Consider the following 64,269-nt stretch of genomic DNA (forward strand, 5'->3'; position numbering starts at 1 on the left):
GTATCAGGCTGTGGCCCATTTGGAACTGGGCCGTGCAAGTGGCAGGTGACAGCGCATGAGCACTCCATTTATGTAAGCAGTGGGCGTGTGTGCGAAACTATCCCCTCGCCACCCCCACCGTTGCTGCCGCCACTGCCAGTCTGCAGAGCCGAAAAGACTGGGGACCGCTGTCATAGAGAATAGCCTAATTCCCATAGCCGCATCTTCCTTGGGTGCATTTGTTATCAGTGAAAGGAGCCGGGGGGGGGGGGGGGAGGCATATATCTGTTCCAATCTGTATGCATAAGGCTGGGTTCTGTGTGCAGACACATATAATTCCATGTCAGGACTTGGAGAGCAGGATATTTAATTCTGTGTGGCCCTTTGTATGGGTAGGATTTAGCCTCTGACCCCCTTTATGCTTTGTTTGAATGTCTGCGGGGTGTGTGTGTGTCTATGTGTATTGGGAGTTCATTTTCAAATAGTAGGGTGTCTGTTTCTAAAACAACCCAAAATCTTACGGAAGAGAGCAAATTCTTGATGACTTCTGCTTAAATGAAAGGATTAGTTGAAAAGGATGCTGCCTGGTCCTTTGTTCGGGCTTCAGCTCAGCCGCAGCACTTCCAGCCACGCAACGTTCATTCTTTATTCTTTCTCTCGCTCTTTTCTCCCCTGGGCCTATTTCTGCACTGATTCTGGTTCAAATTATCTGGATTAGTCATTTAAAGATGTGCGTGTATAATATGCTTCACTTGCAGAACATGCTTGTTTTTTTCAGTTGCCAGGCTTGTGGCATCCAAACCCATGGGCTGTATCCCACATAAGGCCTAGGTCAGGGGCCGGCAACCTTAAACACTCAAAGAGCCATTTGGACCTGTCCAAAACATCGGGAGCCACAAAACCCTTTTGACATCTAAAAGGAAGATAGCACTGCATATAATATTTTTTTTTTACCTTTTATGCTATGTATAAAAAAAAACGATAGTGTGTTGCATTTATGAAATCAATGAACTGCTACAGAGAAAACAGTTTTTTATTTTTGCATGCAACAAAAACATTTTCAACTCTGGAGAAAAAAAAGATGGGTTGAAAATTTCAATAAATTGTGTGCTGGCAGTTGGCAGTTGTGACGCACATTTTGAGCAACAGGGAGCCGCAGCAAAGGGATGAAGAGCCACGTGTGGCTCTAGAGCCGCAGGTTCCAGATCCCTGACCTAGGTGCATGGTACTTTGGATATAATTCAAATTAGGGTGACGACAGAAAATCAGGCTGGTCAAAGCTCCTTTCTCAATATATATTTGGCCTTATTCTATCATTTGCTTGTTTTATCTCCACTTTATCTACCCATATACTTTCTAAGGTATTAATAGATGTTTTTCTTGGGGGCTTGAGAAGTGTGGAATGATAGTATGAATCATTCTTAAAGCAACAAACCCGTCTGGATCTAATTCCATTGCTCCTTCCCACCACCCAATCTGCCTGGTATTTCTTTAAATCCTCTGGGTTCCATCTTGTCAGTCCACGTGGATATTTTTTAAAAAATCTATAAGCAAAAGGGAGAGCAGCTTTGGCATCCTTGGTGCTCTTTGAGCTTGGCTGTTTGCTTGCAGACATTGAATTACCTAACTAGGTAACATCATCAGATATGGTGAATGTAGAATTTGCTTTGTTTACGTACAGTAGCTAGCCCTTCCTGTGTTGGTGGTGGGGAGGTGGGTTTTTTCCCTTGCTAGCTCCTTGATTAGCGTATTTTCTATTTGATTGTTTGTCTCTGTGGTCGTTCCTTGATTAGGATATTGTACATATCTTGGCCTTCAGTTGTAGGCAGCTTTCCACAACTGAAATTCAAGAGATGGGGAAACAATTTGTCCTCTCTTTGTGGAGAGAGGCGGGTTGCGCTTTGTGTTTTTTCATCATGTCTGAAAATAAGTTTGATTGAGACAAATGCCATCTTGATCCTTATTATGTTACAGAGCCCAGGGCGGGGAAAAAAACCCTGTTCATAAACTTTGCACTTTTGCCTCTCACATTCTCTTGATATCACTCCTGCTCACTGGGCTGAAGCACAAAACATCAGCAGAGCTCCAACTCACCATAGAAGCAAAGCTACACCGATAACAGATTTTTCTGTTTTTTGTGGGGACTCTCTAGGGCAGTGATGGGCAACCTTTTTGGCGTGGTGTGTCAAAAATCGGCAAAAAATCGAGCATAACTCGCGTTGTGTGTCACTTCGACAAAAACATAATTTTGCGCAATTTATAGTTTAAACTACAAAAATGTATAATTGCAATATATAATTGTATTTAATAAACCAAAAACAAATTATTTAACATACCTGCTTAGTAACTTTTTTGTTCATCAGTCGATTTCGTATGTTGCCCTTGATATTATTGAACTTGTTTGGGGTGCCGTGAACCAGGGCTATGGAGTGAGCAATGCTCAAACTTGCAGAGTTTAAATTTGTAGAGCCTTTCATAAATTTAAGGATGGAGTTAGATTGGCTCTTATAAAGGTGTAGCTTCCTGGAAATATATTCCCTCCTTTCATCCTCACTTTTTTCCAAGAGCTGGGAATGATTAGTTTCAAAATGTCTATTTATATTCCACGTTCTACTTACTACCGTTTCAGTACATAGAACGCAAAATGATCTGCCATTTTTTTCTATAATGCCATACATCTCCTCCATGTCTCTTGAAAGGGTCGGCCACTGCCACTACCACTCCCTTTACTTAACCTTTGTTTTTTATTTTTTGGGTGCTCCATCAGTGGGCCAGCGACAGCAGATAGAATTATAGATAGCCAATTAGGGGTTAACTAGCCTAACAAGCTAACACAACCTCCCCCTCACTTATCTCAGTTATTGTGGGCAATTACAAGTCCATGGCACCCCAATAGTTGCTGCTAATGGCGCTCACAGTTCCCGTTGGCACTCCGCTGTTCCCTGCTGTGGTGCGGTCGTAACCGACAGTCCCAGGAGTAGACTCTCTGTGCTGGCCTGACTGGAGAGAGGCGCGCACTGTTCCCATGCTCCTCTCCTGCGGGTCCTCCCTCGCCGCGCTGATGACGTGTGTGCGCACGGCACGCATGCCTTACCAGCAGCCCCTGCGCTCAGAAAGGGGCGGCGGCAATACAGTAAGTGAGTGTGGGTGGGGGAGATCACACGTCCCGCCCCCCCCCCCCCGTTCCTCCAGCACAGATTCTTTCATCCTCGGCGGCCGTGCAGGAGCCGAGGATGAATCGCATGAAATCCTGTCCGTGTCACCCCAAATGGCTACGCGTGTCAGCACTGACACGCGTGTCATAGGTTCGCCATCACTGCTCTAGGGAATACCAAGGCCATATGTCATTCTGGGCAGGTGATAAAACCTGTTTGAAGATGGCAGTGGCAAACTGCTTCAATATTGTTTCCAGGAAAACTAATAAAAGGGAGTTTTTACCTTTCCTGTTGGGGCTGTCATTTTCTCCCGTCCCTCTCCGTTGTACAGTGTCTTGGTTTGAATTAGGAGGCATAAAGGGAACTAGCAGACCTTCTAAGTCGAATGAGGCAAATGACTTCTCCAAAATAGCACGAGCAATCCAAAGTAGAATTGGAAAATTGGTATTATTTACGGATGGCGATGGTGATTCAGCTGAGAATTGGGAAGGACATTGGGGTTCACGTTTTTCTGGAAATCTTGTTTAATCCATTTCTGGAATAGCTGCAGGCTGCAAAGAGGACATATTTCATTTTCTGAATGCTCCTGTGCCTATGTCCAGAGGGCTGAAAATGAAATGTGTATGTACCCATATTATGTGAGCATCTGCATAATTTCGTATTTATTTATTTATTTTGTCATATTACAGGTGGAGACCCTTTGAGACCTGTATGCAACGTAATTTCATTTTAATTTATGCTGATTAGTGCACATTCAAAGTGACAATAAAGTTACTCTAAGTCTAAACCTATCCCATCTCCGTACCTCACATTGCAATGAGGACTGGAAAGATGGGGCGGAATGGATGTTCCATGTTAACCTCCAGGGTTATCTTTTGAGAGTTTATCTGACCTAATGCCCAAAGTAAGCCTCCTAAGAACGTGGCTTGAAGAACGAAAACAAAACCAGCCCTAGCTTCCACCTTAACCAAAATCCCAGCCTAATTTTGAATCAGCATGTCTAGCTCAGCATGATGTGGAAAAAATGAATGTGCTTGGGACAGCAGAAAATCAGTGTAAATCTTCCAAGAGCTCTTCATGGCTTGCTGACCAATCTAAGGGGGCAATAATATTATGTGTATCCTAGCAGCAACACTTACTGGCACATCTCTGCCTACTTTCAATCTGTATGCCCCTAAGTTTTCCCTGCGGTGTACATATGGGGATGTTCTGAGAACTGCAGGTTTGAAACTATGAATTCTCCAAATTCAGCAATTTTTCTTTGCTCCTCTTGCGATTTCTCACTGAAGAAACCTTTTAAAGCTGACCTTTCAACGTTTGTCCCTTGCTATTCAATTCCTGCTGTATGAGATCATAAGGAGCCCCACCCCTCCGTATCTCAGTATGAATTTTTTAAGAACATTCCTCGCCTGCTCCTTCTCATTTGTCCTGGTTCTGTGGTCAGCAAATTGATGAGAAATGCACTCCCTGAAAGTAGAGCTTGAAAATTGCCATCTTCATCTTTCTGCCAAGATTTTAGAGAAGAGGAAAAGGCTGCCATGTCCTTCAGGCCAGAAGATGCAGCAGGTGGAGCATCGCATCTGCTGCAGAGTTTGTTTTTTTTAAGATTAAAGAAACAGCTGAAGAAAAGGTTCTAGTGTATCTCCGAGAAAAAGAACAGTGTGCCAGAATAGTTGGTGTAGGAAGACACTGTTGGAAAAAGTGCGCATGTGGAAGCCAAGGCTTAACAGTGTCATTGTTGCCCATGTACTCAGACTCAAACGATGGCAGTATGGTTAACAAGCAGTGTTGCTTTCCCATAAGAGGTCAATGTTAACGTTGCAACAGGTAAACCAAACATTATTATTAGACAGCCTGTATTCTATTCCACCAACAAGCTGGGAATTTTGTTTCTTCCAAGTCTAGATCCAGATGGCTTCTAATAATCTTACCTGTAACAGATCTGTTGGATGGTCATGTTATTGGTGAAAGCAACCTAAAAGCTAAAGGATGAGATCTGGTAAAGTTTAAAGGCATCCATCCTATTCAAATTAATGTCTTAAACCAATGCTTAACTTTTCTAACATCCATTCTAACCTAAGTAAAAGAATCTTGAGGAGATCTTTAGGAACTGCATTAGGCAGGCTGCAAAGAGGACATATTCAGTTTAATCTATTCCTCTCTGTTTTGGAGAATGCTAAGTACAATAAGACAGCATACAATGGTGTTTTTCTAACAAGGTATTCAATGTTTTTTTTTTGGGGGGGGAATGGTAGTCCTAAACTAGTACACTATGCTTCTGTTAAGCATACCCCAAAGATCCCCTTTTTAAGACTGAAAGAGCCTCCTGGATTTCCCCGTTTCATCTCTCTGTGCACTGCATCAAACAGGCTAGGTGTGAATGTTTACAGAACAAAATGTCTAGAAATGTAACATGTGCAGACATGAGCTGTTCCCAAATTCTGTGTCATCCCCAGCTAAAAATATTATGGTGTCTGTAATGTTCTGGAGTTGCTTAAACTTTTGTTAATGTTGTTAATAGTTAGAGAACCTTGGGCATCCTTACCGATGAGTTACCTTCCATATTTCTTGTCTCAGCTGCAGAGGGCTGTAGATGGAATGGATTATTTGCATTCTGAGTTCAAGTGGGGATACTGTAAGGTAACAGCATTGTTTTTTGGATGTCCTGTGGAGGGATCAGGAAAGAGGTGGTATGACTGTCTTGATCCTCCTGGATCTCTCAGTGGCTTTCAATACCATCAATCATAGACCAGTTTCAGGGATTGAGAATGGGGAGATACTGTTTTGGAGTGATGTTTCTCCTTTCTCCATAGCTAGTTCCAGTCAGCGTTAGTGTGGACCTAGTTTTAGCTCCTCACAGTGTGGAACATCTCAGGGGTTGGGTGTCTCACTGTTCCTCTTTAAATATCTACATGAAAACCAGCCAGAGCTGGCATGCAATTTGGAGCTCTTCCTGAATTTGTGGCTTCTTGCTCGAAGATTTGGGGAGCTTTGCAGAGATCCAGCCCTTTACAGCTTTTCAGAAGGCTAAAAGCATAGGAGTCTGCTAGATCCCAGGGAGAAGGGTGTTTCACAGGGCAGTACTACTAATAGAAAAGGCACACTTCCTAGCCTCATTAAATAGCAACACTTAAGGGATGGGTCTCAGGGTATGCCTATCCTGTCTGGCCTAGAGGAGCAAGCAGAAACCTTCAGGAGAGGCACTCCTAAACATTACCCGACTTTCTGCCATGTAGGGCTATAACCGGCACCTTAAATTATGCCCAGAAAGAAACTGGGAACCAGTGCAGCTTCCATAGCAGGTGGGTATCATGAGTAAACCAAGGGGTGCCCAGCATTGTGTGCGTTGCAGTATTCTGCACCACTTGTAATTTCCTGATGCTCTAAAAAATGGCAGCCCTATGTAGGGCACACTGCATTTCCAAGAGGAAGTAACCAAAGCATGAATGAGTGTGAGCAAGGCCTCAAAGTCCAGGAGTGGTACAATTGGTGCACAATTGTTCCCCCCTCTCCAGGGACTGAAGAATAGAATAGAATAAGACTGAAGCATTGTATAGAATGATTGATGGGTCAGGCTCTTGGTTTTCTCTTCCCTTCCCTTCCCTTTTCCTTTCCTCTCCTCTTTTTGGTTTTATTATTATTTATTATTGTAAAACCCAGAATTGAGTTTTACAAGACGGGTGGCCATATATATCTTTTAAATAAATGCATGTCATCTCAAAGGAAATTAGTTAAGACTAAGCTGTTTTAATAAATGGTATTTATTGTTTTTAATTTTTCCCTGAAAAGCTAATTATATTTGCTTGAAGGTTTGCATGTTATTTTCAGCAAAGTATTAGCCTAATAAATTATTATGATCATCTCCTGTAGTAAATTCTCCACATCAACTATATTCTGCTTCAAATTTTTTTTACATTAAATAGCTTTTTCACCAACATAAAAATAATAATTAATTTTAGGGCTGAAGATGATAGCTTGATTTAGAATACTTCTATATATAAAGCTGCAAAGAAGCCAAGAATTCCCATCAGCGCAAGGGAAATGTCTGAATTACAATTTAGGTAAAATAGTGAAAGTTGACTCTCAGCTCAATTGCTCTAAATAGAAAGCTTGATTGGAATTTTCCTAAAGTGGAATTTTCAAATTAAAGAAGTAATGCTATTTCATTATTTCACAGTATCTGCAAGATAGATACCATAATTGATTGCATTGCTCTCCTACATTTCTATTGATTGTTTAAGATGACAGCCTGCACAGGTTTGATGACACAGCAACCATTTTATCTGGTACAGGTAGTCCTTGCTTTATGACCAGAATTTCCATTGTTAAGCAAGGCAGTTGTTAAGTGAGTTGCACCCAATTTTACAACCTTTTTGATGCTTTAAGCCAGGGATGTCAAACTCATTGTCATGTTGTTGTCACATGACATATTGTCACTTTACCCCCTCTGCAAAAATGGGGGTGGGTGTGAGTTTAACACTCCTGATTGATTGATTGATTTATGAAATTTATATTGCCGCCTATTCGCACATGGCGACTCAAGGCAGCTTACAAGAATATAAAAACCACATATAAAAAGCAATAAAGCTAATACAAGAGAGAATCATATAATAAATTAATAAAATAATATAATAAAATAACCCCCCATCCCTGACCCGGCGACAACACATCACACAAGCCATCCAATAGACTCCATCCCACTTTGCATTCCCCAGGCCCACTGGCAGAATCAAGTCTTCAACGCCTTCCGGAAGAGTGTTAGAGTGGGAGCCATTCTAATCTTTGAGGGAATGATGTTCCAGAGAGAGGGAGCCACCACGGAGAAGGTCCTTCTTCTGGGTCCCACCAGCTGTATCTCCCTAGGGGATGGGACCCGCAACATTCTTTTCCTCCCCACTCCGGTGGATCAGGTAGAGACAGTCCCTCAGATAACCTGGTCTCAAGCTTCAAGACTTTAAAGGTGACAACCAGCACCTTGAATTGCACTTGGAAGCAAATCGGCAACCAATGCAGCTCCCGCAAGAGATATGATACATGTGCACACCGAGATCTGCACAAAACCATGCGGCCCACCGCATATTGCACCAACTGGAGCTTCCCAATTCTCTTCAAGGGCAGCCCCATATAGAGTGTAAATCACTGCTATTGTTAGGTGACTCGTGCCATTTTTAAGCAATTATAGTTTTTCCCATTAACTTTGCCTGCTGGAAGCCAGTTGGGAACATTGCAAATGGTGATCACATGACCTCAGAATGCTGCAACCATTGTAAATGCTGAATACAAAGCAACCAAATTTTGATCATGTGATTGTGGCGATACTGCGTCGGTTGCAGGGGTGGGTTCCTGCCAGTTCTAACATCTTCTATAGAAGAGGTTCCACAAATCTACCATGCCGTTTAGAACCAGTTCCAGGTCCCTCCCCCTGCCTGTCTGCACATCATCAAGATGAAGAGCGAGTTGAGGAATTCTGGGAGTTGAAGTCCACAAGTCTTAAAGCTGTCGAGTTTGAACACCCCTGGGGTTTGTTCTAAAGGGTTAGGGGTGCAAGGGTCTTGTAACTTGACAGTTTTAAGACTTGCACACTTCAATGCCAGAGTTCCTGAGCTAACATTTTGGTTGCTAAGCAAGAGCGTTGTTAAGTGAGTTTCACCACATTTTACAGGTTGGCCACACCCACCCAGTTACATGACTGCCAAGCCACTCCCACTCAGTCACATGGCTGGCAAGCCACTCTTACAAAGCAGGCCACACCTACAGAAGAGATTCTAAAAGTTTTTGAAAACCACCACTGGTCGGTTGTAAGGGCAAGAATTGGATGCAAATCACATTTTCAGTGCCATTGTAACTTTGAACAGTTAGTAAATGATTGGTTGTAAGTCAAGGATTACCTGTATCCTTGGCAGTAAGAGACCAATGACCCACTTATCCCATTGAGTAGGGACTTGAATTTAGAGCCCCATGGTTCCAGTCCAACACGTTGTCTAGTATATGTGTCTCTCTTTCCAGCTGCCAATATTTGTAGATATTTAAAATTATTGATGAAATATAAAACAATTTAATTGGGTTAAAATAGTCTTTTAGTTTAAAAATAAAATGATGTTTTGGTGTTTTCTGTGATTATTATTTGAAAAGAACAGTTTTTATGAGAGAAACAGTTTCAAAAGAAATTTTGCCTCCTCCTGGTCTAAGGTGAAAATGGTTAATTATTCAATTTCCTATAAAAAAGTATAAGCTATAGGAGGTTTTTTATATAGTCTAATGTGCTTGGTATATACTTTAGAGAGTTTCAATAAGAAATAGATTAAATTGAGTTCATTAGTTGTAATTAACTGCTGCCACCTTATATTCTTTCATAAATAGGCACAATAATGCATTGCCTAAATTACAGTAAGCTGTAATGTGGTTTGCTTAGATTTGGTTCTGTATAATTTATGAACTCAACTATAGTTTATTGTTTAATGTTACTTGCAAACCAGGGCACTCTGGCTGTGTTCACATGATACAACTGCTGTAGCTACAATTTTGCAATCACAACTTTCCAAATAGTGTCCTTAAACACTCAAAGAGCCACAAAGGTCCTAACCGGAAGCTCTCCGTTCAATTCTGGAACCGACCAGAAGTCCAGTTCACCCACCATAGAGTCTCCTCCTAGCGTGGCGTCCTTTTTCCTCTACCTGTCCTAACCAAAAGTCCTATCAATTGTGGAGTCGACTGACGACAGGGAGCTGCAGCAGAGGGATGAAAGAGCCGCATGCGGCTCCAGAACCTCAGGTTGCAGACCCCTGTTCTAGACAGAATAACTCAAGAGAAGCCATGGTTTGTAGTTTGTTAACTACAAACTACAGTAACGATTAACAAATCGTGTTTCTACATACAATAATTGCTTTAATATGGCTCATTAAGATGGATGAACCAGGTGCAAGATGTGTGTGCTATTGCAATTTTTACAGTTTCATAACTAAGAAGTTTATGTTTTAGTCATTTTAAGAGCGGGTGATGCTATTTTTCTTAGTTCCCAAGAATATTGTCTTCTACTGTAGACCCCGGATTATTCTTGTTCTTGTTTCATTACCCTGCTCCATTTTAATTACTCTGTTATATCTGGATTAATAAATAAGATCAGAATTAGACATGGTTGCCAGCTTCCACACTTTGGCCAAGGGGGGCAGTGTCAATAACAAAAGGAAACTGTTGCTTTGAACGTGGAGTTAAAGCATGTACATGGATTTGGGAAGTTGTTGTTGTTAGTTGCGAAGTCATGTCTGACCCTTAGCGACCCCATGGACAACATTCCTCCAGGCCTTCCTGTCCTCTACCATCCTCTGGAATCCATTTAAGCTCACGCCTACTGTTTCAGTGACTCCATCCAGCCACCTCACTCTCTGTCGTCCCTTTCTTCTTTTGCTCTCAATCTTTCTCAGCATTGGGCTCTTCTCCAGTGAGTCCTTCCTTCTCATTAGGTGGCCAAAGTATTTGAGTTTCATCTTCAGGATCTGGTCTTCTAAAGAGCAAGTCAGGGTTGATCTCCTCTAGGACTGACTGGTTTGATTGCCTTGCAGTCCAAGGGACTCACAGGAGTCTTCTCCAGCACCAGAGTTCAAAGGCCTCAATTCATTGGCTCTCAGCTGTTTTTATGGTCCAACCTTCAAAGCCATACATTGCAACTGGGAAAACCACAGTCTTGAATATATGCACTTTTGTTGGCAGGGTGAAGTCTCTGCTTTTTAGTATGCTGTCTAGATTTGCCATCACTTTCCTCCCCAGGAGCAAGCGTCTTTTAATTTCTTGGCTGAGGTCCCCATCTGCAATGATCTTGGAGCCCAGGAAAGTAAAATCTGTCACTACCTCCATTGCTTCCCCAACTATTTGCCAGGAATTGAGAGGGCCAGATGCCATGATCTTAGTTTTCTTAATGTTGGATTTCAAGCCAACTTTTGCACTCTCCTTCTTCACCCGCATCAAAAGGAATTTTAGTTCTTCTTCACTCTGGAAAGATAGGGACCAGCAAATCATTTCCAAATGATTGCTAAGAGAAGTGTTACTGCTTTTTACATGGAGATTTCTTTCACACCTTCCTATCATGGTCACCAAATTGTTCTAGAAAAAGGGAACTACAGCTGCCAAATTGTAGGAGGATTAAAGATCTCTCATTCATGTGTGACTTTTCTTAGAACTGTCTGTCTCCAAATTCCTGTTTGTCTCTCTCTTAGCAAACAGTTGAGACTACAAAGCCACGAAGAGATAACTTTTCTCACGAGCATTGGAGTAAGGTAAAGCTGAAAGGGTTTTTTGGGGATAGTTGTGGATGCCAAGAGTTTGCTGTAATGGTTTTCCTGCTTTTATTGTGTTTAATGCTTTTACTGCTGTTTGCAAGCCGCCCAAGGTTATGTTGCATAAGATGGGCAGCTCTAATAACTAAAAGCAGAAAATTGAGCAGGATCATCTCTACCTCCACAGTAGAGGCTTTTGAAATCCACAGCTGCAGAGCAAGAACAGAATATTTCCAATGGAGGGAAACTGGAGAAAGGAACTGGGGCTTTTCATTCTTCTCATTTGAGGGCCCCTGATTCAAGTGTCCTTGACACAAAAGAGCAGACTGCATAGGGGTAAAATGGATCCCCCCCCCGCCCCCCAGGTTTGAGGCCATTGCCAAACAGGCCACAGGGCTAGGAATGGAAAACATGACCTTGGGGACTTGAGTTAGATGTCCTCTGGAAGATTGCCCTAAGATATCAGCCATTTTTGCTGATCTTATTTGGGGGGGAGACACATAGTTAGGCTCCCCCAGGAATTCACCTTACAAATTATTTGCTAGAATTGGGGAACAAGTTACCCTTTTGAGCATACCAGCAGCTCCTTATAGGAGTTTGTTCTGTAAAGGTACAAACCTGAACAGAAATATGTATGTATGTATATGGGGCGGGTGGAAATATCTGGATTAACTGCCGCTCTATTTGGCAATCTGATTTCTGTGGAATCCTGCATTTCCCCCCACACACATGTATTTATTATGATCATAATCATCCTTAATTCTGAAAGCGGCTGCATTTATCCACCCCACCCCGCTTTGCAGCCCTCTCGGTAACGCTGCTTGGGTAGATTTCCCCCCCCCCTTTCCTTCCCTTGGTAGTGGAAATCCCCCTTCAAGCCAGATGGGCTGCGAAAAGGATGAGTGGGGGGCGGAGGGTCTGGGCTGAGACGGGCCGCGCTGAGGTGGGGAGACGGATAAGGCGGAGCTCCGAGCCGTGAGTTTCCTTCTGCCTCCGCCTCCACACCACCCAACAATAGCAGGCCCCGAGTCGGGCCGCGTCGCGGGAGGATGCGCCGAAGGTACCGGGAAGGGCGGGGGGGGCCTTCGTGGCGTAGGTTAGCTAAGGCTCAGTCCCCAGCCCCACCGCTTTTAGGGGCTGGGGGAGCGGGCAGTGGTGGGGACGAAGTTGAAGAGCGCTGGCGGAGAGGCAGAGGAAGGGGTTACTTGGAGGGGCTTAAAAGGAGACGGGCGGGTGGGAAAAGGGCGAGCGCTTTGGAAAATCTCGGGTGTCTGAAAACGGAGCGCTAGGTGGGGGAGCCGCTGCTGCAGCAGCAGCAGAAGCCCTTCAAGGGAGCCCCTGAGCTGCGAGGGAAGGGAGCTGCCCCGACTTGGGAGCCGTGTAGTTTGAAAGAGAAGCAGCAGCTGCGCGTTTCCAAAAAGCTCTCCCGGAGCCGGCAAGGGACGTGTGGACCGAGGAGCGTAGGATTTGCTGGAGAGGAGGACTTGGTGCTGGGTAGGCTCGGAAGGGCTGTAGAGAGCTTTGCGGGGCGGGGGGAAGGAGCGGCGGGGAAATACGGTCTTCGGGGTGGGGAGAAGAAGCAGTTGGTCTCTCGACGGGTCGCCCTGAAACTGGGTTTGGGGACCTGGGGCTGTGAAGTTCCGCTGTTGGGACGCGATGCATCTGTAGCGGAGGAGCGGGATCCCGAGGGAGGCTGTTGCAGAAGGGCGAAATCTGAGATTTCTTCCCTTCTGCGGCAGGATAGCGTTTGTTCTTTAGAGGAGGGGAGGGGGGAGAGACCACTACAGTTGCATTTCTTTTCTTGCTGGGGATTTAGATTGAAGTGACGCCCAGATGTCTCCGCGTTCCCTGCAGTCCGTGAGCTCTGTTTAAGGGCTCTTTGTGCTATGCATACAGAGGTTGGCCCTGCAGTTTCCCCTTTTTTCTCTCCCCCCCCCCTCCAAATCGGAAATGTAATGCAGCCAAGAAAACGCAGGCTTTCCAGCACGCTAGTTTAAATCTGCTGAATGCCCTTGACTGCTTAAGTAGCCCTGGAGTAAGTAACCTGGTAGGTGCAAAGGCCAGCCAGGACTGTTTCTTGACGTGCAGCAAGGTATGTGTAAGATGTATGAGACAGAGGAGGCGTCTTTTTTTGCAAGAGACTCTGGGAACTTGGAAAGGGGGTGGGGTTGGTTTGAAGAGAAATGGGCACTATTTGCAAGGCAGAGGCTGCCTTTTTACAGGGAGCTTCCAGCGTGGATTATCGAACTATTTGCAAAAGTCAATGTTGAATCCCAAATCCCAAATGACAAAATTCATTCCTTCACTGTATGTCTCAGAGAATGTCACAGATGTCAGGATGGTGGGAGTGTTGAGGGGGCCACAAGTGAAAAGCTGTGGCGCCAAGACTCTCCTGGACCGGCTTTACCCTGATCAAGATTGGGAACTCCTATGAAAATAGGGGATCTTTTTCCATCTGGTATGTTGGGGTTGCATCTGTCAAGATTTCCTTTAAAAAGGAAAAATAAAAAGCATGTTACTAAGTTTTTTTTTCTTTTGAGAGAGAGCCAAACTATATTGCACTTTCTTGTTGGAGCTCCAATTAAGGTGGAAATTTTATTTTCCCAGTTCCCTTGCCCAAACCTGCTTGCCCTAGTTTTCTTCCAAGCTCAATCATAATTCTGAAGTTTTTGAAGCTGCCTTTAAAAAGCAGTATTCAAACAGTTTATTTTTCTGTTGTTTTATGAAAACATTAAAATATGTAGGGTGGTTCTACTAATTTCTGTAGATAACTCCTGGATTTTTCCCCCTCACCCAGTTGTTCTGAGGATTTTGGAAACTATTCTGTCTCCCCTGGGCTGGCAAATAGTGAAAACTCCTGGGATCGTGGACGCTAAGCATAAATTTCTGTGGTGTTTGACTGAACTAATTCATTCCTCTCCGGAGACTCCTTTTTCTTTGAGTTCCACTACTGAGACACAGCAAAAGAACTAATTATTACTGAACGTAGAGTAATCAAAATGCCAAAACCAGTGAATGCATTGCAAGGAAAGTAGATTCCTTAAGCTTTGCTTTTTAAAAATATGGTTAAGGCAGACATATTTTTAACATGGCCAAGATGGTTTAAATATATCTTAGCTGTTCTGAAAATAGATGCATTTTGCACTGGAGCAGTGTTTCTCAACCTGAGCAATTTTAAGATGTGTGGACTTCAACTCCCAGAATTCCCTAGCCAGACATGCCTCTTTAAAAAGCCAAGGTTGAAAACCTTGCTCTGGAACAAAATTTTGGGATGGGATGGGATGGGATGACTGAATGGGGTGAGAGGGGAGAGAAGATGCTCAAGTGGATGATTTTTTTATTAGTATTTTGCATATTTGTTCCCCAAAATCTGCAGAGCAGTTTTCTTGTTTTTCTTAAAATGATTTTACAGAGAAATATGAAGGTGGAACATCTATACATATCTGCAACTTTCATAGATTTTTTTTTCAAAAAAAATTGTTTGAACCTATGGAAGGGGTGAGGTTGAATACTAATCCTGCATTGCATATATTTTATGTTCACAAAGCTAAATTGAAATGCTGGGTTCTTCCTCCAGGGACAAAATTAGTGGCGACTGCATTTGTCTTCATCCTTTTATATTCTTCAGGGGATTATTCAACAATTTAGAATAGAAAATGAATACAGTGATCTAACTTTTCCTCCTTCAGATCACTCTGAAGTAATTTCTTCAGTGATTCTGTAATTGGAAAAAGAATTATTTGAGTTAGCTGGCTAACCCCCCTGCTTTTTCCAATTATAGCCATTGCGGTTCAAACAAATCTGGCAAAGACCAGGCTGGAGAAGATTGAGCTATAGGATAAAGATTCTCCTATAATCTCTTTAATCTTGTTTCCTATTATAGAAATAAATTCCCATGGAAGTGGTTTGGGTTTTTTTCCCCCCAGAAAGGGAGTAAAAAATAATTCTGGATCTTTGAATTTCTCAAACTCCCATGTGACTTTCAGGTTGAACAGTACCTTTAACTCTTTATAGGCAAGATAATTTCTCTATAAACTCCTCCTTGTATTTTCATGATCCAAATTGGGGTCTCTATGAAAATTATACATCAGCATTAGCTTTGAATTTTGGTTTGTATTGCTCGTTGATTTCTGCCCATTCTTCTAAGGAGCACAAAGTGACTTTCATTCCAACTTTTTATTTTATCTTTCCTACCAATCTGTGGTGTAGGCTAGTCAGAGAAGCTGCAGCTGCAGCAACAACCAGTAAGCCTCAAGGCTATGTTGATTTCCCTCTAATTTAAATCTTGCCATTCACCTATTGGGCTACATTTGGCAGGTTACTTACTCTGTGTTTCTCAACTCTAGCAACTTCAAGATGTATGGACTTCAACTGGCAGTTGAACTGCTAGTTGATGTGGAAGCTGGTTGGGGAATTCTGGGAGTTGAAATCCACATGTCTTAAAGTTGGCAAGACACTGTTCTAAGAAATAAAGAACTTCATGTAACTTCAAAATTATCTTGGTCACTTCCTTTAGAAAGCTCATTAACAAAACAAATTGCAGGTTAGGTGGATGTTGTCTCTCTCAGTAGAACTTAGAGGTACCCTTGAATATATGAAAGAGTGGCTACTCTATTTGGCTGTTCATTGATAAAGGGAGAAGTACATAGTTCTGCTTGTTAGGTTTGTCACTTAGAGTAGGAACATGGTATATGTGGGATTCACCAATAAACTCCAGATTTGTGTTCATGCTTTTAATTTGCAGGTTCGTTTTATATAAAGCTCCAACATCAGCTTCTGCATTGGTACTGCAAAGCCACAGAAATGCAGGATGAAATACTCTATTGCCTTCAATACAGTGGTTTCTGGCTTTCTTTCTAACATCGTGGCAATCTTTCATAGCAATTTACAGTACTAATTCCCCCTTCTTAAAGCTGACGTCTAGCTGCTTGGAACCTTAGAGTCAAACTCTGCATAAAATGTTGAGCCCCAGAAAGTTGGATTTGGGAAACTGTGTCAGATTACGGATCAAGTAAAATTGATTGGGTGACTTTGGACACTGATGGGTTCTTTTGCACATATCCAAGTCAGTGGGCTCAAAAATCCAAGATCCAACACAAGCACACAGATCTTTAGGCAACACACACACACAAGCATTCAAAGGCCTCACTGCTCACTTCATCATTCTTTCCTACTTCTGCTACATCTCCTACAACTACTACCGGTAATTATGAGTCCTACTGCTGGAAATCAGTATATCTGCTTCAGGCTGTTTTATGAACACACGTCTTCCCTCTCTCCCACATACTACCACCTTCGGCTGCCTCCTTGCTCACCTTTTATAGCCAACAATTGCTGTAATGGCTAGGTAGAAAGAGAACTTAAAGGGAGAAGACAACAGCAGCACGGGTGATGTTCATTTTGTAGGCAGTCTGCCTTCTCACAGATAACCCGTGTCCTGAATGAGTGAGCTTGTTAAACAAAACAAATATGTGACTCTCAACGTATGTGCTGAATCCTGAAATCTTACCTGATGGTGTTAAGCAAGGCTTGTGTTGGTCATGTCTACTCCAGTGCATGGTTCTTGAGTTCCCATTTTGCCCTTTCTGCTAGTACAACACTGCTTAGAGCCTGTCTGCCTAAGGAACCACATCTCATTGTTAGGATCTGCAGCAGGTCACACATATGGAAATGTCCCCACTGTCGGAGCTCTGTCTTGGTGGTGTGAAGGTGATGTATGGTGTGATATGAGGGGTGTGTGTGTCTTTTTGTTCATTATCTCAGGCTGTAGATGTACTCCTTTGGGAGTCATGTTTAGTCCCTACACTCTCAAGTTTTAAGATGCATCTTTTTCAGTCATGCTTTTAATTGTGAGGTGATTTTGTATTTATTTTTACTCTGACTTCTTATGATCTGTCTCTAATAGTTTATATTTAAAAGTCTGTAGAGATTCTCAGTCATCCAGGTTCATAGTTGTCCCAAAGGTGCTTTTTCAAGAGGCAACTGGACTTTTTTTTTTCTTATGAAGACGTTTCGCTTCTCATCCAAGAAGCTTCTTCAGCTGTGTCAGGATAGTGGGGAATAGAAGGATTTATATTTCTTGCTGACAGCTGGTCATTTGCATCCTTTTAGAGGGTCGTTGAAGCACTTGGAGGAGACACATACACCTCCAAGTGCTTCAATGGCCTTCTAAAACAGGGGTGTCAAACTGGTGGCCCATGGGCTGGATGCATCATGCACAGGCCACGACAACTCCAGTTCCGCAAAGGGAGAAAATGTCACAAAATGGCACGTGTCACAGCGAGTTTGACACCCACACTCTAAAAGGATGCAAATGACCAACTGTCTGCAAGGAATATAAACCCTTCCCTTCCCCACTATCCTGTCAGAGCCGAAGAAGCTTCTTGGATGAGAAGCGAAATGTTTTCAGAAGAAAAAACAAGTCCAGTTGCCTCCTGAAAAAGCACCTTTGGGACAGTACTTTACATTGTTTCTTGGTTTTAAGTTCTGTAAACTGCTGTAAGAACTCGCTAAGACATAAATCAAATAAATAAATGCAAGATTTCAAGGGATGGGACTTGAGAAGAGTTTCTTTTTCCAATCAGAGTACAAAATACATCAGAGCAATGTTTCTCAACCTTAGCCACATTTAAGATCAGGTGGACTTCAACTCCCAGAATTCCCCAGCCAGGTGTTGAAGTCCACGTCTTAAAGTTGCCAAGATTAAGAATGAATCACTGCATTGGAGACTGAACATTGGTGTGGTACATCTTCTTAAAATCATTGTCACGGCATGTAGATTGCAAGCTGTGGCTTTAATGGTTTGCCGAGCAAACCATAGTGGCTTGATTTCTATGTCATGTAAAACTGTACACTGTAGTTTGTAAATAATGGCTGGATTCTCAAGTTGCATTAAGCCAAAAGCAGATGAAAACATATTAGGGATTAAACTAATTTCATGCCACAGGAGGAACCTGCTCCTCCTATGCTGAAAAAGCTTGTTTTGGCCACACGTTGTACAAGCTCTGCTGGATTTGACATTGGTCTCATCACCCCTGGATTCATTCTCTTATCTGTGGCCAGAAAAGATGACCTGGGGAAGTTTGCAAGCTGAACATAATGGATGATGAGAGCCTTGCTTCTGATCTTCAATGTATTAAATGTCTCTGTAGAGCAGGGGTGTAAAACTGGCGGCCCATGGGCTGGACGCATAACATGCAGACCGTGCCCACCCCAGCTCCGAGAATGGGAAAAATATCGCAAAACATCATGTGACAGCAACGTCAGGCCACGAGTTTGAGACCCGTGTTGTACAAGGTCTAATTTTAATATTTCTGACTATTTTCTGGACAACTCCCGGTTAACAAGTCCTCTTTAAATACCAGACCATCCTTAAACAACAACAAAAAATCCTCAGCATCACCAGGGATGCTGCAGTAGTGAGTGCTGTGGTTTGGTTGTTGCTTTCCTAATTGTTGCTGGGTTGGGAGCAGAGGAATCGGGATTTAAATCTGTAAATCCAAACTCCTTCAAGATGACCCAGATTGGCCCCAGCTGCATCAAATGTTTCCCCATTCTTTTGTAAACTGTGCTCCAGCAACCCGTCACAGGCGTGGAATGAGACGTACGGGGGGGATGGGGGAAATCCTTGGAGGAAAAAGACTGTGGGAGTTGGATCTTTGTGTTTAAAAATAGCTCCCATTGCGGCTTCTCTGCTGTTCACTTACATTGCCTGAATGCTGATGTACGTCTTGAAGACAACAATCCTTTGATGAAAGGGCACGCAACCCTGAACTCTCTCTGCTTCTCTTTCAGGCAAAAGTGATGAAGGGAAGCCTGGAGGTTGGGCTTGTCATAGTGTCCATCACCGGGCCCCTAAAGGAAGGTAAGAAAAGGCTGGGAAAGATTGCAGGGCCAAGACATTAGCTGGGATCATGCATTCATCCTGATGTGGGGGTGAAGGGAGGCAACCCACTCCCTGCACATCACCTGCAGTCCATCTAATTGTAATATGACCACCATGACTGGATTTTATTGGCACGGTTTTGTAGAGTTTTATTCAAAATTTAAAGGAGGGAAAGTGGAAGCAGAAGACCTTTGAAGGCTTCAGTTTCTACCCTTCAACCCCCTGCCCCCAAATTGTAGTCTCTGGGCCCGATTTCAAGCTTGTTTTGGTTGGCTTGGGAGTAAAGAATAGAGTTGGGAACCCCCAGAGACTTCCCACTTCTAGTCTGAATAAAGTAAAGAGAGAGCAAAAAAACGGGCTCCACAAATTCCAGTTCATCATCCGTACCCCTGGATTAACCATGAAGCAAAATAGGCACACCCAAGGGGACCCCAAGGGAAGGGGCCACCACAGCTCCCCCCCCCCATGTCTGTAAGACTTTCACTGCCACACCCAGTTTTAGTTTTCAGCTCTTATTGAGCCTTTGTGTCACTTAATCAATGGAAAAGCCATAGGGCACCATTGTTGGGTTGGGCTTAGGACCCTGATGGCAAACCTATGGCACATGTGCCAGAGGTGGCACGCAGAGCCCTCTTTCTGGGCACGTGAGCTGTTGTCCCAGCTAAGCTCAACTGTGTGGGCATGCCTCCTGCCAGCCAGCTGGTCTTTGAGTCTCTGCTGTGCATGCGTGGGAGGTGGGACACACGTGTGTATGTGCGTCGTGCACACATGTATGGGGGGTCACATGGGAGGCATGGTGGGGCGCATGTACAGAGGGCGTGCATGCATTGCATTTTGGGGATGCGTGTGCACGCTTTGGGGACTTGGTGCCGAAACGGTTAGCCATCAATGGCTTAGGGCACCACTTGGCCTTAATCCGTCCCCACATCACTGTGATACCAGATGGTCTTCTGAACCCCTTTGGATTATCAAGGGCTGAACTGTGGCCCTAAACCATGCTATAAGCATGGATCCTAACTCTTCCCTCATTCCTGGCCACCCTTTGTGTTAGAGAAATCCCAATGGCATTATTGGAGGCACCTGGTGAACAGCCTTGCCATACCACCATCCCCCCCTCTTTGAAATTGCTGGTGGGTCTTTTATTGTGGCAGGAGCATAAAACTTGGCTCTCTTTTATTGGATTCTCTCTGCCCAAAGGAGACAATGTCTGAAATTGAACCGCAGAGTGAGATGAAGCCAGAAGGGGATGGCCATGAGCCAAGGACACCCCAGGACCTTCTGCAGAGACTCCGGGAGCTAGAGGTAGGAGGCCTGATCTTGTCTTCCTGAGTTAAGGGGTTCCAGAGACCAGAGCACCAGTTGAATGAAAAGCTGGCAGAAGAAGTGAATTGAGATCTCATTGCAAGCAATTTGTTTCATGGTCGCTACGTAGCATCTATTATTTCACTTGAATCTGAGCTGCCTCCCAGCATTGGCACATATAGATGGTCTTCAACTTACAATCAGTTGCTTACTGACTGAAGTTCTGACAGACCTACCCCGTTTCCCCGAAAATAATACCTCCCCGGATAATAAGCCCAATTGGGCTTGTGAGTACATGTGCTAAAAGTGTATGATGCATCCAACCCACAGCCCGCGAGTTTGATCTTGGGAATTCCAGAGCTGAAGCCCACTAATCTTTAAATTGTCACGGTTGAGAAAAAATGCAATAGAGCCTGTAAAGTTCACTGCATCTTATCCAACAGCTTAGGTAGATAACACATTATGCAATAGCAAGCATAGATACCCCGTTTCCCTGAAAATAAGACCTCACCAGATAATAAGCCCAATCAGGCTTTTGAGCGCATGCACCAAAATAAGCCCTTTCCCGAAAATAAGCCCTCCCCGAAAATATTGCAAAACAACAGTCATGAGGTTATTCACACTCGCTGCCTCCTGCACCTCAAAAATAATAAGACCTCCCCGAAAAAAAGGCCAAGCGCTTATTTCGGGGGTCAAAAGAAAATAAGACCCTGTCTTATTTTCGAAGAAACACGGTACTTGGGTGGTACTTATAACCTGGATTTGAAATACTTTGGGTGCTTAGCCATGGGGCACATTTACAGCCATTTGCAGCAACTCACTATCATGGAACCATGATTTCTGATTGTTTTGCTGAAACCCACCAGCATTTAACCTTAAATTTTCAGCAAAACTGTCTGATAGTGAATTATGGATTCACTGAATTAATCACAGAGTTTGATTACCATACCTTGAGGACTACCTATACAGAAAGAATGTGAATGTTATATGAGCCTATTGGGGGAGCGCAGGCTCGCATAGATGAATGACCTAAATTTGTGTTGCTCCCTTGGTGTTACAAGCAAGAGTCATTCACTCTCAAATTCCCCAAAATTGGCACCCTTTTTTCCAACATGGCATACAGGGAAAGGTAAAACCCTCACCCCAGACATATAGGCCCAAGGGAATTCATTATGTGAGTCAAGTGTTGTGTATTCCTTTTCTTCCTCTTCCTAATGTGAGTTATATGCACTTTGCACAAATGTCGTATTCTGGGATTTTGGGTACATGATACATGTTTACAAGGGATGGGACAACAAATCTTGTTGACCTGTTCTGGCTTCTGAAAGGAGGTGCCAGCCGTTGAACCTAATGACCTTTAATCCCTCACTTTTTGTTTGTGGCCTGCCAGTGGCCAGGGGAGCTGGCAGCAGATTCGGACAGTGAGAAGGTTGGGGAGGAACATGGGCCAGTCCTAGAATCTGGGGAAGACTCTGATGACCGCTCTGTGTCAGAAGCAGAGAGGGAGCCAGGGCCATATGCCAGTTATCAGCTGCCTTCAGAGTCAGACATCAGTGAGACAGACAGACAGCTGGAGCCTGTTCCCAATGTGTGCATGCGCAGAGTTGCCAGACAAAGGGAACAGCTAAAGAATGGGTTGAATTGGGAGTAAGGCCACAGGTGAACAATGAATGGCCCCTCCCAGAGGAAATAAAAGAGCAGCAAAGGGGGACCGGAGTTTGCAGGAGACAGTTAGTTCGCTTAATTGGTTGACTCTCCAAGGCTCCTTGCCAAGTTTTGCAGATATCAGCCTGTCAGCTCTCTAAGCCAGATAAGGTCTGTGACTGTAAATCCTCCCTTGAAAGACTTTGCTGGATGTGAATGAGGAGAATTCACAGTTAATTAATAAAAGGGGTTTTTGTCGGGACAAGGAATTTGCTTGGGAAACTCTTGGGAAGCCTAGGTCAGAACACTCTTTTCGCAGGGGCACAGGTAGAAAACATAGCTTTGCCATGCTGTGGAATAGGCACTTTCAAGAACAAGAGAAGTGGGGTGGAGCAGAGAGAAGAAGGGAAGTTGTCCATGCTTCATTTCTTGTCCCATATGCCTTCTGGAGAAGAAACTCGAGGTCCTCTTTTATTCTCCAGCAGCCTGACTCTTCTCTATGTCCTCAGGCAGAGAATTTGGCTTTGGTGCAAGCCAATGAGAACCAGCGGGAAACCTACGAACGCTGCCTGGATGAGGTACTGCTGCTTTGCCTTCTCTTTCCCCGACAGCACCTTCTGATAGAGAGATAGCTTCTCCCGTTGTGCTTATATCTGCTCCTCCTCCTTCTTCTTCTGCAGGTAGCCAACCACGTGGTGCAAGCGCTGCTAAACCAAAAAGTGAGTCTGTCTCCAAGGCCTGGCCTTTGAGGGCATCTTTGGGATTTTGAGAGCTGTTAAAAGTGGAGCTTGGTCAGGCACACACAGTTCTGCAGGAAGCAGACTGGTGAAATCACTCCTTTGCAGCCCTCCAGAGGCTTTATTACAGTGTTTCTCAACCCTGGCAACTTGAAGATGTCCGGACTTCAACTCCCAGAATTCCCCAGCCAGCAAATGCTGGCTGGGGAATTCTGGGAGTTGAAGTCCGGACATCTTCAAGTTACCAAGGTTGAGAAACACTGCTTTATTACAATACAATACAATATAATAGCAGAGTTGGAAGGGACCTTGGAGGTCTTCTAGTCCAACCCCCTGCCTAGGCAGGAAACCCTATACCGTTTCAGACAAATGGCTATCCAACATCTTCTTAAAGACTTTTAGTGTTGGGGCATTCACAACTTCTGGAGGCAAGCTGTTCCACTGATTAATTGTTCTAACTGTCAGGAAATTTCCCCTCAGTTCTAAGTTGCTTCTCTCCTTGATTAGTTTCCACCCATTGCTTCTTGGTCCACCCTCAGGTGCCTTGGAGAATAGTTTGACTCCCTCTTCTTTGTGGCAACCCCTGAGATATTGGAACACTGCTATCATGTCTCCCCTAGTCCTCCTTTTCATTAAACTAGACATACCTAGTTCCTGCAACTGTTCCTCATATGTTTAGCCTCCAGTCCCCTAATCATCTTTGTTGCTCTTCTCTGCACTCTTTCTAGAGTCCCAACATCTTTTTTACATTGTGGTGACCAAAACTGAATACAGTATTCCAAGTGTGGCCTTACCACACTTATTATCCCACTCTGTTTTTCCTAGGTCTGCTCCCCATCCCCTTCCCCATTTTTACTTCCCAAGAATGTCTCTATGGACTTCAGTGGCATTTTTGAAGTTAAAGAGGAGACCAGCAACTACTGTTGTGCTTTAAAGCCATGTAAAGTTTCCTGAAACATTTAAGTCAGCAAGCAAAGGAATGGTCTGTGGGCCCTTTGGTGCCTGCGCTTACTGTATCCTCTGCTGGATTTCATTAGGAGGAGAGGAGGAGAAGGAACAAATGGAACTCTTGTATGTGTTATAGGATTTTTGTTGTTGTACAAAATCAATATTTTGGGGGAGGGTTTATTTTAGTGCATGCACTCAAAAGCCCGATTGGGCTTATTATTCAGGGAGGTCTTATTTTCAGGGAAACAGGGTACTATAATTCATTTTTAATGATGAAGTCACATTTAGGTTTTATGCTCTTAGTTTTTGGAATGGGAACGTCAAAGGAACTTCTGCCACTGGTCTCTATAGTCAGAGATGAAAAAATGCAGTCTGGGACAATATTCATCCCATCAGCTTCCTTTGTGGCTCCCCCCAAAAGGCTGGGCCAACAATATGACCCCTATTTGTCTTTTGGGTAACAGGGAAGGAGGGGGGGCTCGTAACTTCCTTTAAGTCTTGTGGATACTTAGAATACCTCTTTCTCAAACTCCCGAAATTCCCTCTAAACGGAGGACGTGGCTTAGCCCACTTTTGGAATGCAATTCTCATTGTTCTAAACAAAACCAGCTGTAAACCTTGAGCTGATAGTAGTTGTGTATCCCTGATATAGATGAAGGACAGGCAGATAGTAGATCTTAGTTGCTCGGTATCAGTCCTGCAAACGTTGATTGCATTTGCCTCTGATTAGCTCATCACCCAAAGCTACTACTTAATCTCTGTGGGGACGGGATTTCACTTGGCATTTTTTGCATGCCAAAAACCTGTGTTACTGTGTTCCCAGGAGTCAGCAGAGAAGGCTTCAGTACTATTTCCCTCCTCTTCCTCCTCCTCTCCAGTTTTTGTCATGAGTATCAGTCAGTGTCTGTGAAATATGATCATTTATGCACATCCTTAACCTGCGTTATTTGTGCAAGTCACAGGATTCAGGGTTTTTTTTGGAAGGGAATGTGTGTGCCTTGATGGCAAATGCTGATTTCTCCTGAGTCCACTTTGACCCAAAAGACTAAACCTAGAGGATCCCTGTGGGGAGGGGAGGAAACCAGACAAGAGCATTTGCGGGCCCTCGAGCCTGTAAACCCTTGACTCGAGCTTACAGGCTGGATTCTCTGTTCTCAGGATCTTCGTGAAGAATGCATAAAGCTGAAAAAACGGGTCTTTGACTTGGAAAGGCAAAACCAGGCTCTCAGTGATCTTTTCCATCGAAAGCTGACTTCTGGATCTCTCTCCCAGGTATGTCCTCTCTCTTTTATCTCCCTTCTTTCTTACCATGTGCTCCGCTTACATGGACAGGCAAGATTTGTTTGCAGGGTGGGTGGGGTTTAGGTGACCGCACACAAAGAGAGAGGGGGTCTTGGAATGATAGAGCTTGAAAGAAGATTGTTTTATCTAGCTCAGTGATGGCAAACATTTTCGGCCCTGCATGCCTGTTTTTGGGGTATTTTTCAGGCCGTTTTTTGAACCCCAAACAACCTGAAAATAGTCTGAAAAACAGCCCATTTTCAGGCTGTTTTCCGGGCCGTTTTCAGGCTGTTTTCTGGTGCTCCGGTGCCTGCAAAGACCACCTGGAAACCAGAACAGCAGCTGGCGATGGTGCACGTGCCCACAGAGAGGGCTTTGCGTGCCACCTCTGGCACACGTGCCATAGGTTCACCATCACGAATCTAGCTCAAATCTTTGGGGAAATTTTTGCATTTACAATTGGACCATGGCTAAGACGCTGAGCGTGTCGAACAGAAAGTTCGGTGGTTCGAATCCCGTTACTTGTCCCAGCTTCTGCCAACCTAGCAGTTCGAAAGCACGTAAAAAGGCAAGCGGAAAAATAGGGACCACCTTTGGTGGGAAGGGAACAGCGTTCTGTACCCTAGTCATGCCGGCCACATGACCACGGAGACTTCTTTGGACAGCGCTGGCTCTTCAGCTTTCAAACGGAGATGACCACTGCCCCCTAGAGTTGGAAACTACTAGCACATGTGCGCGAGGGGAACCTTTACCTTACCTTTATGAGAAGCCAAAATCTGGTTACTCATGGGTTACAGTCATTTGGGAGCATTCCAATCCTAATAAACCTTGGTTGGTTTATCCGTGTGGCTGCTGAGTTCACACGTATTTCCAAGCAGTGGGGAATTACTGGAAGTACGTTGCATGGATTTGTTTTTGGAAGGTGCCGTCCTTAAGAGCGTTGGCTCTCTGCAAGCAGATGTATTGGAGCCATTCATTCTATTAATTGTCTCTTCAGACTCCAGCCCATCCAGCTTCCTTAATCTCCAGTCCGTCCCCGATCTCCCAACCAGGCACAGTAGAGAACCTCCCGGTTTCGTTTCCCCTGGGACGGTGCCTGTTGCAGAGAGAGGTACGTTCTGCAAGACCTCGATTGTCCGTTCATTTTCGGATTGCCACCTGTAGGTACAGACCTGCTGTTGCAACTGCTTCATCGTTGGGCCAGTCAGAGAGCTCTCCTGTGCGTCAGACTTCGTTAATAGTTTAAGACAGGGAGAGAGCGTACACTTTTTTTGAAATGGGCCCCGGAGCCATTAATTGATGCAATGCTGCACAAGTGTAGACTTTTTTTTAAAGATTTTTTTAAATTTTTGAATAAACACAAACAGACAAAACTCACACAACCCCCCCCCCCCCACACACACAAAACCATCTTCCATTACAAATTGTAGAAAGTGTGTTGATTGGTTACATAAACTTCCGTGCATCCTTTCCACAGTCATCACCTACAATTCATATCAAATCATATATTTTAAATAAAAAAATGTGCGGAATTTTTGGTTGGCACATGATTTCGTTGTGGTCAGAAGCATTTGTGACCCGAGGTTCTACTGTATTTTAAACATTTGTATTGTGGGTTGCAATCATCTGCCCCCCCAAAACAGTAGGTGGCGTCTACTGTTTTTGTTGTTTTGAAAATGTATTTATGGTTTTAATTGCAATGTATGTTTCTGAATTTCGAGCTGCCAAAGAAATTGTTTGCTGAGATGAGAGGCTAAAGATTTTGGTGGAAGTCAAAAATAAAAATCAAGTAAATAAATAAATTGATTTTATTTTTAATTTTGTTTAAACAATGAAGCTCACTTGTTCAGATGGGTGGCAGTACAACAGGGACGTGCAGGCAGAGCCTCACCACTGTCTTCATGAAAAAAAAATGTAAAAGGAAAAAGGCAAGAGCTGAGGTCAGGCTGAGCTAGTTGCTGCCAGAGTCACCGTGGATGACTCTGCTTAACTGTTTAAAAAAACCTTTTAAAAAGCGCCCTCTACAGGAGGAGGCAGGAGAACGACGTACTTCATCTAGTCTGACTTTAGGCGTTTTATGATCACTCAAGCAGAGTTAAGCAAGGGTTAAAAGCCTAAAAATTCCTGGCGTAGGTGAGGCACATTGTTCTCTTGCCTCCTCCTGTAGAGGGCGCTTTTTAAGAGGCTTTTTAAAACATTTATGCAGAGTCATACACAGTGACACTGGCAGCAACTAGCTCAGCGTGACCTCAGCTCTTGCTTTTTTCCTTTTACATTTTTTTTTTCATGATGACAGGCAAGAGCAGAGTTGAAATCCTCTCTGAAACAGCTGGAAAAGGTACGTGTGGGTCGGAGGGAGGGGGAGGAATTCAAACTTCATCCTCAAGTGTAGATCCCTCCCCAAGTGTAGTTTGATTGCAGGCAGAGCCATGTTGCCTTTTCAAACACACACACACACACACACACACACACACACAAACACACACACTATATAAGCGCAGCTTCACTGATTACAAGTTTGAACAGGCAACGTGGCTCCGCCTGCAATCAAAGGCTCGGATCGGCTCCCCTCCAGCTTCTCTGCATCTTCTCTCACCCCAGCCTGCAAGCAGGAGATGAATGGGTGGGTGGGCATCAGTGACGTGCGGTGACGGTTACCGTTGGTGAGGCAAGACCGCAGCAGCGGCGAGAAGCAACGTCCCCGGCACTGTGTCCAACAGGCGTCTCGCATTTATGGCGGACATAAACGCGAGATGCCTGTCGGACACAGTGGCGGGGGTGTTGCTTCTCGCCGCCATTGCGCTCCACCGCCTTGCGCCCCAATCCTGCTGCCTCGGCCTGCAGCCAGCCCACCCACCCCTCGCCCGACCTGCTCCCTGGGTGTCCCGGCTCCATCTGAGATGCTTCTCGCCACCGTCTCGCTCCACCGCCTTGCCCCCGCCTCCTCCGACAAACAATCCTGATGCCCCGGCCTGCAGCCAGCCCAGCACCGAGCCTGGACTCACCGCTCTCCACCTCCTCCTCCTCCTCGTCCCCGCTTGGTGCTGGGCTGGCTGCAGGCCGGGGCATCAGGATTGTTTGTCGGAGGAGGCGGGGGCAAGGCGGTAGAACGCGACGGTGGCGAGAAGCATCTCAGATGGAGCCGGGACACCCGGAAGTCAAGCCGGCACTTCGGCATGCCTTTAAGTGCCGGCTTGTCTTCCGGGTGTCCTGGCTCCATCTGAGATGCTTCTCGCCACCGTCGCGTTCCACTGCCTTGCCCCCCCCCCCCACCTCCTCATACGGACAGTCACAATCCTGCAGCCAGCCCGCCCGACCTGCTCCCTGCCTGGACTCACCGCTCTCCTCGTCCCTGCTCGGTGCTGGGCTTTAAAGGGGTCTCCCCTCCCCAGCCAGCCAGCCCACCCAGCCAATTCCTCCCCCCACCACCACTGTGTCCAACAGGCCAGGTGTCGCGCGTTTATGGCGGACATAAATGCGAGACGCCTGGCCTGTTGAAACACAGCGGCGAGAACGTCCCTGCCGCTTCCGTGCTCCGCCGCCTCGCCCCCCTGCCTCCTCCGACCCCACCGCTGTGAAGAAAGAAAAAAAAACCACATACACAAACCTCACAATAAAAAAATATTTTTTTTATTAAATTACAAATTACAAATTAAATTACAATAAATTTGAACACACACCCCCTTCCCTCCGTCTGATCCACCTTTTCCAGCTGTGGAAACTCTCTCAACTCTCCTCTTGTCCGGCCAATGTAAGCGTGCTCAACGTAAGCTCATAAGGCATGATTCGCTGCTCCCCGATCAGGAGGCGGGAGAATCAGTGCCTCTTTTGCATATGAAAGTGTTCGCTTGTTAACTCCGCCTTAACTTTTAAAAGGCGAACAATTCCTTAGGCAAAAGAGGCTCCGAGTTCTCTCGCCTCCTCCCATAGTTAACACTGAGAGCAGAAACCAAGCCACTGTGACTTTGAATCTGGTAGCAACTACCCTGGCTTTAATTATTTAAAAAAAATTATTTAAAATTCTTCCTTTCCCTCAGGAGACTGGTGAGGCCCCGCCTCCCCTGCCTCTAGTGACTGCACGTCCCTGGTGGGCATTATTGCCTTTCAGACATTTCCCACCCAGACATCAGGCTGCATTTGCAATGGGGGGTGGGGGGGATATGGCAGAGGAGCTGCTTTTAAGCCATTGGAAAATATATCCAATCCAACTTCTGTGTTTGTGTTTGTTTGAGAGAGAGTGAGTGAGAGAGGGAAAGGGATAGGAGAAATAGTCCAATCCAACTTCTCTGTGTGTATGTCTCTTTGAGAGAAGGAGGGAGAGAGGGAGGAAGGAGTGGGAGGGAGAAGAAAAAGAATGAAGGAAACTTTTTTTCAAAGGAGAAAAACATGCTGTCGCTTTAAATCGGAACTGAGCATGCCTGGTTGTGGAATTCTGGGAGTTGAAGTCCACAAATCTAAAAAAATTTGAAACCCACCACTGTGTCAGTGCCTCAGCAGCCATAAACCTCACCGCACATCACTGCAGTACAAACTGATTAAATAAATTGCACTTGCTTGTAGGTATGCTATATATGGAAGATGCAAGATTGAAATGGAGGCAAGTGCCTCAAATTCATAGGACTAGCTAAAGTCAACATCATCTAGTCCAGCCCTCTGCATATTTTCTCTTTGGTGGCATCCATTCAGTGCACACTTTAGCAAACTGCAGCCGGGATTGAAGGTAAAATTTACATGGAGAGTAGGAGGCAGCATTCATGCTTTTCCTGCACATTTTAGCTTCAATCCATTAGGTTACCACTTAAAAATAATATTGAGCCAGAAGGGGATGGAAAAATTCTTTCTCCGCTACTTCTGGGGAACTTTTGCCCTTTGTAGAAGACTAGACTAGACTGGTGGAAGAGTAGGATAAATCATTTGATCTGGTTGTAAAGGAGTCTGGGGACACCAGCAGAAATAACACAGAGGATGTTGTGGTCAAGAGAGCAGAAATGGAAATCCAAAGCTGGCCTAGTTACATTCTGTATATCTTCGTTTCGTCTCCAGGTCATCTCTGAAGAACACTGTCTGGAAATTCCTGGATCTAATCCCCAATCTCTGGAAGCTCTCTCCCCTTTCCTGCGAAAGAAGGCCCAAATCCTGGAAGTGCTTCGTTCTTTGGAAGAGATGGACCCGCTGCTCGCCTTTCCTTCCCCTTGGAGAGAACCTGGACAGCTGAGCTCCCCAGAAGGAGTGACGGCAGAAGCTTGGCCGTGTCTGCTGCTGGCTCAGGGCGAAGGGGGGCCTAGGCAGCCTCCGCTCAAAAGTGAGGGCAGCTCCTCCTCTTCCTCCGATGAGGCTGGGGAGCCTGATCCTCCAGAGAAAGGACATCCTGGGCAAGTCTTGCTGAGTGCCCTGGCTGAACACAAGCTGGAATTAGGCGAGGTGGAGACGTACCTGCAGCATGTCCTTCGGGAGGCTGGGGACAGTGCCCTGCTCAATGGGGAGCCCAGTGGGCCCTCCTTGATCTCCGATGGGCAGGGCAGGAGCTACAAGCACATCCAGGCCGTGAGTTGCCTAGAGGCTTTGGGCCCACCCTCTGCCTGCAGGGAGCCAGCCTACCTGAGCGTCCTTGCCTCCAGCGAAGACAAAGATAAGTCTCGGCCAGGGCTCCCTATCCCCTCCCCTTCCAAGGTGCTCAAATTGCTGAAAATGCCACCGCCGCCCAGCCCTGCTGCCCTTCGCCTCAGCCCGCAGCTCACCCGCAGCTCCAAAATCCCCTGCCGCAGTAACACCTACGAGGTGTACCACTCCCCGACGCCTAGCCACAAGGGCTCCCCCGACAGCCCCTTTCCTGCAGACTCTGGCATTGGTGGAGGGCATCCCTCCCCCAAGGCTGGCCGACCCCTTGTCCCAGAGTCCCCCACGAGCGCTCCCACATTACCAGACCCTTTTGGGTACCACAAACCTCACGAGTACGAGAACATCTTAGAGCTGACCCTCAGCACTGCCATGAGCTCTCGGTCCCCCTCCTTCCGTGATACCAAATTGGATGCATCTGAGGCACTTCTGCCTTCCTGCCGCTTGGCTCCTCTTCGGGTGGTGGCGCCTGGTGACGTCTCGCTGGAGCCCTGCCCTGCTGGCCACCGAGAAAAGTCGGGCTCAGAGAGCAGGCGCTCGCCGCCTCTGGCCCGCAGGAACCCCGACAACTCCAAGAGAGGCGCCAGCGGCTCTACCAAGCGGGCGCTCGAGGTGGCAGCCAGCATGCCCTTCAAAGAGCGGCTGACAGTGCTTGGGAGATTGAAAGGGGCGGAGGGGAAAGAGGGACCGGGCTTTGAGAAGGGGAGGGCCCCCACCCGGCCAGGGGAGCGTGGGGAAAGCCTTCCCGATGCCCACCCCAGGCTGGGCTCTGGGAGCAGCAGCCTCAAGCACCCCGAGCCTTGCCATGGGAACGAATCAACCCCTCGTTGCTACTCTTCCCATTCTGTGGGTTCCCGTGGCAACGACGCTGAGCACCCTGGCTCCAAGAATCGCTCCCTAGGGACACCAGTGAACAGAAATCCCTCCAAACCCCTGCTGCCTGGGAAGAATGCCAAGAGTCCCCACGGGAGCCCCACCAAGTTACCGTCCAAGTCCCCAACCAAGCCCCCTGCTCCAGAACCCAAGCCATGCCCACCCACAGCCAAGGCATCCAGCGGTTTTGGGCGCAAAACCCCCCCTGGCCCGGACCAGGCAAAGGGCAAAGCTGGGCCTCCCGCTAGTATTGAAGAAAAGGTGATGAAAGGTATTGAAGAGAACGTCCTGCGAAGGCACAAAGGCGGGCCGACCTCCGGGGAGACCAAGCAGAAGAATTCAAGTGGTCTTGCCAGTTGGTTTGGCCTGCGCAAGAGCAAACTGCCTGCCCTCAGCCGGAGGCCGGAGACTCCCAAAGCCAAGGACAGCAAAAGCGGCTCGCACAAGCAGGAGTCGGAAAGCTTGAACATTTCCAAGCTGATGGAGAAGGCGGAAGACCTGCGCAAGGCCCTGGAGGAGGAGAAGGCCTACATCAATGGGCTGGCCCTGGATAAGACTCGGTCCCACACCTGTGACACCGGACACAGCCAGCTCACCCTTATGTACCAGGAGGTGACTGCGGAGAACTTCATGCAGCAGCTGCTCAATAGGTAAGTCTGGGCTGAGTGAGCGGATCAGAGGGGGATCTGCCTGAAAGGGCTTAAAGGCACATGTTGAAGGCTGATCTCACCCCCAAGAGGTGTCCTACTTAAGCTAGGATCAGTGCTTTGTTTCTCGCTAACTCTGGGATCCAAATTTGCATAGAACTGAAGATTTCTGGTTGGGATCAAGAGTGGAGCCAGTGAGGGGGGTAAGAGCGTAATGAATAGCTGTACAGATTGAGTGAAACTCTTTAAAGGGGACAACACCCACCCACCCCCACTTTTTAATCTTGTTAAGACTTCACCAGATGTTGGCCATTTGTTCCCAAGCTTTTTTTTCACATTCCCAAAGAGCTAAAATGTCCCCCCCACCTTCTTTGTTTTTAAATAAAAATTATCACCCTCAAGATTACTAACAGGATCCCAGATTCTGGATGTCTTTGACAAAGTCTGATATAACCAGAGTTAATTTTTTTTGCCTCTGATGGATTGAGAGATGGACTACAGAAGTGATACTTTGAGCTCTGCAAGCCATGTACTGAAAGCAGGCAAATCCTCTAGATCAGGGGTGTCAAGCTCGAAGCACGTGGGTCGGATCCAGCCCATGGGGTGCTTAGATCCGGCCCATAGGGCTGCGCTGGAAACAGTGAAGGTGCCTCTGCTAGCGAAAACGGAACTCAGGAGGACTGTGCGCGGCCCTCCCATGCTCCATTTTCAGCCGCAACAGCTCCTGCAAACCTCTGCCAGCCAATACAGAGCTCCGTTTTGGCTGCTGGAAGGCTGCAGGAGGTTGTCGCAGCTGAAAACGGGGCCTCGGGGGGGGGGTGTGTGTGACCCACGGGCTCTGTTTTTGCTGACGGAGGGCTAGCAAAACAAACTAAAAAGAAACCAAAAGGAGAAATGCTTCTCCTTTTGCATTTTGAGCATCCAAGAAGGGACAAGAAAGGAGAAAGGGAAAGAAAAGGAAAGATGAGAAAAGAACAAGGAAGGAAAAAGAAGGAAAGAGGGGAAGGAAGAAGAAAGGAGAAAGAAGAGGGAAGAGGGAGGGAGGGAGGAAGGAAGATTATAATGAGAGGGAGGGAGGATCAGAGGAAAGTCTTGCCTTAGCACTTGGCCACCAGCAGCCCTGCTGCCCTTTTGCCATCCCCTTATTCCCTCTTCCTGACTTCTCTTGGTGGTCTCCCATCCTATCAATGAGGATGCTTTGGTTACAAAGCCGGGTCTCCTTGCTTGGAGAGGGAGTGGGCCTCCCTCTCCCACCCCCACCATGAGCAACCTTACAAAGGAGAGCGAGCACAGCAGCAGCAGAGGAGGAGATAAGCACAACTGGGCATCCCCTTGGGGAAGCGGGGCTGGGCTGGGCTGGGCTGTTCTAAGCTGTGGGGTCCTAGTGCTCTGGTTGTTTGAGGGCCGGGCTGGGCGCTTGCCCTCCTCTGCCTAGGGCTCTGCACAGCTTGCGCCACCATCTGGGGGTCCTTCTTGTGGCCTGAGAGGGACAGCGAGGCTGCTCTGAAGGACAAGGGTTTGGCATGCTCCCTGGTCTCACCTTCCTCCACTGGAGAGAATGGGGCCCCCGCCAGTCCCCTCCCCCCCCAACGTGAATGAGGAAGAGCTTGCAACGCCTCCTGGCCACACCCTCCCTCCCCAAGGTCAAATACAAACCCGATGCAGCCCTCAATGAAATCGAGGTTGACACCCCTGCTTTTAGATGTTTTGCAATTTTACTTCTCACCAATCCAAGCTAGCAAGGGCAGAGGGCGGGGCTTATGGAAGTTGTAGTTGAAGACAGTGTGAAGGACATCCATTCTCCTGCTCTTGCGACAGTACTTAGAGAGGGTCCCACGTCTCTTTTCTGCGTGGAGACCCTACAGATCTTGCAAAACGGGCTAAAGGATTGAAAGAAGGAGGAGCTTCGGGGTACTGACCTCCACTGCTCTTGCAGGGTGGATGGGAAAGAGGCCCCGTGTGAGACTCATCTGGAGCAGAAGAATGAGCTACAGGGCCTGCAAAGAGGCCTGCGTGATGCCAAAGACCCCCGCCTTATCCGGCCACCACGCAATGGCATTGTTGGGCACCTCCATGCCTGTCCGGAGGCTCCAGATAAGGTGAGCTCTCGGGTGAAGGGTGGTGGGGGAAGCAACCTGAAGCCCCTCGTCCATGCCTCAGCTGCCAGAGGACTCATCCTCGTCTCCTTTGTCTCCCTTGTAGCTTCACGAAGCTGCCTTGCGGGAGGATCTGCCATCTGACGACAGCTTGGCTGAACTGGTGACCTCCCAGCACTTTGCCGGTGAGCTCCAAGGAAAGCGGAAGGGATAGGCTGGAGCTGGCAAAAGAGCTGTTATTTCAACTTAGCAGCTAGCATAGGATGGGCTAATCTTTCGGGGGCCTGTACTGTTGAAATGCAGTTTAAAAAAAAAAAACACCACCACCAGGTTTATTTCTTCCACAAGGAGAATGAAGTCCTGTCAAGGATATTCCCATGATTCCACACAAGCTTCCATGAATTGTACTCCCATGTTTACACAGGAAATTACTACCACAGAGAATTGCTTCCTAGAAAGGAAATGCATATCCTATCTGTAGCGGGGTCTGGTGGCTTTGTTCCAATTATGAGATGATTAAAAAGGGGGGTGAGAATTTTTTTCCCCCTATGTAATGCAGTCTCTGCCACTTCATATCCTTTGAACTGAATTACAGAACTGTAATTCAGAACTATAGAATACTAATCGGTATTGATCACGCTGATGGAGAATTATGGGAATTTTCCCATAATTCTCCATCAGCGTGATCAATACCAATGATACCAGAGAATCCTGGGAGTCATTTAGATGTTGACAGAACGTTAGACATTGGATTTAAAAAGCACAATAATTTAGGTAATGCTTGCTGACATCCCATTCCTCACAGAGCATAGATGTGGAAGAAAATCAGGTTTTTGTGTAAATAATGTTGGAAATCCCCTTTCCTGGATTTTCTTCCCAATTGTGGAAAGAGGACAGAAGAAAGTAGGTGGGGACGTATGCACTGCTGAACATTAGACAAGGCAATGAGGACACTATAATTAACATGTTGTGATGGAGGATCAGCAACATTTGCCCACAATTCTACCACCTGCAAACTCACCTACATGGTGGGCTGCTGAAATCTATTTTAAAAAAAAAAATCAAAAACTTTCCATATCTCTGGGAGCAGGAGGGAGCTCCTTCACTATTTAGAATTTTTTTTTAACTTCTTAATTTTTAAAATGTTTATTTTTTATTGTGGGAAAATCACATGGCCAATGCCTTGTGTCTTAAAAGATGGCTGGTCGTTGAATTACATCTCTGTCTTCTGCTTTGCTTTTCCGCTAAGGCAGAGGTCCCCAACCCCTGGCCACACAAGTGGCAGGCTCACATGAAAATCCATCCCCTTTTCTTCCCACCTCCCCCCCCCCCCCACGGCCTCCCCCATTGCTGGTCTGGAACTGGACAGGTTGGGACTTTTGCTCTAAGGCAGTGGTTCTCAACCTTCCCAATGCCGCAACCCTTTAATATAGTTCCTCATGTTGTGGTAACCCCCAACCATAAAATTGGTGTCTTGTTCCTAAGACCATCGAAAATATGTGTTTTCCGATGGTCTTAGGTGACTCCTGTGAAAGGGTCGTTCGACCCCCAAAGGGGTCTCCACTCACAGGCAGGTGTATTTTCATGAAAGCAAAAGTTTGGCTTTCTAAACATAAATTCCAACTCTTATCATCTCTGGCCATTGACCATGAAACCTGGAGCTAAATATTTGGACAGTTCCATGCTACTCATTCACTCATATAATGGCCCCCAATATATACTGCTGAGTAGGTCAGGGAGATGGATTTCTGGAGGAGGTGTAGACTTTGGCTTCATCTCTCCTCATGCAGGTAGTCCTCGACTTACAACAGTTCATTTAGTGACTCTTCAAAGTTACAATGGCACTGGGGAAAAAAGTGACTTCTGACCGTTTTTTACACTTATGACCGTTGTAGCATCCCCATGGTCACATGATCAAAATTCAGGTGCTTGGCAAACTGCAGTGTACCGGGGTCACGTGATCAGCTTTTGTGACCTTCTGACAAGCAAAAAGCAATGGGAAATCCAGATTCACTTAACAGTCATGTTATGAACTTAGCAAAATGCAATGATTCACTTAACAACTCTGCAAGAAAAATCGTAAAATGGGGCAAACTTGCTTAAACGTTTCACTTGAACAACATAAATTTTGGGCTCAATTGTGGTCGTAACTCAAGGACTACCTGTAGTTTCTGGTTTATGTCCGCAGTGTGTAGCTCCTTGACACGGACTCTGGACAGTGGCATTGGCACATTCCCCCCTCCTGACTACTGCAGTGGGATGCCCTGCAAGAGTGTCCCGAAACTGAGACCTCGGTTGGATCCTCCACCAGCAGGACCTCTCCCACCTAGAGGTCCCCCACCTGTCACCAGAGTGCCCCGCAAAGCCCGAACGCTGGAAAGGGAGGTGCCAAGCGCAGAGGACCTGATGGGGCCTAGCAAGCACCAAAGCATGCCAGCTTTCCATGGCATCTTAACCAGTGCAGAGCCGGCCCTCAGCCGCCATGATCGCAGAGGCTGCCTGCAAGGTTTGTACCATTTGAAAGAGATCTAACCAAAGAAGCTACGTATTGTCCTCTTTTTCTGAAACCCGTATATATGTACACACATACTCCACAAGCAGACGTTTTGCTAGTGTGCCTTTACCAGTGGCGCTCAACCGATTTCATTATATTGTTCTCCAATTTTTAAAGGGATCTTTTGGCTTAAATTGTTAGCCAAGTAGTTTCAGGGTTAGGGTTAGAAGGACTATAAGCTGGTCAAAGGGACGCAGGTTACAATTCTGATTTAGAGGGATCCATAGCTTTTCTTCTGCGACCCAATTTTCTAGGAATGGAACTTAAAAGGCCAGACAGTCCTATGCAATGAAAAGAATCAGCTAGATGTTGATTTGTGTATTTCTAAGATACTGAAGTATGAAAAAAACAGAAGGAAGACTCTTAAGTCGTTCTGTCCTTAACTAATAGAAAAACCAGGATGTTCACCCTACTTTCTGAATATTTGTCACCAATTTGTGCAGGTCATTTCAGCAGGAATGTACAATGTCATTTGGAATCCTATTCCTGAGGCGGATCAAATATCATAAAATGTAAACCTATTATTTTAAAAAATAATTCATTCAGCATTTAAAAGATGCAAAGCGTTCACCCGGTCTGATCCAGACTCGCAGTGTTTCTGTTGTGTTGTCCCAAAGCAGTTGGTCTCAGCTCACTGGTAATGACTTCCTGATTTTTCCTACACAGATCTCTGCAGCGAAGCCAGCAATCCACGGCGTATCCAACATGGCAAGAACTGGACTTTCCCTAATGCCAAAGCATCAGCGGGCATGGATCCCTTTCTCTGCTCTTCTGACAGGCTGGAAGAGTTCCATGGCTCTGCAATGGTAGGGGTCAGGGATGAGTTTGGGGGGGGGGGGGGAGAAGGAAGGCAGCAGGCAGACAGATGCCACACTGCAAAACAGAGATATTTCAGACAGCAGTTGGTTTACCAAGGGCTTGTGAAGCTAAGAATCACTGTAGTAGCTTTTGATGTTATCCACAAGGGAGCATGAAGATAGTAACCAGCACTGACAGATTTGTTGTTAAGTAACTCACAGACAGCTTTGTTTTCCTGAGTGGTTCTAGTCATGCTAGACATCTTTGCAAAATCACGCAGTAGGTGATGCTATAGGGAGCAGTTATCAACGGCATCTCCTTCCTCTTTGTCTCAAAGCAATGGCTCCGCTTTCAGCTTTTAGGGCAGAAGAAGGAGCAAGTTCACGACGAGACGAGGCTCTTTAACATGCAAACAGAATACGAAATCCATAAATGAATGTTAAGTATGTTACCAACCATGAGTTCTATATAAAAATGTGAGATAACAACCTAATCGCAATACAATACGTAAACAATTAGACTGTTTTGGCTGCTGTGTTAGTTTCTAGGTTTTCCAGGAACTGAAGAGATGGAGAGGTTCCTCAATTAACTTCGGTAATTGGAATGAGATTTTTTCCGTGGCTAAAAGCTGCAATCATCATGTGCAGTGTCATGTGTCCTTGCTGCTAGTTCCCGGTTAGCATTGTTCAGTGAATCACCGCAGGTTGCTAAACAAGGACCTCAAGTGATCACCACTTTTGGACTTCCTGCTGGCCTTCCCATTGACTTTGCTTGTGGGAAGCCAATGGGGAAGGTCGCAAATTGTGATCATGGGGTCATGGGACACCGCAATAGTTGGAAATCTGGGCCGGTTGCTGAGCAACTAGATCACCACTGTGTGACTGTGAGGGCACTGAGCCGGCCAAAGCTTTGAAGACTGGTCGTTAAGTACCACACGTTCACCAACTGTCCCAAGTTCAAGTGATTGGTGAAAGAGTGATTGTTAAATGAGGTAAATGAAAAAAAAAAGGAACTACCGTATTTTTCAGAGTATATGATGCACCCTTTTCCCTTAAATAAAGAGGCTGAAATGGTGCATCTTATACACTGAATACAGCATTTTTTTTGCCTCCCGAAACCCTGCCCCTTCACCAAAATGGCCGTGCGTAGGCTTTAGGAGACTTCCAGAGTGCTCCTGGGGGCTAGAGACGGCAAAAATGAGCGAAAAACGTACCATTTTTTGCTCAATTCTTCCCATCCCCAGGAGCACTCTATAAGCCTCCTAAAGTCTATACATGCCCTTTTTTTTTTACCAAAAAATGGGCCATTTTTGCTCATTTGGGGGGGCACCCCCCCCCCCCGAACACTCTACAAGCCTCCTAAAGGCTATTCATGCCCACTTTTGGGAGAAAAAAAACCAGTCTGTTTTTGCAAAAAACGGGCCATTTTGGGGAGGCTTGCAGAGTGCAAAAACTTTTTTTTTTTAATTTGCCTCTTCAAAATCTTGGTGCACCTTATACTCCGATGCATCTTATACTCTGAAAAATACTGTAATTCCCCTCCCCCCCCCATTGTGTTGAAAATACAAAACGCAGTTGTGGAGCTCCTCCTTGCCCTCTTGGCCACACCTCACGTGGCTCTCAATAGCTGTAAAACAGAAATAGAGCAAAATCAAAACCAGGGTGGTCAGTCTCCCCGGCTATCTTCTATTGAGTAGAGTTCTATCTTTTTGCTTCTGTAGGGCTCGGCTTGCAATGTAGTCGAGAGAAGACGGGCATCCTCAGAAGGACCTCAGGCCTCCCCGGCTTTCAGCACCAGCAGCAGCCGAACCCCCAGTGCTTCTGACGTGGGTGAAGAGGGCAGCACAGAAGCCTGTTCCAGGGATATGGGTCCAGAGGGCCAGCCGGGCCTGGAGAACTCGGAGTCCCTCAGTGACTCTCTCTATGACAGCTTGTCCTCCTGTGGCAGTCAGGGCTGAGAGCATCTTGAGGAAGAACGAGGGCATTGACTTCCTGGGTTGACACACTGCCACATGCTCCTGCCTGGTGCTTTCAGGGCCCAGCTCTTGCCCACAGGATCCTGCTCGATTCTTCTAAACCAAATCATGGCCTGCACCAGAACATAACGTGTCTTCCACACCAGCTCCCTGTCCATTCTTAAGCAGGGAGATGGGACTTCTTCAGCAGGGCGCCACCTGACTTGCCTATTAAAAAAAAGAGACAGAAAGGGAAGAGAAGGTGGGCAGGATGGAAAGTGGTTGCGGGCATCTCCATCCGGTTGAATGGCATTGATCAACTTTGGGGTTGTGTCATTTTGCACATTTAAGTAGGTATCCCCGTTGGTGAAAGCACTGCGGATGGGAGGGAGTCCAATTGGTCTTGTTGGTCCATTATTCAACTAGGTGGACTCGCTGTGGAGGAAAAATATAACAGAGGATTGTTGTGGGTTCCCGGGTACCCTAAGCAGAGAGTATATTCCCTTGAAGGGTAAGTGATTCCAATTCACAGTTTGCACCAGCAAAACACTCTCTTGCCCTGACCTCCCTTTTGCAGGCTGGGAGGGGTGTGCTAATTATGATGCCCTTGCCAGGGGAAGATTTTTTCTCCCATCCTTGTATCTATCCAAACTGCCCTATTTTACCTCAGTGGCAGTGCAGTGCTTGCCTTAGCAAATTACCGAAGCCCTTCCTTCCACCTCTTGACAAAAAAAAAAAAAGCATGTGAGATTTTGCCAAAACCAGGACTCCCGTCCATCGGGAAAGAGGAGTGAAGTGGGCCTTCCATCCATTTCTTTCATTCAAGCATGTGGCTGCCTGGGGGTGGGCTGGGGGCACCAAACTGATGTCTAGGGGGTGTGGATGCTTTGACGAGAAGAGCCCCTCTTGACAAGCATCATAATTGTGAGTAGGTTCGCTTTTCTCTCATTGTATTTCATCAAATGGTCCCTCCTTTCCTTCCTTGTTCCCAAATCCAGTTGAAGGAACAAGAACCTCAGAGCTACTGTATGTCTGGGTTAGATAGTTTGGGTCTTCACTCCTTGCCCCCTTTCTGTGTAACTTTTTTTTTTAATTAAGAAACATTTAAGTTATTAATGTTGCTGATCTGGTTTCTGTGCAGCTCAGCTGCTTTCTCCCCCATCCTTGTTTCTATGGGGAGCTGTGTTGGTTCCCTAGATGGTGCTATTTTGCTGTGCACAGGCCTCCCCCCTCTCCTGATGAGTCTTTCTTTTTGTTGTCTTTTTTTTTTTACTTCGATATATTTTAAAATATTAAGATGTCTTTGGCTCCTTTTTTATTTATATAAGTTATTGTGAAATGAGGCTGTCTGTTGTCTTGAATCTCCTAAAAATAAAGGGGTTTAAAAAAAAAAGAGGAATGTGTGCCTGAAATACTTGGGCGTTTGGAATGAATTTGCAGAGGCTACTCATGATTTATGATAGACCTGAGCAGATCTGAAGAGCAACATGTGATGGTGCACGCATATGGCACCGCTTGGAGAACGCATGAAGCCGAATGCATCTTTTCCTAGGATTACATGCCAGTTGTGTGGGACAGCTGTGAAAGCCAAGGAAAATGGGCTGCTTTAAACCAGCGCTCACCAACTGATGGTCCGTGAAAAATTTTTGGTGGTCTGCAGAAATTTTTTTTGCATTTTTTATATTGCACTAAATCAGGGGTCATCAAACTACGGCCCCTGGGACGGATACGTGCAATGAACATTTGTGTTGCTGCAGAGAGCCTTCCCCCTTCGGGGTCTTTTTGTGCAGATTGGGGGGGGGGAGAGAAATTTCAGCTTGGGGCTTGCTTCAGCCTCCTGGTGCGGGGCTTTGGGCGAAGGCTGGAGGAAAGTGCCGCTGGTGGCAAAGAATCCGAGGGCCTTGTTCCACTGGGACTGTATCATGGCCTGTAGCTGGCTTTCCACTCCTTGCACATATGTGCTAGTCATTTCTGACTCTAGGGGGCGGTGCTCATTTCCATTTCAAAGCCAAAGAGCCAGCGCTGTTCGGAGTAATCTCTGTGGTCATGTGGCCAGTATGACTAAACACCAAAGGCGCACAGAACGCTGTTTCGTTCCCACCAGACGGTTCCTATTTCTCTACTTGCATTTTTACGTGCTTTCGAACTTCTAGGTTGACAGAAGCTGGGACAAGTAATGGGAGCTCACTCCGTTACACGGTACTAGGGATTCGAACCTCCAAACTGCCGACCTTTCTGATCGGCAGTCAACTGTTATTTACAGGTAACAATTGCACTTTTATATATACTTACCTAACGTGAATGTGATTCAAATACATAGATACTAATTTCTAATATATCTTATATAACTCATTCTTTTCCACCTGTGTTTTGTATAAAGGGGTTCCATATTACATTGGGCTTGTCCATACAAAGTCTGCAAATGATATCAGCTCTTCAATTCATTGAGTCAAAAAGGCCATACATTTATCTTCCCAATGCTGCAGTATCAATCGGCAACATTGGAAATAGTTTTTGGCCATCGGGGGGGGAAAAAGGCAGGGAGAATCCATTTGCATTAACCACTGTCCGATTCCATGCCTAGGTATGTAATTCAAGGAAATAGTATCCACTCAAAATGTTAGCTTTAGTCACAGTCATATTTACACAGTGTGAGCTTAACTTTCCTTACACTCCTCAGTGCATGCTTTCAGTGATGATTGAATCGAAATCAGAAATGGAACAGTTATGCCTTAAGACAAGGAACTAGGATTTTCCCAACAGGAGGGAAACTGGAATCTATCTTGTATTCAGGCTTCACCACATTACTAGATTAGCTGGGGATCTCCCAGGTTTCTGAAAACAAGGTTTTTTTGGCATAATTGGAAATGCTAGGAATTGAATCCAGAATCTTTTCTAGGTAGGTTGTATGTTTTACTCTTGCAGTATGGCGTTCTGTGTAGTTCATGGGCATGGATAGAAATAGGCAACCTGCCTGTTTAAAGTACTTGAGCCACCGGCTTCCTACTGACCTAGGCTAATTGCAGAGATGTTGACATTTGACCTAGATCAGAGTTTTGTAATTAGCTTAAGTTTGCAGAAGGCAGATTTCACTGGAAGGGGAATAGAAGAAAGCTTGGCTTACATCCAGGGACTCAACAGGAGTCCTACAAAAGCTTAAAGCTTCCAGTGAAGGCATCAAAAAGAAGCTTGGCTTAATGGCATTATTGTCGGAGTGGCCAAAGGCCTCCCCCCCCCCCTTGCTTCCGTGGCTCTGGCTTTCCGCAGATCCTTGGCACCGCCTAGTGCTCTAAAGTGTGAATAGCATTGTTGCATTGCACAGCCCTTGCATCACCATCCAGTAAATGCCAGCTTGGTGACCAAGGTTGCAAGCAGGTTGGTTTCCTTTGGAGACCATTTCAGCAACAGAGTTAATAGCAGTGAGGTTTGAGCAGAGCAGGACTCTTGAGGGGAAAATTGGGAGGGAGACCTGCACTCTTGTCCTCTATTACATCACCTCTGATTTGACTGCCTGGCTCATTCTTGGTAGGTTCTTGGGGTGCTGAAAGCCTCTAAAATATTTAATTTTGCTAGACACTTTTTCATTATTAACACGCAAAGGGGCGGGAATTGGAAAGCAACCTGGAGAGAGGTTTCTAGCCATCACGTCCTAAAACAAACAATTGAAAGAACGGGGTATATTTAGCCTTGAAAAGATGAAGGGCAAGGTAAGGAAGGAGTTCAGCTCCTTGTGGATAGCTACCCCTGCAGAAAACAGCACCAGACCTCTGCTTTCTGTGCCCGAGAGGGAACAATACAATTAGTAAGCTCATTTGAGAACTACGCACAAATATAAGTGGGTAGCACTGTGGTCAGGGCAACCTCAGGCAAGCCTCTCCCTGCCTTGCCTGTCATAGTAGGTGGAAGGATTTGGGTTAGCTTAGCACATCATGAGAAAGGTGGGGCTGGATGAATCAAAAGTTGGAATTAAGATTGCCGGAAGAGATATCAACAACTTCAGATATGCAGATGATACCACTCTTAAGGGCAGAAAGTGAAGAGGAACTAAAGAGCCTCTTGATGCAGGTGAAGAGAGTGCAAAGATTGGCTTGAAATGCAACATTAAGAAAACTAAGATCATGGCATCTGGCCCTCTCAATTCCTGGCAAATAGATGGGGAAGAAATGGAGGTAGTGACAGATTTTATTTTCCTGGGCTCCAAGATCACCGTAGATAGAGAATGCAGCCAAGAAATTAAAAGATGCTTGCTCTTGGGGAGGAAAGCTGTGGCAAAGCTAGACAGCTTACTAAAAAGCAGAGACATCACCCTGCCAACAAAAGTGCATCCAGTCAAAGCTATGCTTTTCCCAGTTGCAATGTATGGCTTTGAAGGTTGGACCATAAAAACGGCTGAGGGCCAATGAATTGAGGCCTTTGAACTCTGGTGCTGGAGAAGACTCCTGCTAGTCCCTTGGACTGCAAGGCAATCAAACCAGTCAGTTCTAGAGGAGATCAATCCTGGCTACGCTTTAGAAGGCCAGATCCCGAAGATGAAACTCAAATACTTTGGCCACCTAATGAGAAGGAAGGATTCACTGGAGAAGAGCCTAATGCTGGAAAAGATTGAGGGCAAAAGAAGAAGGGAACGACAGAGAATGGGGTGGCTGGGTGGAGTCACTGAAGCATAGGCGGGTGATTAAATGGACTCCGGGGATGGTACAGGACTGCGGTGGTGGGAAAATATCATGGTTCTCTATTCACACTGACTTGGGAGCTGAGGTGGCTATTGCGTCTGCTAGGGAACTGAATCCATTTCTTCCTTCCGTCACCTCCACTTGGTGTGAGGGGCAGGAAACCAGGAAATTGCCACAAAGAAATAACTGGCTCATAAGATGCAAACAAAACCTTCTTGACACCCATAATTATTCATTTTTCTAATTTCGATACAGGTAATCTTCAACTTACAATAGCTCACTTAGCGACTGTTCAAAGTTACAACACAATGAAAAAAGGGACTTGTGACCTTTTTCACAGGTACGACCTTTGCAGCATCCCCATGGTCATGTGATCGAAATTCACATTCTTGGCAACTGGTTTATACTTATGACCGTTGCTGTGTCCCAAGGTCTTTTGTGACTTCTGAGAAGCAAAGTCAATGTGGAAAACAGAGTCCTCTTCACTGTGGCAAGAAAATTTGTAAAATGGGCAAAACTCTTAAATGTCTCTCTTTAACAGAGATTAAGAGGACTACCTGTACCAGTATAGACCTGCTAATTCCAGTTGGGGTTGTTGTTTTTTTTTGTCCTTTAATGTTTCCCTTTTCTATAATCAGTGTTTTTCTAGTGCAGAAAAAATGAGATTTGTAAGACCTATTTCCACATGCTTCACCACATGGATCTTGTTCTGCAATTACTCATCCAATGAGACAGACCCAATATTGGATTTGGTCGCAGTGCTTAGCTTTATCTCACAGGTTTCTATAGCATGCTTTGTCTCCATTACTGAGATGTAGCTACTAGCTAGCTACTTCAAAGTAGACAGCATTAGGAAACCAAAATCGTGTAGGCCAGAGCAGCTTTTATTATAAAATGTTGAAAGCTGCCCAGAGTTGCCTCTTAATGAGATGGGTGGACAAAAAAATAAGAATAAAGCTTTAGTAACAGCAGCTTTCAAACGTGTTTTCCCCTCCCTCAATTTCCTTTTCCCTCTACACTACCCATTTGAAGAGATGCAGTTATAGTCAAGAGGCCTCAACAGAGATAGGTCAATTAGTTGGATCCAAGTTTACTCATTGAAATTAGACAATTTTAGAAATCAGAAAGTTCCCACCAGTGGCCTAATTATAACCTCAAGAACCAGAAAGAGAATCCCACAGTATATCATAAGTCTTCATTGGGAATCTCAAGCTTTTGCCAGTCACCATTAATGGTATGGTGAAAATGCCAAACTCTGCTGTAAGGCTTCTGCAAGATGAGAACAGCCCATAAAAGGGTACCCCCATTGCTTTTTTAAATTGTTTATATGGATTTCATGACAGCTGCTTTCTAAATTCCCCATCTCCAAACTGTGCCTCCCCGACCTGAGGTAGCAATGATATTGTCATAAAGTACGGAGAAAGAAGTTGCAGGTATTGCAACTTCCGTAAGCATACAGGCAAACGTGGGAGGGCCCACTTGTTCTGGATCCCAGAGATTCTCCATCACCAAGTAGCCAACAGGCCAACCTGAATCTAAAATGACTAACTCCCTTGGGGACCCAGTTCTATTTGAGCACAAAAACTACACACAATCTCAGTGTGAACTCAAACAAGTTGAAGAGTTTTCCTGAGGACACAAAATTCACTACCGATTGCAGGTGAAAGTAAAACCGATACATGATAAAGTTTGAGGATTTTTATTTTAATATTTTTCCCATACAAAGCAAGACAATGTAAATTTTATTTGAATCAAAACACCGTTGTTTTTTTGTTCAAAAACCCTGTCTCTTCACAGTAGGCGGCTAAAGAATGCAACCAGGGCTGGCCATCCAAAGAGCGACAGAGTTTATTCTATTAAACCCTGTTAGACAAGGTCTCTATGAAGTAGATTCTTGCAGTTTAGTTCTTGGCACTATTCCAAGGGGGAAGGAGGGATGAAGAACGGAGGAAGTAAAAAAAAATTGTTTTCTCAAGCAAGCAAAACTGGAGCCTGGCTTCAGATGCCAAGAAGAGCAGGAGAAACATTATCTGGTTAGCTGCAAGGAAAGCTTAATGGGCATGTAGAGGGAGCCATTTTTAATACCATGTGCACACTGATCCCAGTTTCTCCAGGATGTAGGAATACCATTCCCATTATACAACATTCAGACAATACCCTCCAAGCCATTTGCGGTAGGATTCATTCCCAATGTTAAAAGGGAAGAGGCAGCCACATGTCACCCTGACATCTTGCTGACCAAGGCTGCTCAGTCCCATTAATAGTTCAAAGTGCTGGGTTCATCCTCCTCCTCCTCAGCGAACTCAAATAATTAAATATCAGGAATGCAATTAAACCAGACCAAACCTTACCACACTGACACCTATCTAAAGACGAAAACACACAAACAAACAAAAATCTGTCAGCAGTTGCTAAAAACTGAGATGAGTGCCAGACAAGAATTTCTCACCTGCACAAGTTAGTTTTTGCTAACCAGTGGCAAAATGAGGGTGGAGGAGTTAGCACGATGGATCAGATCACAGATCTCCAATAGGAGTTTTTCAATCAGCAATTTAGAGTTTTATATAGCTTTGTATCTCTCTCCCCTCCACCCATCCTAGAGGAAGGAACTTGAGCAACTTTCATCTCTTTAAAACCCCTGCAGACAAGTCGGCCTTATTATCAGGCAAATGTTTCAAAACAATTTCAGAGCCTCACCGGCACCAGCAAGAGGCAAGTTCTCCCCTGCTCTGCTCTGTTCTCACTGCAATTTGAATGTGATTGGAGGTGAATAGAAAAATGGAAGGGGCTTATGGTACACCCCCCAGTGAAAACTGCCATGTCATTACCAATAATACAGATATGAACTCTGATAGTCAGAAAAGTGAAGTGGGATATGTGTTTATGTAGAAGTGGGGCAAAGCCAGACTCCAGCATTAGGATCAGCCAGTTAGCTTTTTCAAGAGGCTCAAAAAAAAAAAAAAACCCAAGGGAAAAAAAATCCAATTTCCACAAAGTATGAAAATGTCACAGATGCTTCTCATTCACACAGAAGAACAGGGGGCACCTTTAATGAAGATCAAGTTGGATGGAAGCAAGAAAGAGGCAAAGGGGGGGGGGGTAAGAAACGGGAATCTCCACTCAGGCATCTGGTTTCACTTTATTTTTCCTTTTTCTTCTTGTTCTGAAAGAAAACAAAAAATCACTGTCAGTGCTCTGAGCTCCTGGATATGATGACCTGGATTGGGATCCCATGCCAGTCAAATAGGTATTTGTTCTATTCTAGGTTAGAATACTGATGCAACCATATACACCCAATTCTGCAAACCCCTCCCTGGAGAAATTGGTGATCACTTGGATGAAAGATGTGATGAACTTAGGCCATCCTAATGACTAGAGAACCTTTTGTAAAAACCTGGTGTTTGCTCATCTATATCACAGCTAGACTTAAAAGTTCTCACCCGCTCTCCCTTAATTCTTGCAACAAAAAAAAGTGTGCTATCCTGAAAATAGTATGAAAGTGCAATTTGCTGAATAGTTCTTCCTTGCTGAATGAGCAAGCAATGAAGCCTGAACGGGGCAAGGCTGTGGCTTCAGTTGGGAAGATGGACTTTGAAACATGCATATGGTCAATGGTAGTGCCTGTTTCCAGAATGGCCCAGCTGTCAAGGGAGGTTAATTTCACATTGATAATGTGCCATCTCCATCTTGTCCCTCTCACTACTTTGCATGAAACCAAGCCTTCCTATTCCTCCATCTTCATTTCCTACTCTTAATGAATCTTCATCTCTTTACTTTTTTACTTCCTGCATGGCTCATTATGCATATAGACCAAGCTTTCCTTTGATTCATTTTTGATGACTTACTCTTCAATCTTTTATTCGGGGTCACTTTTTTCTGAATAATTTTATATCTTGTGTTATTATATATATAATTTTTAAAAAGTCCTCCCCATTTTTGTAATTTTTTGGGGGGGCTTATATTGGATACATATGCCTACGGGAGGAGGATCCAGCTAAACACACTTACCATAATGGTCCTATTAATGTGCAATAAAAAAAGATTATGTGCCGAAAAGAAGCGGGAGCATTCTAGGCAGGAGGTAGGACTTTTCATTTAGAAAAGTCAGGGTAAGAAGCCACCTGCTTTTGCCAAGTAGAAGAAAGTTTCTCTCCCAAAGCATCTGCCTCTCAATGGAAACACCCTGCGCTTGAACTCTGTAATCATGGATTCTTGCTTGTCTTTATGGGAGATGATGCACTTGGCCACTTAATGGCTATGCATCAGAGACATCCCTGTGCATGCAGACCTACCTCATTCATGCCCAAGATGACCATCAGCTCCCGGAAGATGTTAACAAAATCCAGGAAAAGATCCACGCAGTGCCTAGCACAAAGAGAAAGGTGTTGTACATCAAGTTATACCCTAAAATAGGGGTGTCAAACTGGCCATGGGCCAGATGCGTCACACAGAGGTCACACCCACCCCAGCTCCGGAAAGGTAAAAACTGCCACAATATGTCACATGAGGATTGAATTTGACAACTGTGCCCTAAAATTACAAAGGGGAGGCTTTGCCGGACCCTCTTCTCTATTGCTTTATTCATAATCAACTATTTGTGTACCATCTTCTACTGCCAGAGTTCATTTGAAATCTTCCTTCCGTATTTAATTCTGGCTTTTTCCACTACAAAGCTTTTAACCTCCCTGCTTCCCTCCAAGCGAAGTCTCTTTAATTTTGAACCCAATGGAGAAGCTCTTCTGTGTCTCCTCACTTGCAAAGCCTTATCGCATGTGGCAGCTCCTTCTTCTCCAACTCTCTTACACAAGCCCTAGGCTTGTCACCAACACACTCACCAGATGTAGTCCTTGTCTCCATTCTCAGCCTTCTCAATGATGAGCTGAGTGTCAAACAGCACAAAGCCACACATAACCATAAGTCCAATGTAGAGATTAGCCTGGAGGAAGAAGAAAGCCAATTAGACAAAATCACTCCAATGGCACAGCCTGGCCGTGCATCCTACTGAGAAGCCCGAAGTGATTCTGTGTCAGCTCCCGGCTTCAATATATACAGAGCCAGATCTCTTCATGAATTAGAGCAGAATGTGGCATCAGGCAATGAATTCATTATTCACAATGTCAGCATTAATTCCATTTTTGTTTTTGACAATAGCTTTCTTGTTATTATTTTGTGTACCTAAACACTGCAGCCAATAAAGTACCTGGGGAAAAAAACCTCAGAATAGCTAAAGCTCACAGAAGGTTGCTTTCCAATGCCGGAGGTGTCTGTATAATCAGATGTCTGCATAATTATTGTACTCATCTGCAGCCACAATTACAGAATGTAATACTGCAATCTGTATATATCTCCAAATCTGTTACTCTAATGCAACACACATCTTGCCCTTCTAATAATAAGCTAAAAGAAAAGGGAAGCTGGGCACATCTGAACAGGCTGTTCCCAGTAGGCCAGTTGCAAGTCAAAAAGGCAGCTTTGCTATAGGGGCTTGGGCTGCTATCAACTTTCAAACTGACAAGATCAGGAAAACAGCAGCCACTCACCGTGAAGAGCCAAGTTGAGCCCAAGAAAATGTTGACCAGGGAGAACAGCAGCATCAAGAACAGGCCAGAGAAAAGGAAGCCTGAAAAAAGGAACAGAATCACAATGAGCAAAAAAGGCCAATCGAAATGAACCCGGCCTCTTCGAATGTAAGTGAGCAGTGGTTGCTGCTGCTGCTGCAGGTGCTGCTTACCCCCTAGATACAAGTAGGCACGGCGCTTAGCAAAGAGAGCACTCAGGGAGAAGCAGCTGAAGATCACTGCTGTGCCCAGGAAAGCAGTTGGGATGATGCTGTAGGGAGGGAAGGGACAAGAATGAATGCCTAAGGAAGAGATGGAGGGAAGGAAGGACGGACTCAGAGCTATGAATGATCAGACTTTGCTTTAGAAATATTCAAAGGGTTTGACTTTTAAGTCTCTGAAAGGATCCAGATGCTTTAACGGGAAGAGCTTAGTAACAGCCCCAAAGTATGCCCCCACCATTACTACTGGGCAGGATATCTGGTTCTCACTTTCAAAGTGAAAAGTGGCAAAGGATAGAGCAAACTGGTGAGTTTCCCCTTACCTGGGGTTAATGGCAATGCACATCTCCAGCAGAGGACCCAGATTGACTCCTGGAGGGGGAAGGAATGTAGCCTCAGAGACAAGTTTCTTGCTCATGTGTATGCACATACATACTTTTCCCATTTGTTACATGTACATATTTAAAAGACACAGGTTATGGATTACACAGGCATTCCCTTCATAAAAGACATGAGAGGGGAAAATGTCACACAAAAACATTCAGAAAGTGACAAGATGCTCGGTGTCATTTCAGATAGGGAGGGACCCCCTTTTTTTTTATAAATGCTATAAAAGTGCTGCCTTCTTCCTTTTGGCTGGAAAACCATTTGGCTTCTTTTTCAGACACAGGATTACACAAGAGCCATTCTGCTGTAGTCTGATACTAGGTAGCTGCATTCATGCATGGAGTAAAGTTTCCCAATGCTTTCACCCTCAATCATTACCATTCTGCCAGGTCCTCCGATGGCCCTGATGGCACCGTTTCATCCCTTACACAGCATGGCTCCCACTACCCCAGCAAGAGGAAGCAGCTAACAATGCCTTTCTTGCTTATGGAAATTCCACATTTGCATATGTGGAGTATTAAATTGCTGCTGCTCCCCCCTCAGTTCTCCCTTCTCCAGTCCTGCACATACCAGTGAGGCAAGCAAAGGCTGCCAGGATAACCAGACGTTTCCCTTCAGTTTCTCGGCTGTGGGGTGTGGCCATCAACCAAATCATAAGGCCTAATGCTCCCAGGCCAGTCAGCAGTCCAAACTGCAAAACGAAGTGGGAAGGACAGAGATTAACACAGGCTGGTCAGAAGAAAGACCCAGTTCAACCTAAGCCCGTTTGCTGCATCTCCCCCTCTTTTAAAGAAAATTCTGGTCATCGGAACAGTTTCCCCCATGCAGATTTGGAAAGGAAACAAGGAATCAGTATTTTGCATAGCAGGTCTATTTGAAGGGAAAATTCTGTCACTGTTCAATTTTTAAATTTAATCATGAATGCATTCAATCTTAAATATTTTAAATACATAGCTAGACTTTCATCAGCTTTCCGTTATGGCAATTTTATAAGCACCAGTGAAATCTGTAACAATTCTACTCTGCAAGTAGGATATGTAGGTATCCTACACAGGTATGTAGAGAAAGGTCTAGCAAAAAGATATTCCAAACCTGAAATGGAAACTAGAACACCGTTCTCCAAATTTAAACTTTATTAACTACTGTAGGGCTTAGTTTAAATGTAAACATTAACAAGTGATTCTGATAATGGAAAATTTTTCACTGCCAGGACTCTGAGCAGCGTATCTATAGTCCCACCTCTCACTTGAGTTTCACAATAGAAACAAAAAGCTCTTTCAAACAGAAACAAAGACCTCTGAGAACATGTATTTATTTAGAGACTTTTTGTTGGGATAGGTTTGTGGAAAGTTTTAAAGGCTTAGAATTTCACTGAATATGCCATCTAGTCATGGAGCACCAGCTGAGAACCACTCAAACGGATACAATCCTGCTTATTTCCACTAGCTGAGATGTACTGTTTTGCAGTCTTCCTGCTGGCTTTTAGCCTTCAATAACCAAGATGACCTTCAGCTTATCTATCATCCCAGAGAAATGCCTTCGAATTCTTACCTGCACCACCTGAGTTACCACATTGAGATAAGCACCAGCCGCTGCTAGGAACATACATAATGCAAAGCTGGCATAGACCTTCTTCAGGTGCTGCTGAGTTGATGCAGAGCTATAGGGATGAAGGAAGAAAATTAAGCCGATACACAATATTTAGAAGCACAGCAATTCCCAAACTGATCATTTGCCAGCTCCTAGCTATATCATAAACCACACAGAGTCATTATCTAACTTGCTTACATTTTCTTGACACCATCACTAAGAATCCCTTACTTCAGAATCTCTAGTGTTGAAATATTGCTTCCAGAGGGGACCAAGTATTTCCCAAAGATATGAAGGTTTTAAGGACAGTTAGAAACACCTGAGGGGTCTAGTCATACAGAAATGCAGTGCGAATGTACAAGGATATGCAGTTCTGACTTGCACAGCACATCATTCTGGCAACAGGCTATGGCACAATATATCATTTAAATCAAGAGCCATTTTGAATAGCTCTGCCCTCTTTGGAAAAGCAAAGACGATTTTAATCCACAGTCTTTTCTCAAAAAAGCAGAAAAGCTGAGGTGGTCTGGCATCAGAAACCCAGGTCCTGCCAGCCTTCTCACCATCTTTCATGGTTGATGAAGCCTACCTAACCTCACATCTCTGTTCTTAAACATCTAAGAAAGAAACTGAATCCTCTCAGAATACGTTTAAGCAGGCGACAGGTACTCACATGTGGGAGAACTTGAAAAGGGCATCAAAATTTATGTTCCTGTTGAAAACATCCATAGCACTAGTTGGTGAGGTGCAATTCTCTATGTCAAAACACACAATCTGCAGAAAGGGAAAGGAAGGCCATGTTAAAGGGAGAAGACCTAAATAGATTTTTGCCCCTAGAATTGGTGTGTTCAATCTCTACTTTGCTTCTTATAGACAAGCTCCTCCCACCTGCTTGTTCAATTCAAATTAAGCAGCACCCTCAGTCCATAAGTGCAATTTCAAAATGACATCAAACCCCCCCCCCCCTTACATCTTTCTTGGTAGCACTTCTGCAGAATTCCTGTGGTTCCCCCCCACTCTGGATAAAAGGAACTTCAAATAATCAATTAATAATCATTACCAAGGAAAAAAAAACACAGCAACATCAGAGAACAGGGAAGTTAAAGCAGTAGCTTAAAGGTATGTTGAAGCAGAAAACAGATTTTCCAAGTCCAAGAAAAATAAATTTGCTTCATCTGCATACTCCTACACAAAACACATCTCTACACAGACTAATTTATATCTTTCTCTCCATGTAGTTTCCTGTTTCCATCAATTCAATCTCCAGCTACAGTATAAGATATGCAATCCGAACCTTACCCAAAAGACACAGGTTAAGTAAACAAACTCCTGAAGCACCGCTGCTAAAAGTGATTCTTTCTCCTTCAGCCTCACCAGCTCGTCCAATACTTAACCCACAAGCTTTTTCCTCTTTGTCCTACTCTGAAAAATCCAGAGACTGCAACCGCTCCGCAGGCACCCAAACTGGCTTGGTGTATATGGTGCAATTATTGCAGGCTCTTGCAAGGCTAGCTAAAGCCTCCTAGAGGAATTGTGTTCACCTGGGAGCCTTGCTTCACAACTCAGCAGCTGGAAAGCAAGAACATTAGCCTCCTTAATGATCTTCCCAGGAAAGGATGGGGTGGAGTTAGAGAAAGGCAGCCCTCCCAGCTTGAGAGTCAAGGCCAATATGTTGGGCTACTATTCTCTAGGAGGTGGGATTCCACCCCACTGTTCTGTTCTGTAACAACATGCACAGGTATTTTACTTACTCAGGGGAGCAGCATGAGCATTTTACTCAACAATACAAGCAGTTCTACCCTCCTCCATACAAAGGTTATTCTTAACTAGTTGGTCTAACCTTATGGCAAAGAATGGCCGTAGTTATGTGGAGAACCAGTCCAGTGACTAAATACTTACGTATTTTCTGATTGGCAGGAAGATCCGGCTTGGCAAGAAGTTTGCATTATAGGTTTGTATTTGCTAGCAAGGTGCACTAGTGTTAAAGAAATGCCTTTAATCTTGAGAGAGCTTACTCTCACATTTCTATCTTCTTATATTTCTCTACATTTACAAGGTCTTTATTTATCAGAGGAACACACATGGGAGGAGGGGGGGAATCACATTGAAAAGCTCTAAAAAAGGAAGTCTGTCTTGAGGTATCAAAAGCCACACTTTAAGAACAACCTGAATTGGAAAGCTGAACCTGAAAATTACACAGCGTGTAATTTGGGTATTAGGTGCTTGTATTAGATAACATGACTCAACATCAGGGCATCAAAATAGGTCACACAAGAGTGGAAGAAACATTTTCCACTTAGCACCCAGTTCTTCCGGAAGCCAAAAGCTATTCAAGGAAGAGGTTGGATAAGATCCGAGACTAGGGAAACATTTTGAAATACAGATTTCTGCAATGGGAAGGAGACTCTCTGCAAAACAGAGCATAAAGCTGAAACTATTCCAGAAAAAAGTATTAGTGAGCACTTCTCACTACTGACACATGTGAAAAGTAAGGAGAAAAACAAGAACCTGTAAAGCTCAGGATTACTCTTAATGTTGTTAGTTGTGAAGTCGTGTCCGATCCATTGCGACCCCATGAACAATGTTCCTCCAGGCCTTCCCGTCCTCTACCATCCTCTGGAGTCCATTTAAGCTCACACCTACTGCTTTGGTGACTCCATCCAGCCACCCCATTCTCTGTGGTTCCCCTCTTCTTTTACCCTCAATCTTTCCCAGCATTGGGCTCTTCTCCAGTGAGTCCTTCCTTCCCATTAGGTGGCCAAAGTATTTGAGTTTCATCTTCAGGATCTGGCCTTCTAAAAAGCAGTCAGGGTTGATCTGGTCTAAGACTGACCAGTTTGATCATCTTGCAGTCCAAGGGACTCACAGCTCTCAATAAGCATCCTTTATGTTTCAAAAAGCCTTATACTTTTCCAGCAGCTTTAGCCACAGCAGGAGTAACTAATGGTTTTCATTAGTGTTCTTTGAGCCCACTTAGCCAGAGAATATAGGAAAGAATTTTTACATTACATTTTAGATCATTTGTTCACAGAGAGCAGTCCATTTATGGCTGTGTCTGAAATGGAATATTATTTATTTTACCCACAGATAAAACTCTCAAAACACATGTGTTTTGATTCATGCTTGGAACAATTAAAATGGCCATTGAAGGCTGCAACTTTTCAAGGTAGAAATATGTTCAGCATGCCCCACTCCAAATGTGATGCTACTCAAAACAGCTGAGGTTTTTTTTCACGCTTGCAACATTCAAAATGGCTGTTTTCAGCTAAAGACATACTGCACATCTCTACTTCCATTTATCACAGATGGTAGTATTAGTTATCTACATCTGAGTTTTAAAAAATTCTGGTCCTGCTCCCCAAGGCGCTGACCATCTCTGATTGAATATATTATGCTTATAATTAAATTGAATTTTTCCCCATTCTGCAAAACCCATCCATCTTGCAAATTAACTTTCAATATAAATAATGAAAATTAATTTGCATCGTTTAAAAACAAGATGGCTTCAGCTATTTTGAAGATCACAAAGAAATCTGAGAAAGTGAAAGGCCATGTACACCTCCTCTACGTTAACGTATTTTTCTTTCAGCATTAACATCAGATCTAGTAATGTGAAAATTATGAATCACAGACTAGGTCAGTGTTTCCCAAACTTTTGACATATGTGTACCCCTTCTATAATTTTTGTAACGCTGAGTACCCCTCATAACTACATAAAAAAATGTAGTTAATGATTTTCACGCTTTCATCCAGAACTTTCTGTAGATCAGCGGGCATCTTACGTGTTGCCAAAGCCTCTCTGTGTATGCAACAATGTGTGGATATGACATTTGGAGCAACATTTTGAATTCTTGCAACGAGTCCTTTATTAATTCCGACCATACTTTTTGCTCCATCTGTGCTTATTCCAACACATCTATTCCAATCAATTTTGTTCTCTTGCATAAATGTATTCATAACATTAAAGATATCTTCTCCTGTTGTGATATTCCCATGTGAACCCCACCAAACTCCGGTGCAACGCATACCCCCACCAAACTCTTACCGTACCCCTGGGGGTACACGTACCACACTTTGGGAAACACTGGACTAGGTTACTGAGAAGGTACCATTATTTGGGAAAAGACACAAGGGGAAAATTATTAGGATAACATTGTAAAAATTACAGAGGTTGGTTATCCTCAAAGGAGTCTTGCCCTTAGTAAAAAAAAGAGAGGCTTGAGTACACAGCTACATACAGTTTCGGGCCATGGCTTTATAAACTCTCCAAGGGTTGCTTAGATGCAAAGAAATGAGGTTCTATGTAACATGCCTACAGAAAGAATTTTGTCAGTTTTAGAATGGTGACTAAGTACAATAATTTTTGGATTAATTTTCCTGGGTAAGATGTAAGACTGTGGATGATTGAATTTGAAGGAAAAAAAACAAACCCTGCCATTGGGAAGGAACACAGAAGGATGGTGGCATGCCTGCCCAAAAGAATGCTAACTATTGATTGAATGGAAAGGCTTCTACTTAATATTTACATTTAGCTTTTGCAGATCCCAATAGTATCCAAAAACTTCCCTCCTATTTGTGTAAGTACAATCAGAAGAACTGCAATCTTATTAAAATATTCTGAGCAATGACCATGATCTCATTACTCCTGTCCAATCTTTCTTTTGCCTTTAAAATCTCATAGGCATGTCTTTTGGATGATAAATGACTTTATCTTAATATTTATGAGGTAGTTGGTAGCTTGCTTGGATAAGGGCAATCCAAAATAAACTATAAGACAATACTTAATAAACAATACTACAAAATACCAGATTAGAATGTGTAAAATAGAACTCATACCATCACTGAACACTGTACACCCAAATATGAAGTGCATATTATCTAGCAGCATAGTTTGATCAAGAATGTTCTGTGAAGCAACAATTAGAGCCTACACTTCAAGTCCAGAGCAGAACACATTCAACAAGTATATTGACTCTGAAATTCTTCCTTAGCCACGTACATCCAAAGAGACAACTTATTAGTATAAATTAGTATAGAACTGGAAAGGAAATCCACTAGAGAATGGCAAACAGGCTTGGCAGCATTCACTGTAATCTAAGTTAAGGATCAGTTTGTTCTTGAGAGAGGAACCCTAGCATTTTTTAAATAAATGACCAGAAATACTTAGCCACACATATGACCTTTAATTACCAAGGGCTAATATTTATTTATTCAATTTCTATGGCTGCCATCTCAAGCAAGTAACTCTGGGCAGTGAACAATCAAACAAACAGGTAAAACAATTACAATACAATACAAATTAAATATATATGGCAATTGAGAAAAAAAATCATCCTTGGTATCAATATAACTAGAAAATGGGACTCTTTACAGTCTTGAGGCCCTAGCCTAGGCACAAATCTAGATCTTCAAAGCCTTATGAAAAGGCCAATAGGGTTGAAGTAATCCTCAGTCCTGAGGGGAGAATGTTCCAAAGGACAGGGACTATAGCAGAGAAGATACACCTCCTAGTACCTACCTTGGCTAATGAAACCCATAGCATGCCCAACCTGCCAGATTGAATTTCTATTACAATTCTACAAACACCTCCATATTCCATTATTATGATCCACAAACAGGAACTTACTAGCTATCAAAGAGTGGAGAAGAGGATGGAAGCAGGGAGTAGGTTGTCCCCCAATCCTCACAGCACCAAATTGCAAGGGAGAAAGAGAAATGTAACACAATGAACCGAGACCTTGTACATTCCTCCAACACTATGACATCAGAAAGCCAGCCAATTAGGTTTGAAGTCGTGTACTGCAAGTCATCTTGTTGCCACAGGAGTCTGTTGAACTAGCTAGGAGACGTATCATAGGAAACTCCTATGACTAGTATCTTACAAAGAAAAACTGAAAAACTCATCTGATCCTATGTCCCACCTCCAAAAGGTTCACACCAAATGTCACATGTATGTTGGGTAGAGGAATGTCAAAATAGTCAAATGGCAGTTACAGCACCAAGACTGAAGCCCCAACCTTTTTGAGGATATCTATCAATCTCCCATATACACATACAAAAAAAAGGAAACTTCAGTGTGTGGTCATGGCCATAGTTTTGCCAGTTTACCTGCACAGGCTCTGCTGGGAGAAACACTAAAGGTAAAAAGTTCATTCTGACACTTTTAACCCCTGTGTAGCAAACTATTTACCTTTAAAAACTCAATTTCTCATCAAAAGCCAACTCTGCTGAGCAGTTGTTTGTGCCCTCCTTATAAATCAGACAAATCTCACATCATTCAACTAAGTTTTTCTTGATGCAGACTAGTGGTCATACAGCAGGTTCTCTTTGGAAAATACTGTCCCAAAGCAGAATGCAAGGCACAGGCTTTAAAATCTGACTCTCCCAAAGTGTGTGGAAGATCATTTAATTTAGTATCCAACTTGATGACAACTCATGAAATAACTGAAATTCAAGAAACATGCCAGTGCTACTCTTGAAACTTTATAACAATTTACACATAAAGCAGCATAAATTTATTTACTCAGAAAAACAAATAAAATGTCCACAGATGTACCTTTCACAATAGAGTCCAACATAAACTAATAGAAACATAGGAAGGTTATTTCTGCCTATATTGTTCAGATTTTCCAATAGACATTGTGGTTTATAGCTACCTGACATGGATCTTCCAACCTACTATTGATTCTCCTTTGTTTGCCTGTCCCTTTTAGTGCACATTACAGAATTCATTTGTTTCAGAACATTTCCTTCACAAATAAAACACAGTACAAACAACAAGGTCTAACTCACTCTAAATATTCTCTGAATGCATCAAACAGATGACTTTCAGATACATCTGTAACTAGAAGACATCAACTAATGTAATCAATGCTTATTAAAAAAAACATGAAGGACAATAAAGGTTGGAGGAATTTGCTCTAGAGCTACCTTATTCAATTTGGACACCTATCAGGTATGAGTCTCCATACCCAGAATTACCCAGTCAGTAAAGGCCATTGCTAAGGATTCTGGGAACTAATGTCCTGCTTCCAAGGTTGAGGAGCATTGCTAGATAGCACCATATTTAGAATTCCATCTTAACTTCTATTCCATGAAAGAAAAACCAAAATTATACCGAAAAATATTCAGGATCGTTATTTTCTGGGCTAAACCTCCAATCCTTCAAAACTATTCCAACTTATTAGTGAGCATATACCTTGCCGCTTTCTCTGCTTGAAGGAGGAGGTCTGAAGTTTTAATTTTAACTCATTCTGGTGGAAGCAAAAAATCCAGACTGCAACATTGCTAGTTAAGAGTCCCGCGAGGAAAATCTGGGATGCCTGAAGAAGACCCAGAAACCCCTTTACCTGGGCTTCTTCCTCTTCCCCTTTCTGGACCCTCCCCCTACCAAACAAGCCTACATTCGCATAAAACCTGTTTTTCGTTTCCACCACGACAGCAGCAGAAGCAGCAGCAGCGAGGCAAATCGCCAACGCAATAAAACAGCAAAAACACTTTCGGATAGGCAGCAGGACCATTCTTCTTTAATGAAAGCTTTTCCACTTGTTCGAAGACATAGCCAAAAAAATAAAAGCCCACGCCTCCCCCCCCCCAAAATACTTCCTTTTAACTAGACACGGCAAGGGGGGGGGGAATACCTAAAAAACCCGCGTAGCCGAATAGCGACAGCAAAACCGAAAGAAACCAGACGACGCCTATTTTTAAACCGACGCCACAGAAACCGGACATCCAGCATTAGTATATATTATATTATTTATTCGATATTATATTATAATTCCATATTATATATTATTTTATGTTGCATTGTTGTTCTCCTTATTGCCTTTCGCCGTCGTCTTATCAGCCTTTTAGGACGAGATTCGGCGTCTTTCTTCTCACATCAGATATAACACCATTTTAGGTGCCAGCCAAGCTCTTCAGCACAGCCTCCCTCCCTGCCTCCCATGCCACGAGCCCCCCGAGGGTTTTGGCAACACGGAACTCCTGCTCGGCCCCTGGGTAGACCCGAGGGCCTTGGAAACACCCCACCCACGCCCCTCTTCTCCGGAGGCCGGGATTTGATCGCCAAAGGCGGCTGCCTTCCCGAGACCGAGGAAACTCCCGCCCACCGACCCTATTGGGGAAGGGGGGGCCGGTAGGATATCTCTATGACGTTATCGCTCAGAACGCAGGAACGTTAATAATGGCCGGGCGGCCCGAAGCAGGCCGGGACGGTCCCGTTTCTTTACCCCGCTTCTCCCGCCACCACCCCCCCTCGTTGGGAGAAGGGGAAAGTCCAAAGGGGGGAGGGGCACGGTTGACGCCTTCGGAGGAACCCCACAAAAGACGCCTCGGAGGAAGGGCGGGTGGGTGTGAGGGGATGGTCACAGGGTTGCTATAAGAACGGAAACCGAAAGAGGCCGTGTTCTTACCCCGCCGCAGAAAAACGGGTCCCGTCGCGGTTACAACAGCACGGCTGTCCTAGTCGAATCGTACGTGTCTCTGGCCTCGAACGCCTCCGCCCCTCCTCTTTTATCCCCTCCCCACCTGCCATTGGTACTTTCATCCTCAAGGTCCCGCCCCGGATTCCCATTGGTGTTTTCACCCAACCCCCTCCGAAGAGTTCTGCGTACGTCTTCATTGGTTGAGAGGTGGCTCCTTCGCCTCGCTATTGGTCCCGCGGCCGCGCCCAAGCAGTTGCGATTGGTTTATCCCGGACGAAAGGAGCACATCACGCACATCACACACACACACTCACACGCATAGACGTATAGAAGGACAGACAGATGGATGTACATACGTTCGCGACGTTTATTGGTTTCTTGTTATCGAGCTGGTAGGCGGCGCCCAGTGACGGATTGGAGACTTTTATTGCCTCTTCTTCGTATGCCCTCCTTCCCTAGAAGCGGCGCGCGACCCCTAGCGGAAGGAGTGCAATATACAGACAGAGCTGGCTGCCACGCAGCGCCATTAGAAGGAGTGGACGCTGCTGGGTGCGGGAGATGGTTTATTTTTTGCCTGAAGCATCCAAGTCTGGAGCGTAGCCTTCTGGTAGAAGCCTCTCATTACAGGCAACGTGCATTGCCAGGCAATCTATTACTGTAATAATTTTTCTGTCTCTCTCTAGAAATCCTCACACAGCCGGACAATGGACTTTTCAAGATTTGAACGCAAAATCTACAAATCAGATAGTCTTTGACTTGCAACTGTTCATTTAGTGACCATTCGAAGTTACACCAGCACTGAAAAAAGTGACTTATGACCAGCGGTGGGATTCATTTACCTTCCCTACCGATTCGCAAATGTGAGTGCGGGCACACTCGCTTCACTTGCACATGCCGCAGCTGCGCATGCGCACCACCTTCTGCATTACGTTGGGATGGGTGGGTGGAACCTTCTGCAGCCACCGCTACTGGTTCGCCCGAACTGGAGAGAACCGGCTGAATACCACCTCTGCTTATGACCATTTTTCACATGACCATTGACGCATCCCTAGGATCGTGTGATTTACTTTCGGAGGCTTGATAGGTGACTGACGTTTATGACAGTTGCAGTGTCCTAGAATTATGCGATCCCCTTTCGCCACCTTTTGACAAGCAAAAGGGGAAACCAGATTTATTCAATAACGGGGTTACTAATTTAAGAACTGCATTGATTCGCTTAACAAATGTGGTGAGAAGAGTCGTAAAATGGTCAAAACTCACTTAGCAAATTTCTCACTTAGCAACATCAATTTTGGGCTCAGTTGTGATCGTAAGTTGAGGATTACCTGTATTACATCTCCTTTCAAGCACTTGCAAAAAACTATAACATGGTGCTCTGCAACAATTACGGTAACTCAATGTGTCATGAAAGCAATATTCCAGTATTTGAGGGACTGCCACAAAGAAGAGGAGAGGGGTCAACTTATTCCAAAGTACCAGAAGGCAAAACAAGAAACAATGGATGGAAACTAATCAAGGGAAGAAGCAATATGGAATTAAGGAGAAATGTCCTGTCAGTGAGAACCATTAACCAGTGGAACAACTTGCCTCCAGAAGTTGTGAATGCTCCATCACTGGAGGTTTTTAAGAAGAGACTGGACAGCCACTTGTCTGAAATGATATAGGGTCTCCTCCTTGAGCAGGGGGTTGGGATTAGAAGACTTCCAAGATCAATTGCAGCACTATTCTCTGATTGAATAGCATATGTGGGGTACTGTAATTGGTGTAATACTGGTAATATTATATCTACAGCCATAATACTTTTAGTTATACCACATTCAGTATCTAATTGTGAAAACAAATAGACATTACAGTTTCATTTTCAAACTAATAGCTTCAAAGGAGATTAAGTAGTAAAGGTGGATCACACAGGAGGCTAAGAACTATCATTCTATTCTTCAGAACATGGCTGTTGAAAATTAGGAAAAACTGAAAAATAGTTGGATAGTTGAAACTGGTGGCAGGCTCCTCATTTTATATGACACAGCCATCTGTTGAGAATGTTTTAATTTGGATTACTAAACTTGGGCTTCATGACGTAAATTGCTTCTTCCAGCTCTATAATGCTTTGATTCTTACATGTGGGATAATAAGGAGGAAGGGCCATACATTCCTATTCCTGAGCCTCATTTAGCTGAGGTGTTTTGTTTAGAAAGATTTCAAAAAATTGCAATATGTTTGGTGGGGGACCCAATAGAAGTAGTAAGTGACCCCTTGCCCAGGTCCCACAGGGAAAAGCTAGAGGAATGTTACATATTTAGCCTGGAAAAAATTATGAAAGAGTGATAGCATGACTGCTATATTCAGAAACCATATAAATATTCATATTAATAATTCAGTTTGAATGTAAATTAGAAAAGCTTCAGCAGCTCTAATCACATTTACTAGGGACTATATATCACTGAACTCAAGGGAATTCATTTTCAAGGAGCAAAGATTGTCTAAAATCAGTGTAATTTTTTAGTATAGATATAGATGATGTAGTTTTCTAGATGAAATTCTGGATTGTGATCACTTCTGCTGAAAATAAATGAGCTTTATTTACTATATGTGTGAGTAAATAATGATAAATAATATTTTTTATTATCTTCTTGATCTCTTAGCAGCTTCAGTACTATCAACCGCAATATTTTTCTGAACTGGCTTTGTGAGTTGGAGATTGAGGGGCATTGTTTTTATAGTGGTTCTCTTATTTCATGTGGGGCCAGTTTCAGTTGGTGTTGGTTGGGAAGGGGGAGATCACTCCTTAGGCACTTCCTGTATGGAATATTGTAGAATTCTACTCTCTTTTCCTTCCTTTACAACATCTATATGAAACTGCTGGGTGATTTTTTCAACCAGTTTGGAATTCAGTACCATCTGTATGCTGTTAAAACCCAATTGTAACTTTTAATTCTGTTCCAGCCTAATGAGGTTATGGAAGATTCTGATTCAAGTGCCTAGAGGCTGTACAAGTTTGAATGGGAAGGAAGGGTCTATGATTCAGTCCTACCCAGATTGGATCATTGTGGGTTTTGGGACTGACCAGATTTTGGGATATTCCATCGCTGATGTGGATGACGTAACACTTCCCCCTTCAGAATTGGTAGGATCTAGGGATCTTCTTGGATTCACAGCGCCTATTAGAAGAACAGGTGTCAGCTTTCCACAACTCCATCTGGTGCATCATTTGCACCCTATCCTAGATGAGTTAGACCAGGCCTGTCAAATTGGCGACCACAGACTGGATGCGTCGTGTTCAGACCACACTCATCCTGGCTTCGCAAAGGCAGAAACCGTTGTGATGCATCACAATACGTCACACTATGCAATCAAATTTGACAGACTGTCACTTATGCCCTAGTCACCTAGTGACTTGACCACTGCAACATGGTTGATATAGTGCTGTCCTTGAACCTTTAACTGGTCTGGAATGCAGCAGTGAAAGCAGTAATGGGTGCGCCTACATAATGCATCTGCTTCACAAGCTGCACCAGTTTGTTTCCAGGTGCAATTAAAAATGCTGATCGTTACCTACAAAGACCTACATGGCATAGGGCCTTGTCTGTTTCCCATAACATCTCCTTGTCCAATCAATCCTGCAGGGTTGGGGGTTATGGATTCCTTTGATTAAAGAATGGCATATATAAGGGCCCC

At 44.6% G+C, this 64,269-nt stretch overlaps 2 protein-coding genes across 3 annotated transcripts; one reads left to right on the top strand and one right to left on the bottom strand.

Moving 5' to 3' along the window:
- The first annotated feature begins 12,406 nt into the window (after positions 1–12,406).
- NCKAP5L (NCK associated protein 5 like) lies at positions 12,407–41,146 on the top strand. Its single transcript, XM_032208523.1, has 13 exons — positions 12,407–12,464; positions 19,199–19,268; positions 20,487–20,591; positions 22,745–22,813; positions 22,916–22,954; positions 25,079–25,192; positions 26,199–26,312; positions 30,245–32,340; positions 34,274–34,436; positions 34,540–34,618; positions 36,622–36,939; positions 37,654–37,793; positions 39,506–41,146. Exons 3-13 carry the CDS (start codon positions 20,493–20,495, stop codon positions 39,740–39,742), a joined length of 3,468 nt encoding a protein of 1,155 aa, XP_032064414.1. The 5' UTR covers positions 12,407–12,464; positions 19,199–19,268; positions 20,487–20,492; the 3' UTR covers positions 39,743–41,146.
- Positions 41,147–46,095: 4,949 nt separating this feature from the next.
- TMBIM6 (transmembrane BAX inhibitor motif containing 6) lies at positions 46,096–60,690 on the bottom strand. Of its 2 annotated transcripts, XM_032209406.1 has the most exons (10): positions 60,583–60,689; positions 52,842–52,942; positions 52,130–52,238; positions 51,149–51,269; positions 50,515–50,563; positions 50,144–50,241; positions 49,953–50,032; positions 49,248–49,348; positions 48,705–48,777; positions 46,096–47,575 (listed from the first exon to the last, which is right to left on the bottom strand). In XM_032209406.1, the coding sequence occupies exons 2-10, from the start codon at positions 52,895–52,897 to the stop codon at positions 47,552–47,554; spliced, it is 711 nt and encodes a 236-aa protein (XP_032065297.1). In that variant the 5' UTR covers positions 52,898–52,942; positions 60,583–60,689; the 3' UTR covers positions 46,096–47,551. The 2 variants fall into 2 exon arrangements, with proteins under 2 accessions (XP_032065297.1, XP_032065296.1); XM_032209405.1 differs by lacking the exon at positions 46,096–47,575 and having other exon boundaries at positions 48,319–48,777; positions 60,583–60,690.
- Between the last annotated feature and the right edge of the window lie 3,579 nt (positions 60,691–64,269).

Source organism: Thamnophis elegans, chromosome 2 (genome assembly GCF_009769535.1).
Source record: "Thamnophis elegans isolate rThaEle1 chromosome 2, rThaEle1.pri, whole genome shotgun sequence".
Taxonomy (NCBI): domain Eukaryota; kingdom Metazoa; phylum Chordata; class Lepidosauria; order Squamata; family Colubridae; genus Thamnophis; species Thamnophis elegans.

What these genes read in the sequence shown, in the direction of transcription:
- NCKAP5L (XM_032208523.1), top strand. Translation starts at nt 20,493, where the DNA reads ATGTCTGAAATTGAACCGCAGAGTGAGATGAAGCCAGAAGGGGATGGC. An exon ending in AAGCGCTGCTAAACCAAAAA is followed by an intron (nt 22,955 to 25,078) that starts GTGAGTCTGTCT and finishes CTCTGTTCTCAG; the next exon opens with GATCTTCGTGAAGAATGCAT. An exon ending in GGTGCCTGTTGCAGAGAGAG is followed by an intron (nt 26,313 to 30,244) that starts GTACGTTCTGCA and finishes TTTCGTCTCCAG; the next exon opens with GTCATCTCTGAAGAACACTG.
- TMBIM6 (XM_032209405.1), bottom strand. Translation starts at nt 52,897, where the DNA reads ATGGATGTTTTCAACAGGAACATAAATTTTGATGCCCTTTTCAAGTTC. An exon ending in TGGTAACTCAGGTGGTGCAG is followed by an intron (nt 51,270 to 52,129) that starts GTAAGAATTCGA and finishes TTCGTTTTGCAG; the next exon opens with TTTGGACTGCTGACTGGCCT. An exon ending in TGCATTGCCATTAACCCCAG is followed by an intron (nt 50,242 to 50,514) that starts GTAAGGGGAAAC and finishes CCCTCCCTACAG; the next exon opens with CATCATCCCAACTGCTTTCC.